Source organism: Sorex fumeus, unplaced genomic scaffold, assembly GCF_029834395.1.
Source record: "Sorex fumeus unplaced genomic scaffold, SorFum_2.1 ptg000006l, whole genome shotgun sequence".
Classification (NCBI taxonomy): domain Eukaryota; kingdom Metazoa; phylum Chordata; class Mammalia; order Eulipotyphla; family Soricidae; genus Sorex; species Sorex fumeus.
The window spans coordinates 15,515,571-15,587,659 of record NW_026606063.1 but is presented as its reverse complement, the minus strand read 5'-3'; positions in this window follow the sequence as shown (position 1 = coordinate 15,587,659).

Below are 72,089 nucleotides of genomic sequence, written 5' to 3'. Positions count from 1 at the left end.
GCTGCAAAGTTCAAAAAGAGAACTCCCAGAACGACCACCAACTGGGAACTCTTTGGTACTATTGCGGCAACATGGGAAGATGCCATTGTTGACAACATTGACGAGGAATACGATCGACTGGTTCAGCACCTCCTTGAATGTGCGAGGAACGCCAAGAGAGAGATAGCCACAAAAAGTCGCCTATCTTCGAAAACTCTTGAGCTAATTCGCCAGCATGGTTTGGCGCATGCCTCAGGCAACTGCAAGCTAACGTCCGGACTTGCAAAGCAGTGCAGAGATGCGATCAAGGAAGACCTCAAAGAGAGAAGAGCAGAAGTACTGGTAGATGCGGCAGAAGCCGGGAAAAGTATTCGTAGCGCCCGCCTGTCCTTCGCCAACTATAAGTCCAAGATGACTGCCCTCCGACATCCTGATGGATCCATCACATCCTCCAGAACAGCAATGGAGAAGATTATCCATGACTTCTACTCAAATCTCTTCGATAGCCATGTCCACTTGCCGACATACCAAATTCCACAGGATGGGTATGTCGTTCCTAACGTTCTCCCTTCCGAAATCCGACACGCCATTTCGTTGGTAAAGAAGCAAACAGCACCCGGCCCAGACAAGGTCAGACCTGAACACCTGAAGAACCTGCCGTCAGTACTCATCAATACACTGGCTCGGCTCTTCACTCGCTACCTGTCTGAATGCAAGGTTCCGTCCCAATGGAAAACCAGCAGGACCGTACTACTGTTCAAGAAGGGAGACATCCATGACATTGGCAACTATCGCCCGATCTGCCTATTGTCTGTCATCTACAAGCTGTTCACTCGAGTCATCCTGAATAGGATTGGCAGAACACTAGATGAAGGACAACCATGCGAGCAAGCAGGGTTCCGCAAAGGATTCAGCACCATCGACCATATCCACACGGTAACCAAGCTCATTGAGGTTTCTCGGGAGTTCAAGATGCCGCTCTGCTTAACGTTCATTGATTTAAAGAAGGCCTTTGATTCTGTTGAGACGGAAGCGGTCATTGAAGCCCTAGCCAATCAGGGCATTCAAGCCCAATACATCAGGATCCTCCGTGAGCTGTATTGCGGATTCACTACCAGGATCTCACCATTCTACAAAGAAGTGATCGTTGATGTCAAGAGAGGGGTGCAGCAGGGTGATACCATTTCACCAAAACTCTTCAGTGCCACCCTCGAGAACATCATGCGACGACTGGAATGGGAAGGAATGGGAGTGAAGATAGATGGTCGGCAACTACACCACCTCTGCTTTGCTGATGACATTGTTTTAATAACACCAAACATCAGCCAAGCGGCACAAATGCTGGCCGACTTTGACCGTGAGTGTGGAAAGGTAGGACTACAGCTGAATCTTACGAAGACAATGTTTATGAGAAACAGCCTTGTTCCTGACGCCCCATTCGCTCTCAATGGAAAGACCATCTCCGAATGCAACAGCTATGTGTGCCTAGGTCGAGAGGTCAACATGAGAAATGACCTGGCACCCGAGCTGCGCAGGAGGAAGAGAGCGGCTTGGAACGCCTTCAAGAACGTCGAAGAAATAGCTAAGAGGACAAAGAACCTCCGGCTCCGGGCACATCTCTTTGATTCCACTGTTCTTCCTGCATTAACATATGCCTCAGAGACCTGGGCCCTACGCAAACAAGATGAGAACGCCATTCAGGTCTCCCAAAGAAGAATAGAAAGAGCTATGTTTGGAATATCACGTTTCACTCAAATGAGAGAACGAATCCGGAGTTCTGACATCCGTCGACGATCAAGGATCAGGGACGCTGTCTCATATGCCAAGGTGTCGAAAATCAGATGGGCTGGTCACGTAATGAGATTTAAAGACGACCATTGGACTAGAGCTGTTACTGATTGGATTCCACGGGATGTCAAGAGACCGCGTGGCCGCCCACCTACCAGGTGGTCAGACTTCTTTGTCAAGATCATGAACGATCGGTTTGAGGCCCTCCATGTTCCCGGAGCGAAGAGATGCCATTGGGCTACACTAGCACGCGACAGGGACAAATGGAGACGTTACTGGCGCCCACTCGAGCAAATCGACGACTAACGGGAAGTTAAGTGATTAAGTGATACTTTGTGCAAGGCAAGTGCTCTATCCACTGTACTATCTATATGGCCATTAATAAGTTTGGTCTGATAAACTCTGAGTCTTTGTTCTTTTTATGTGTAAAATTAAGAGATTTGAATTCTGGAATTCCTACAAGTCATGGTGAACTTCAACATGTGGCTTTACATGAAGTCCTTATGTAGTAAAGGTTGGTAACAGCAAAAGTGTGTATTATCAGTGTGGATTGTTTAGACATCATAGAGGGAGAGAGTTCTTGGTAAAATCTACCTTACTTTTTCATCAGGATGGCTGGTTGCATATCTCTTCCTCCCTCATGTTCAATAGTAGAATCCAATTGTGTTTATTAGGTGATGCATATTATTTTTTTGTTTTATAATTTGTGGTGGTTGGCCATGCTCATCAGTGTTTAGGGCTCAGGGATCACTGCTGGCAGTGCTCAGTGAACATATGCACTACTAAGTATAGAACTGGATTGGCAGCCAGTAAGACAAGAACATTAACCTTCATATTACCTAGAAATACATATTAATAGGAACATGAGCTTTCATTATTTATTTATTCTGCCGTTAATTGATCCATGGATTTTAAAATGTTCTTTAATTCTACTACAGTGTATTCTGAGTTGAATATAAACAATAATGGGCCAGAAAGATAGTATAGGAGGTAATGTTGAATTTACCAACCCCAGGTGGACCTGTAGAAATGATCCCTAAGCCAGAGTCCATAGTCAGCCCTGAGCACTACCAGAAGAGGCTCAATCTCTTTTCCCCCACACAAGAGACAAAAAAAACCCCACTATAAATCCGACAAAAGTTGAAGAAAGTTTCTTTCCTTAAATTCAGGTTATTCAATGTTTCTTGGACAGAATGGGAGTGAGAATTCAGAACAGGGTTGCTTCCAGAATAACAGCCAGGGGGAAGAATCCTGGAATTTTTAGGGCTGGTTTCACTTTAGCAAGATGTGGAATGTGAAGAGGAGATCAATAAAGACAAAGAGGTGTTGAGGACAGTGTTCAAACTGTAAGATTGTCTCAGTCCATTTTTATCCCTGTTCCTGCCATGTTTGGTGGCTTCATGTCTTGCCCATGGAATGTCGCATAGTTTGTGGCTACTTATTCTCCACAAGAAGTAGGGTGCCTGAGAAGAGACAGAGAAGACAAAGTGAGCTGGTGATTCAACTCAAAGCATGTGGGAACCCCGAGTTCCTTCCCTGTCACTGTATGGTTCCCCAAGCACCATCAGAAGTGGCTCCTGGATGCTCCTGCCTCACAACAAGGACATGGCAATAAGATTGGAGCCATGGGAGATAAAGAAACTTGAGTCCCTTTCACCCCTGTTCCTGCCATGTTTTGTGGCTTTGTCTCTTGCCTAGGGAACGTTTTTGCAGTTTGTGGATGCTTATTCCCCATAATAATCATAATAATTAATAAAACCTTTTAAAGGGGGCTTTAATCATGCTTGTGCTTTGCTTCCAAATACATAATAAAAAGGAATTACTTATAAAAGTGACAAATTTATTCCTAATTATACCATTATTTTGTTATGCAATACAAGTAAAGCAATCTTTGAAGCTGGAAAAATGTCTCATGCAGAATTAATTAGAACAGTGCATGGTTTGGAATTAGGCAATTATTTTATTGATAATTCACGACTGGAAGTTTGTAGGAGCACCTCAAATATTTTCATTATTGCTAGTAAATAGTTGTTTCAAACACTTACTGATATGAGTTCTACAGACAAACTTTGGACTGTTTTAGGACCTTGTTAAAATGTTTTAGTTTGAGAGAAATGTGTAAATCTCTGTGACCCTAGGGAACCATTGAGAAAACAGATGGCAATGTTCAGGGAATTCACTTGTTGTTTTAGTGATGCCACCAGGGAGGGCAGTAGAGTTCAGCAGGGAACCCAGCTCCAGGGAGCTCAGAAAGCTGTGCTGACTTGGGGAATCCAGAATCTACCTCTCCAGGTGACATGGAGAGGGTTTTGTTTTGGCTTATGATTTTGTTTTCAATTTGGTAGGGGTTACTCCTAGTGCTCAAGGCTAACTCCCGGCCCTGAACCCTGGTGAGATTGGGGACCATACACTATACTGGGGGCTGAACACTGGGGCATAAAGTTTTCATTATCCAGTCCAACATGGTGTGTCTGAGTTAGTATCATCATTCCTGTAGATCAGAGTCGCATCCCTGTGTTCTAGCTTTCTTTTAAAAAGATACAGACTTGTTTCTGAGATTAGAAAAGTAAGACTTAGTAGTAGTTGATGACTTTAGTCTGGTTACTTCTTTATTTTATTGGTAGTAGATCAAGTGGCCTATGAATGTAGTTATGTACTCTGCTTTCTCCCCAAGCTTGTAAAATATGCCCCTTATCCCATCTAGTCTGGGCAGGAAATTAATCAAAGACCAAGTTCTCTTTCAGTCTTCCTATATCAGCCCACTCTTAGGGAGGGACTCTTAACATGGGTGCTCTCAACGATTTCTTAGAAGCCTTTCCAGATCTATCGACCATGACCCGAATATAGGGGATGCTGCTTCTCGTGGGGTTTCTCCAGGTTAATAGCTTAAGGTCAGAGATTGGTTGTTAACAGGGAGGTTCCTTGCTGGTGAGGGGTCAGCCTGGACTGCAGGCAAAGCTCTGCTGAGTTTGCTCACGTGAATCTTGTCCGAGCCATTGCTAAGCTGTCGCTCAGTCCCTCTGTACCCTGAAGGAGAGACAGCCTTGCTTTTAGCCTTAGCCTCCCACATTTCAAGGTGAGGATACTGCATTGAAGACACCCAGGGCTTGTCTGAATTACTGGCCACACCCTACAGGTAGCTTCTTTATTTGCCAGCACCGTGGGCATTGGGAGCTGTGAGGATCTGAAACAATAAAAATGTTCTTCCATCTTCCATGGCAGCCTGCTCAATCACTGCTCTCACAGCTCGGCTTCGCTACCTAATATTTAACCTAAACCTTTTCGCTGCCTTTGTTTTAGTTCATCATCACTTGCTCAGTTCTATCAATCTACCTATGAATTTCCATGCCACCTCTCACCAGAGTGCTTAGCACCTGTCCTCTCTGAGCAATGAGGTTAATATTGAAGGTAAAATCCATTTCGTACAGATAATGTACTATAGACCTTTCAGAAGAGCTCTCTATGATAATGAGGAATGAGTTACCATGCTGAGGTTGTTTAAATGTCATTTATTTTAACAAGTGACACTCTGAATTTATTTAAAGTTGACTACAATGAAGGAAGGGTGGAAAGTTTTAAAGTTTCATGAAACAATAATAGGACTGCAAGGCAAGGAGCCCAGCGAGATGGAGCTGAATGGCAAATCTGATTATAGACTCCATGGGAGGGCTGGTTGGGTGGGTGATTTCTGAGACTTGCAAGAGATGCAGGGGATGTGGAGAGTGAGATGTCACTTAGTGTGAATTTGGTCTCTGAACTTCCCTCTGGTTTCTATTGAGCATATATGTGTGTATATATATATATATGTAATATGTATGTCTATACATAGGCATGCATATATTTACTTATGTGAATCCTGCTCTGTATTATGTATCAAGGAAGTGGGGTGAGATATTCTCTTTTCTCCTAGATTCTAGAGTTTGTCCCTCATCTCATCCCCACATACATGTACAACCTAAATCATCTGGTCTGAGTCTTGGAGTAGCTGTCACAATTCTTTTTTTTTTTTTATGTAGGAGTACTGCTATTTATTCAGCCACTGATTAGCTGATTAAATTGGGCATGAACTCCACCTTACTTTTTTTTCATAATTTTATTTATTTATTTATTCTTCTTATATTTATTTATTGAATCAACTGTAGAAAAAGTTACTAAGCTTTCAGGTTTAAGTCTCAGTCATACAATGATCAAACACCTTTACCTTAACCAGTACCCATTTTTCACCACCAAGAACCCCAATAAACTCCCCTCCCACCCCTCCCAATGCTTGTGAGGCATATAATTTCTACTTAAGTCTTCTCTACATTGATTACATTCATCATTTTGACAAAAGATGCACCATTATTGTTTAGAATTCCCCCCCACCCAACAATCAGAATTGCTGAAAAGGCATTGTGAAATACTTTGTTTTATATAGCTGGTTATGAGAATCATATAATGTCACGCAGCTGCGATTTTGGATTTCTGCAAAGAGCCAGATAATTATGAGATTGGTTTCTGTGCGTCTGGTGTTATGGCTGTGACAGAGAGCTGCTCGTGGGGGGCAACTTGTGACCTCAGTAGGGCATGAAGAATGAGTGGTACCGCCCCCCTTCCCATGAGACTGCAGTTGCCCCGTCACCGCCAGCTCATACCTGGATTTCCTATAAACTCTGAGACGGCAGCCACCTTGCTGGCTGTGGGGCGGGTGGGGGGGAGGCGAAGGGAGCAACACCCTTTCCCTCCCGGGGAGGCATGGAGCAGTAGTTTAACGCATGGTCCATTCAGTTTTCTGCTGCAAGCTGCCAGGCTCTGGACTAAGTCCTTTTGCCTCTGGAGTCATGGCCATGCCGAGAGCCACTGTGGGGGACAAATTGTGACCTCGGTAGGGTGTGAAGGATGAGCCAGTACCGTCCCCCTTCCCATGAGACTGCAGTTGCCCCATCACCACTGGCTCATACCTGGCTTTCCAATAAGCTCTGAAGTGGTGACCACCTTGCTCCCCGGGGTGGGGGAGGCGGTGGGGGGAGGCAGAAGGGAGAAACACCCTTTCCCTCCCGGGGAGGCATGGCGCCATAGTTTAATGCATGGTCCATTCAGTTTTCTGCCGCAAGCAGCTGGGCTCTGGATTAAATCCTTTTGCCTCTGGAGCCATGCCGTGCTGAAGAGCCGCTCGTGGGGGGCGGGGGCAACTCGTAACCTCGTTAGGGCGTGAAGGATGAGCCAGTACCACCCCCCTTCCCATGAGACTGCAGTTGCCCTGTCACCACCAGCTCATACCTGGATTTCCAATAAGCTCTGAGGCAGTGACCACCTTGTATGCGGTCCAGATGCATTTCTGCCAAAAGCCGCTGAGTTTCAAGATTTATTTCTGAGTTTCTAGGATCATGGCCATTAATCAGCTTGATCAGGAGCCAGAGAGGCCATTTGTAGGTGGCAACTCGGGGTCTCATTGGGATAGGGAGGAAAGGACCGGTTCCACCCCCATCTGGTGAGACCTCGTGTGTCTAGTCACTGCAGGCCCAAACCTGACTGTCCAGTGGCCTCTGGAGGATGGTACTCACCAGGCCCCCAGGGGGAACAGGCCAAGACACGAAACCTATTCCCACCTGGAGTAGCCCAGCGCCAATAACCTACTGCAGGAACAGGATGCATTTCTGCCAAAATCCTTTGGGTTCCAAGATTCGTTTCTGAGTCTCTGGGATCATGGCCGTTAAGCAGTTTGATCAGGAACCAGAGAGGCTATGCCTCCAATTATATAGCTGAGCTGGAGGTGGTTTGTGGGTGTGTCTCCCACATACCTAACTTTTGGCCGTTTATTTTCTTGGTAAACTTTGCCCCAAATTTTGGGGGTCTGTCCAAAAGCACAGCAGCAATTTGGGGGTATCTGAAAGTCTGACAGTGCCATCAGGCTGCTGATGCACTCGCCTCACAGGTACAGATTGATCAGCTGGCAGCACCATACCCCTGCAACTCTTATTGCTTGAATATTGTTTGTCCTTTTGAGAATGATGACACATTAAACTTGCCTCTCCATCAGTAATTATTTACAAATAATTACAAAGAAGTTAATCATGAAGATTTACTCCTGGGACTGGAGCAATAGCACAGAGAGTAGGGCATTTGTCTTGCATGCGGCTAACTTGGGTTTGATCCCCAGAATCCCTGAGTACCGCCAGGAGTTATTTCTGAGTGCAGAGCCATGAGTAACCCCTGAGCATCGCTGGATATGACCCAAAAAGAAAAAAAAAAGATTTTTTCCTGTACATTGATAAATGAAGTTTAGAGGATAGTTAGGAAGCAAATACTGCAGAGTCTCCTTGGTGGAAAGTATAGTGGAGGACAGAGGAATTACTGGCCTTTATGTGAATGGATAAAGTTCTCAGGGCGGGTAGAAGAGATTCTTTAGATTACCAATTGAATTGGTAATCAACCAATTGATTACATAAGCCAGTTGAATTTTTAAAGGAAAAAAATATATGGGTATATGAAGGTAGATTTAATGTTTGGATATGGGTGTCTGTGGGCCATAGAACAGTCAAACCATCAATGATATGGAAGAGGGCAATTGAACAACATCAGGAAATAGTGTGAATGATCTCTTATTCTGCTATTTGTTGCTTCTCTTCTTCATTCAAGCTGGAGATTGTTTTATGTCTATGTCTATTGTTTTATGTCTATTATATATATATATATACACATATATATTACATGTATACACATGTATCTATGCATCAGGAGGAGATAGATATGCAACAATTTTCCATTTATATTCTTTCAGTTCAGCAACATTCTTGATTGATTCCCAATTCCATATACAAGGAGAAATATGCTAATGAATATGACTAAAGTTAAAAGTTACCCACCAATGCCAAATAATTGCATGTTAGTTAGCCTTGCCTCTACGAAAACTGGGATAATTGAAGAACATCTCTCCATTGGTAAACAGTTCTTTTGGAATTTCAAGCAAGGGAAAGAGACGACAACAAATTAGAGGAGCAGGGAAATAAAGAAGTTCTTTAGCTCCGGTGTTGACTCAGTGGAGCTGTTTCCAAAAAACTGAGCAAGAGCCGAAGCCAAGGTTCAGGCATACAACGCTCATCCCTGACTTGTGGCTGGGGTGTGGAAAAGGCAGTGTTACGCATGACAAGGTTATACAACTTACAAAAATGTCAGTTGTGGTTTAGTACACAGATTTGGTTGAAGCAGGATTGGGAGTCAGGCATCCTCTGATGGTAGTATTGAGCAAAACACAGGTCCAGGAACCAGACCTCCCTCCAGAGAACTCAAACTTCTGTTCATTAAAAATGGGTACAGTTTCATAAATTAGGCAAAGGAGTCTGGCTCCTCTGGAATGGTAATGATAAAGAGTTTACTCCTGGTCCATTTGTTTATGGAATTAACAAATGTAGGCTTCTGAGTGCCTGTTTCTCTGTGTGTTAGGATACAGTATTTTGTTTTTTTTTCTGAAGAGATGCCACAGATAGCTCAAAACCACCTGAGTACTTTTAGGACACATAACACTGAGCTCAGTCTGAACACAGTCGTCTCTTCCTCAATAGGACCAGGGCTTTTTCTGTGGTAGTTTATTTATCTAAGTGAACTGTCTGAAGATGGGTAATTTTACAAAGTTAGATCATAAATTTTTTAAGTGAAATAAGTTATTTTCTTTTCAGTCCAATCAATTCCCTTATTTGAGCATTTAAAATAATTATAGGTTACAGGTAAATTATATATTATACACATCTAAATTATAACCCATCTCCTCCAATTAATATTTATTGAGCACTGAATGGGCAAAATATGCTAACTTGGGAATTCAAGACTTCAGAGTAATTAGGCACTTTGACTGGAAAAGATGATAACTTCTTTTTCCAAATATCAAATCTAGACTATGTGAAGAAAAATGTAAGAATAATACACTTACCATTAGTTTATCTCTAAATTTGTTTACATAGGGAAAAACATCAATTACTTTCAACTTTTTAGATTCTGTTTCTTGATAACTAACCAATGCTAGTTTAGAGAGGTGAAATTTAGTATTTTCATTTTTCATTCTAAAGGTCTTTTGAATTCTACAGCTTCTTCTGGGAAGACACTGCAGAAAAACTGACAAATCCTTGAGCTCACAAGCTCAGGAACTAGTGTGGTAGACAGATGGTTATTTCTTTTAGCTAGTATCTCGGCTGTTGCATTCAGGCTGAGTCAAGTAATGATCCGTCAGAAAGAAGGTAGAAATCACAGAATTTCTGCTATTTTGTCGACTAGTTGTGAATAAAGCTCACCAAACTAAACCTTTTTTATAGAGCATTTTGAAATATATAACTTAAGATTTGAACCATAAACAGTGGTTTGTTTAAGTCAAGGGCGTCAATTTCACAGGAAGTTTTGATAGTACTTGCTAACCCCTCACAGTTATTTCTCTTCAACAGGGAGACTGGCACACAAACTGAAAGATAGTTTGAGTCTCTGTAAACTCTCACTAGAAAAGATCTGAGGGCAGAGGGAATTAGATAGGGGTGGGAGGGAGTAACCCCTGATAGATATGAGTAAAGTGCTGCCCAGCTTGGCTGAAAGTGTGTTGATCATTCCAAAGAGACAACGGATGTTTGGGTCTTAATCTGAGAAATCTCTACTTTTTACAGTCTCTTGTTTGGCCTCTTGATGAGTATTTTATTTTTGTAGGATGTTTCTCTCTTTTAGGTTTTTTTGTTCTGTCAGCAATGCTTAACGATTACTAGGCTCTGTGTGCTCAGGGATCATTCCCGAGGAGACCATATGTGGTGCAGGAATTGAACTGTAGTCTGACATGTACAAGGCAAGTGCTTTTCCCCACTATACTATCTCTTTTACTCTATCCAGGACCTTTCTGGTTAATGTCTTTCTCCATCATTTTTCCTTAATTTATAACTTCGCCACAGAAAGAAAATGAATAGAAAGAAGAATAGAAAATAAACTCAAAAATGGATAAAGATTTAATAGGAAAAATCTAAAATGAAAAGGCTATAAATTATAGCCTGCCTTTTTTAGCATTTTTATTGGAAATTTTCAGTTTGTAATGTATTTCTAAGTACATTTCAAAATATAACCTTCATCACTGCACTAAATATATTAGTTGTAACATGAAAGAATGGAGGGCCTTCGTGGTTCTGTCTTGTTCAAGGTCACAAAACTAGGATTTGGATATAGATAAAAACCAGCGCTCTTGGCTCGACTAGAAATTCTCCATTAAGCTGCTGTTTTTATCTATTTCTGATTTATGTTCTAATTTTAATGATTCATATAAAACAGAATTGTGAAATTATAAACTATTATATACCACCTCAATTTATAACACAGCACAGTTAAAGAACAGATGTACTTCAATAATTTCCCCCAATTAATTTTTCAGGAACTTCATCCCTTTACATTCTGTTGAATTTCTAATCTTTATATCCTGAAATTATCTAAAGAGTTTATAGTATTTTGGGGGGGGGGTCACACACAGTGATGCACAAGGGTCACTCCTGGCTCTGCACTTAGGAATTATCCTTGGGGTGCTCAGGGGACAATGTGGGATGCTGGGAATCAAACCCGGGTCAGCTGCGTGCAAGGCAAATGCCCTACCTGCTGTGCTAACACTCTAGCCTCTGTAGTAATTTTTTAATCCAAGATTTTGTCCCATATCTTTCCAGGCTTCAACTCACACACATTTCAGAAACCACCATCTGTGGTGGACTCAGTCTGTCTTTCGTTTTATGTACTGGCGCAGTTCTCTCTATGTCTGTATATATTGTGTGTTGCTCCCTCATTTATATTTCTGACCGTTCTAACTGTCCCTACTGTCACTACAGATATACACTTGTCGAGCTATTTCTTCTTTCCAAGTTCTATGCTGTGAGTTTTCCCCCTTTGAATTTCATATCACCGAGGGAGAGGCAAGCTTGGTTATTATTGCTCAGAGATATTGAAGTTCTTGCTCAAGGTAATCATAGTTCATAGGGGCAGAGCCCACAGTAGAACACAGATCCCCAATTCCCCGACCAGTGCTTTTCCTACCTTATGAAGGGCAGTGTCATATACAGACTGAGGTCTCCAGGGCAGAGCCAATGTCTATCCCTGCCTTGACACCTCATCCCCGAGCACAATGACGGAGACCCCACCAGTGTCCTTGATTTAAATGGAACCAGGAAAGACAGAAAAAACTGTGAGACATGGTAGACTCTAGTTTCACTGCCATGAAGCTGTGTTCAATGGCCCTTCTTCCTCCTTCATAAATTTGTTTGAATCTGTGTTTTTCCATATAACTGCAGATAATGAGATTTTCTCAGCAGCAATAATGATAGATATAAAGGGGAGGATGCTTATAGAAAAAAATGAATTGTTTTTCTCACTATCAACAAGAAGAGTGTCCCTCACCAACAAACAAACAAACAAAAAACACAAACACAAGAACAAAATCTGCCAAATTATACTGACGAGAACATTTTTACTTTTGAGTAGATGGGTAAATTTATATTTAAAAACAAATAGGTCACGGCCGCGATAGCGGCTGCACAACATCTTTGATTCTTGTGACCAGATGTAGAAAACAAATTATTTCCCAATGACTTTTCAGCATGTCTGATTTGGGGTGTAAACTCTAAAGAAGAATGGTGCATCTATTGTCAAAACAATGAATCTAATCAAAGTAGATCAAGTGTTAACTAGAATCCATCTGCCTCACATGCATTGGGAAGGTTGGGAGGGGGGTTTGTTGGGGTTCTTCATGGTGAAAAATATTGGTAAAGGGAAATGTGTTTGATGTTTGCATGACCGAGACTTAAACCTGAAAGCTTTGTAACTTTCCCCACAGTGATTCAATAAATAAATAAATTAAAAAAAATAAGTAAGAGAAGGTAATGGGAATTATTCTTCTCAAAGAAAACTCTTTAGTGGGGCCAGAGCAGTAGTATGATATGGCAGGGAGGATGCTTGCTTGTACACGTCAGCCAGGCTAGATCCCTGGCACCCTCTGTTATGATCCCCTAAGCCCTGCCAGGAGTGATTCCTGAACTGAGTCAGGATTAAGCTCTGAGCACCACACACAAACTAAAACAAACAAGCCAAAAAAAAAGAAAGAAAAAAAGAAAAGCAAAAGAAAAGATAAAACTTTAAATGGTTTCATGATTAATTGACCACAAAGCCAGGTGGACCCAAAAGCCTCAGTGCTCATAGTTTTTTGTCCCAGGTAATATTTGCATTAACTTTGCATATGATTGGAAGAGAGTATTTACTTGGTTACTTCAAGGAAAAGTGAATGTGAGATGCAGGAGATAAGTCAACAATGCTACATATTATAAACAAAACAACAACGAAAATATAAGGCAAGTCTTCAACATAAAGCTGTAATTCACATTTCAGAATTTGATAAAAACATGTTTGTGCATATTAGGCCATATACACCCTTATACTTAAGTGGATGTTGCATTTTCTTTCACTTCCCAGCCGAAACTGTTGGGTGTGCTGCTGTTTTGTGCTAGCGAAGGGAAATCTGTGTCCAGAGAAAATGCTAGCAATTGAATGGGAGATAAAGTGATCCAACATAACTCACACACACACAATAAATTAAATGAGAAGCGACAGACTTGTAATGTGTCATTAATATAATCATGACGATATTCCAAGGATGGAGGTGTGATCTCAATTTGTATGGATGCACACGGCTTTGTCGTTTGAAATCATCATTAGTGGGTGTGTGTACTTTGTTGAAATAGGAGCCTGCCCTATGGGAATGTAATGACCCTAATGAAAGTAGAAAACTCGGCTTGTAACACAGAGAACTGGACTGACTCAGATCACCCATGCAGTCCAATGGCCAGATTTTCAGTGTTCAATACCCAAGATCCTTCACCTTGCCCTTCCCTGAGAGTAGAAAATCACAGGAACAAGGTACTTATTAAGGGGCAATAGAAGACTCTGTGTTTAGGCTGGGTATTTGGAATAATTTTACACATCCAGTATATTTGATTTATAATCTAGGTTTGGTCTTGGTGTTTATTCCCCAGCAAAGGAGAGCTATTTATATTTTAAAGAAAACTTTGGTTGCTTATAGTTCTTACTCCCCTGGATTACCATAGCTTTTTATTTTTTTTCCCATTCCTTATCACATTCTACCTGTCTCATAGTTATTTGTGTTTGAGTTTTATTTTCCCCAGCAGACCGTGAACTCTATGACATTAAGGTCAGGTTTGTAATCATATTTGCAATTCCCTTCTCACACCTTAACTCGGGGCCTGGCAAAGTGGCAACTTAAGTCTCAGCTTAGTAAACTGAATTAGAACACTTCCTTTATGCCCAGCAAGCAAGGCCCTCCCACGATGGAAGTTAGGATGGGAATTAAATTAATCAATGTATTACTTTTTTTTGGTTTCCTCCGTTCGTTTAAATCATACCATGTTTATTAGCTATGAGGGAATACTAAGAAAACATCCAGCAAATTTCAGCTAAGTTTACAAGCAAGTTACAAATTGCCAAAGCTTTGGTAACATTTCAAACTTCTCAATGAATTCTACTTATGATTAAAAATTGAACATCAATTAAAAATTGAACATCACTTATTATATTTCCAAGATTTTGAGGGTTTGTGTAACAGAGAAGAGTCTCAAAAGCTAACAGGTCATGGAGCATAGCACAAGTGACCCAATTGTGCAGCCTAGCATCAAGGGGAAACTGAAATGGTCTCAATCAGGGCTGGGATGCTAGTACAGCAAGTAGGGCATTTGCCTTGCACATGACTGACCCGGGTTCGATTCCCAGCATCCTATATGGTTCCCCAAGCATTGTCAAGAATAATTCCTGAGTGCAACGCCAGGAGTAAATCCTGAGCATAGCCAGGTGTAACCGAAAAATCAAAAAATTAAAATTAAAAAAATAAATAAAGAGTCTCAATTGTCTCAGCATATGAAGTTTTTATATCTGTCTTGTACTTCATAGGACTATAATAAAACTGATCAAATTATGTGCATTAAAATAACTGTAACCTGCAGAACTGTGTGAAATACAAGGAATTATGGAAAGTAAAGATGGGAAGGATAACAAGCACTAATGTTCTTTCATTCCAGCAGATCAAGGAACTAAAGATGGAAGCAATTTATCATACTGAACTTAGTCTGAGATACCTCCAGAATTTGAATATACCTGATTGAGCTCACAAAGCAGGAGTCAAAGAGGTTGAATTGTATGAATTTCCCAGTAATTTTTCTGGGAAGAGTTCACAGTTTATGTTAAGAGAATTGTGCACACAAGAACACTCCAGTGGTAATAGGTGAAAAGAAAAAGGAATGATCAATTGTCAGTGTGTAGCTTCTCTGGATCTTGGAGTCTACCTTTACCACCAATTCTTTTCTGCAAATGTCTGGACTTTTTAGTAGGACTATAGGAAGTGGCAATTATGAATAAAAAAGAATTAAAAAAAATTAAAATAAATCAACTGATGTTGTTGTGATACTATTGAAGAAGCTCTGTTCTGGTTCCTATTTAAAAAAAAAAAAAACAGAGTTCCTGCCCTGCCCTTCACCCTCACTGTTTTGGTATGGGCTAGAATATAGTGGAAGTTTTAGAAGATATGAAAGTTCTAGAATGAGCTAGAAGACGGTGAGAATTCCAGAAGACAAGGCACCTGGAGGGTGTCAGAGCATGCAGCAGGAATTAGGGTGGAGGTGATACGTGGATCGGAGAAATGATACTTAACACCTGATGCAGCAGAAATACTATACACACAGGTACTCTAGGTAAAATAGCCACTAACAGCCTCACTCTGGAGATAATTGCATCGCACTCAAAGACAGAAAATCACCATAGTGGTATCTACAAAGAAGAGATAGTTGACCACTATTGTGTTGTTATCATGTAGGAATTTTTACTTACTGGCAGGGAACTTGAAGTTGTATCAATGACATCATCAAATAGGGTTGGTGTAGTAGCTTGGTAGCTTGAAAAATGCTCATGATCTAGTGAGCCTGAAGTCTGAATTACAAACTGATCAGAAAGGATGCTTATATGGTTCATATGGTAGCAAGCACCAAGTCTGGAAAAGCAGAGATGACAAAACAAAACATGACATCAAATCGGAACAGGGTTGCTACAAATAAGAAATCACTATAAACCTGGAATACTGTGAGAAGAATATGTGTTTCATATACAAATACAGTTTTTAGAAATGCTGAAGCTGTAGAGTTTTGAAAACATCGTGTGTGTGTGTGTGTGTGTGTGTGTGTGTGTGTGTGTGTGTGCGCGCGCGAGTGAGAGAGAGAGCTTTGTGCTTTGTTCTGTTCCTTCTGCATCCACAGAACCACAGCCTTCTTGGGCCAGGCAAGCATCTCTTATTCCTTATATTTACACTTTACAATGTTAAGACAAGATCTGCTGTAGATACTCTAGCCCCAGGAAGCTGAAACCTGAAGCCAGGGACAATCAAACAGGGCTTTAGTAACAGAGGGATACCAGGTCTCTAGATGTCTTTACCCTGGGACTTTTATTTCTGAGCCAGGAAGATAACACATCTTAATAGCAAGCAGCTGAGTTAACTAGATAAAAGGTTTCATAAACAGTTAGTGAAATCTTGAAATCAGAGAAACCTGAGATTTACAACCTTACCTTGCTTGACTGGATCTAAATGTTCATCACTGAAAAGCAACATGAAATGAGATGGCGAGATACTTGACCTGACTCCTGTGAGCCCCTGTACAGGAGTTTCCATTCATTCATTTTGTGGATAGATACTGAAACTCTACTACACAGTTTCTTCATGGCTTAAGTCTGTGGATAAGAGATGCCAAAAATCAATCAGCTCAAATGGATTTAATGATTTTACCTGATAAAGATTACATTACACCAACGAGTACATAGAGCTCATAAGAGGTCATTTGTACTGACTAGCTTAGAGTAACAGAAAGCTCAAAATTCTAGATTTAAGGGTACATATGGATGCTTGAAGTTAAATGTCAACATAAAATCATAAAAAAAGAGTTAAACTGATTACCATGATGTACTGTAGAGAAGTTCAATGTGTAACTGACATGCTTTACATGCTGGGATTCAATTTCTAGTACCACCTGGCTCCCCAGTACTTTTAGTAGCAACCTGAGCACAGAGCAAGGAGGAATCCCTGACCACAACTACCAAATATAATCTCCAAACCGAAAACTCACAAAGAAATGATTACAGTTATATGCAACAATTAGACTATAGTTATAAATAAGGCTGACTCTATGGTTGAAAGGAAATGATAGGCAATTAAACACAGAAAATCTCAATAAGAGGGAAGGAAGCTGGTGAGAAGAGAGAGATACAGAGCCTGGTGAGAAGAAAGAGCTACAAAGCCTACTAGAAAATTGACTCTGTTAAAGGGAACAGGTAGAAATAGAACTGGGGAGTTGAGCCCTGAGGCACAGATGACTGAGGGCTGTGAACACCCAGAGTCCCTAAAATTGACCACCCATTACCAAAAGACTTTTAAATAAATCAAAGATTCAAGAAAATTCCAATTACTGGGGGAGCAGATAGGAAAAATGAATATCAAAGGAAGTATCGAGGGGAAAAATGATTGATTCTGAACAAAGAAAAATTAAAGATCAAAAGCAGGAAGATAAAGGAAATCATACTGGTTTTGGACAAAGACTATAGACATTCAAAACCTATAAATAGATAAATAGAGAGCAATTTTCTGAAAAAAAAAAAGTTAATGAAATGGAGCAACAACTGAGATATGGAAAATAATGATTATGTGACTATGGGAATAAAGCCAGTCAAATGCTACCACATCAATTAAGGAAACAGCAGGCCTCCAAAGCAGAGACAAAAATAATACAACTTCTGAAGACCCAACATTTACAAGACAACATAAAAGAACCAAGAGAAACATGTGCCTTTCACTCCTAATCTGCCATTACATGAAATATTGCCAAAAAAGACCTTAAAAAACGTGAAAATGATTCAAATTGCAAAGCAAATTCTTTCAAGCTGTGTATACTTCATCAGAGTAAGCTTCAGCCTATGCTTGTCTGCAGTTTCTAGATCATGTGCCCTCCTTTCTCTAGGTGGACACTCCAGAGGTAGTGGAACCAACTGTGTAGATCCTGAAACACTTCATTTGGATTCAGGGACCAACAAACACTGAATTCACTGAGCTCCTATGCTGACTTACAGCTTCCGTGGGAGCCAGATGGTATGTTTGCAGCCCTTTCTTTCCTAGCTCTCCCTTCCAAATTCTTTTTATTTTAATTAAGCACGGTCAGCACGGTCCTCCCGTTGTTCATCGATTTGCTCGAGCAGGCCCAGTAACGTCTCCATCATGAGACTTGTTACTGTGTCTGGCATATCGAATACGTCACGGGTAGCTTGCCAGGCTCTGCTGTGCGGGCGAGATACTCTCGGTAGCTTGCCAGGCTCTCCGAGAGGGGTGGAGGATTCGAACAGGGGTTGGCCATGTTGACTGCGTGTAAGCCAAACGCCCTACCCGCTGTGCTATTGCTCCAGCCCTTTTTTAAAATTAATCAATTAATTTCTTTTTGTTTGGCTTTTTGGGCCACACCAGCAATGCTCAGGAGTTGCTCCTAACTCTCTACACTCAGGAATTACTCCTGAAGGTGCTCGGGGGACAATATGGGATGCCTAGGATTGAACCCAGCTCCGTCACGTGCAAAGCAAAGGCCTACCTGCTATGCTATCACTCTGCCCCTTGCCCCCCACCCCTGGCCCTTCCCAGTATCTGATAGGAATAAGTGTTCTGTCCATGGAGGCTGTCTCTAGACATGTCTGCTGAATACACAGTTAGATGAATAGTTGGATGGAAGTATTCTATGTCTGTGGCAAAGGATTTCTTCCCAGTTTTAAATCCATGAAGTATACTAACTTCTTCCTGATGTTAATATTCTACGCTTCATTGTTTGTGGGTGTGGTGCAATGGAAATATTACTCTCAAATGTTATCTTGCTCTTTTCTCTAGTTTATTCTGGCATATTTCAGAATTCTTGGCTTAGCTAGTAATAATAAATTTCTACTGAGTGAATCTTCTTATACCCATCTTCCTCCATATTAAACCCACCATAGCTACCTCTATCCATAATTCCCCACACCTGGCCACTTTTCTTAATTACTTTATGAACTCTTGTTTCAAACCATGGGAGTCTATAGCACAGTGGTAGGGCGTTTGACTTGTGCGCAGCCAGCCCGGCCAAGCCGGGTTTGATTCCTCCGCCCCTCTTGGAGAGCCCGGCAAGCTATGGAGAGTATCTCGCCTGCACGGCAAAGCCTGGCAAGCTACCTAGGCTTCAATATGCCAAACACAGTAACAATAAGTCTCAAAATGGAGACGTTACAGGGCCCGCTTGAGCTAATTGATGAACAACGGGAGGGCAGTGTTTGTTTGTTTGTTTGTTTGTTTAGAAGAGCAAAATAGTTCATTTCAAGTCATTCTCTTATAAAAGAAAATGGATAAGGGTTAAAGAAAATCGTACGGGGCTAAGGTGCTTTATTTGTGGTCACTCTTGGTTCCATCCATTGCATCACATACATTCCCTCAAGCACAGTCAGGTGTGAGCCTTCTAAAACCACACTTAATCACTTAACTTCCCGTTAGTCGGTTAGTCGTCGATTTGCTGGAGCAGGTGCCAGTAACGTCTCCATTTGTCCCTGTCGCATGCTAGTGTAGCCCAATGGCATCTGTTCGCTCTGGGAACATGAAGAGCCTCAAACCGATCATTCATGATCTTCACGAAGAAGTCTGACCATCTGGTAGGTGGGCGGCCACGCGGTCTTTTGACATCCCATGAAATCCAGTCAGTAACAGCTCTAGTCCAGTGGTCGTCTTTAAATCTCATTACGTGACCAGCCCATCTGATTTTTGACACCTTGGCAAACGAGACAGCATCCCTGATTCTTGACCCGTTGACGGATGTCGGAACTTTGGATTCTTTCTCTCATTTGAGTGAAACGTGATATTCCAAGCATAGCTCTTTCAATTCTTCTTTGGGAGACCTGAATAAAAAACTAGAAATTCAGATTTTATTTAACTCATCCTAGTTATACTTCTTTCTTTTTTCTTTTTTTTTTTTGAATTTTAATCTTGTCTTATTCTCATAAAGTTGTTCACAATAATTTCTTACAGATAATATTCAAACACCAATCCTACCACCATGTACCTTTCCACCACCATCGTGTGAAGATTGTTGTATCTCATCTTGGAGACATTTAAACCCTTGTATAAGAGATTACAAGCATGTATGTTAAACCCAAACAAATGTGTGCTACTTTTGGTACATCAGTGGAATAGAGCATAAGGTGTCACATGGCCGCAAATGTGGCCTCGTGCTCCAGGACATTCTTTTCCTAACCTGTGGAGAGGGGCCTTGAGGATGGCTAGGCAGATGGGTTTTGGAGATTTTTCAACAACAACCCCCCCCACCCCCAAAGTTATACCTGTGAGAACAGCCTGGCTTGGGGTCAGGATATTCTCTGTCACTTTCTTCGGGGAGCTTTATTTCGTAATCTCTTGGTACACTTCTTTCTTAAGAATGATATCCTAGAAGCAGAGCTTTATTTTAAAACAAAAATAAATAAATAAATAAATAAAACGAAGCATGCTAAAGCACCATACCTATTTAGAAAGCTTATGGTATGCAAAATAAATGTATCACAAAGTTGAAACATAAATCTAGTTACAACTTAGTGATTTATTCCTATTCATAGTCATTTCCAATATTATAGCTCTGGTTTCCCTTCATGTTTCTTGTCTTGACCTAAATTTTTTAAGACTTGAGTTATAAATTTCTGGTGGTGGGTTTAATAGTTTCTAATACTACATTGATTTTGTCACTTGTTTTTTAATTTTTTATTACAGTTATACATGAACATGATTTAAAGAATCAAATACATCTCCAAAGTTCTTAATGATTATCTGTAGTTTTTATTCTGTTGCCAGAATTTCCTATTTCTCATATGTATTCATTTTTATTGTCATAACAAATTACCAATGAATTAAGTGGCTTAAAGTAGAGCACATTTATTATTTTACAGTTCCAGTGGTCAGAAGTTCAACATGGATCTCAGTGGGATAAAATAAAGCTATCAGTAGGGCTGTATTCCTTTCTGTAGGCCCTAGGGGAGAATAATGTAGTTCCTTGTTCATTTAGATTTTGGCAGAAATTTGTTTCATGCAACTGTAGGACTATGGCTGGCTGTCAGCCCATGATGCTAGGAGCCCTGGTCCTTGTGCATAACTCCTTATAACTTAGAACCAGCAATTGGACTGCAGACCCCTCTTTCTGAAATAGGCAGAAAAATAAATAGAGACTCCCTGGCAATGAGTTTCTTCAGGGAAGAAATAAAACCAAGATATGATTTATAATCATTTCTTCTGTCACCAACCCCAAAATCAGCCTCAAATGGCGAGGGCTAAACCTTTTTGAAAGTATAGCAACTGTGATCCCAGCTCAGAGAAAGCTGGACTTCCTTAAGAGAAGAGAAATTTTAGTAGGAATAAAGGAATCGTAAAATTAAAAAAAAAATTAAAATTAAAAATTGAAAGATCATGCCATTTCCTTGACAACACCCTATCAACATATTCATGGAAAAGACTCAACCAGGAGCAGCTTGGGAATACCCCTAAAATCAGCTTTGCCAAAGAAAGTGGTGTGTGTTCCCATTTGGGCACATCCCAACTTGGGACATGTAATTCCTTTTTTTTTTTTCTGTTTTTTTTTTTTTCTTTTTAGATTTTTGAAACATGCCAGGCATTGCTCAGGGCTTACTCCTGGCTCTATTCTCAGAAATCACTTCAAGGCAGGACTCGGAGACCATATGTAGGGTGGAGATCCAACCTAGGTCAACCAGGTGCAAGGCAAGCTGTGTTCTCTTTGCAGCCCCTTCATTCCTTTCTTTTACTTCATGGGGCTCTCTCTCCTCTCTGGAGTTACCCTTTACCCTTTTGCTCCGTCTGCTTCCTTCCTAAATAAAACTGCTATATTTCCTAAGTAAAACTACTTACTGCATTATTAATCTTCTCCAATTCTTTCCGGTGTGGATAGATGATGAACCTCTGAAACTTGATCAAAGGTCAGGACTGACTTTCTTTTTCCTGGAAAGAGCAATTCTGCACTCCCACTCCCGTTTAAGGCTCTTGCTTCACTGAAACTCTGGTAGTGGGGATCTAGTCCTATGCTGGATAATAGAGTAAGTGGAGCAACTTGATGGTAACCTTTACAGGGACTTCCCTGGGGAGATGGGGTTAAGTCAAATAGGAGGGCAAATAGACAGTCTCTGCTGCCCTTCTCCCCACCTATCCCATTAACATCATTTTGGCAGAGATAACTTCACCGTCCTCCTCTCTCTCTCCCCCTCTCCCGACTTTCTATTCCAAATTTAAGTATACTCTTAATTAGGTTGAATGCATATTAATAATTGAAAATATTCTCCTCAGGGCGGGAGTGATAGCACAGCGGGTGGAGTGCTTGCGTTGCCAACGGAGGTTCGAATGCCAGCATCCCATATGGTCCCCTGAGCATGCCCAGGAGTAGTTCCTGAGTGCAAAGCCAGGAATAATCTCTGTGCATCACCAAGTATGACCCAAAAACAAAACAAAACAAAACAAAAAGACAAAAGAAAAGAAAAAAAAAGAAAAGAACATATTCTCTCCATCCCAGCATCCTTAAATTTAAGCCATGTTTACAAAGTATTTCTTCTTTGCCATATAAGTACTATACACAGATTATAGGAATTAGGACTGGGATGACCTTTGAGGAACTTTGTTTATAACAACATGAGTTCCACAAGCAGATTTTTTTTTAAAAAATTGAATCACCTTAAGATGCACAGTTTCAAAGCTGTTCATGTTGGGGTTTCAGTCATACAAAGTTCCAAAACCCATTTCTCCCCAGTGTACATTTTCCACCATTATTATACCAGTGTCTCTCCCACCACACTCTCCCTCCTCCCAGCCTGCCTCTAAGATAGTCACTTCCCCCATCCCCATCCCCTTCTCTCCTCTCTCTCATTTGGTATTCATCTTAATATCACCAAATAGATTTCCTAGTTCTTGTGATCTGTGAAGCTCAGATTCCATTGGCCTACAAAATGCCAATCAATTGACAGACATGGTGGGGGCATATAGAACTTTATTCAGCACTGTCAGAAAACTAGATGATGGCCATTTAACATCCTCCACATAACCGTCTGGTCCGTATGGTCACAAGTAGTGTACATGTAAAGGTAAGGAATAGAGAACTCAATTTTACAAAGTACACGTTGTTGTAGGTTGGTAGCTATCAGAAGGACTGACAAATTCCCCTGTGGCCTGCATCCTTGAGGTAAACTCAATCGTTTCTGCAAATTGAAATAAACATTTTTGATTAGGGGCACCAACAGAACTTTATCCTAAAGAGGAGCTAAGGAAAGACGAATTTACCCAGAAGAATTTACCATTTTTTTATTTTTCCATTTTGAAGTCAGCTATTAATTTCTTTGAGGATGTTTTACTTATAATTTTTCTCCTTCTAATTATAGGAGATAAAGATTTAGCTCCCTTTCATAATCAACCTCCTATCAAATATGACCAATTCTTGTCCTTTTATTCTGTTTTCTATGGTTAGATTAAAGTGAGATCAAGTGCAGTTTCTATAATGCTGTTATGTAAATACAATTCCTAGTGGAATTACATATTATGCTGTGCAGATCTCAGCCCATTGATAATAGTGCTATCAGTTTGAAATGGCTGTTGGGGCATCAGTGACATTCCCCACTTTTAATTTAAAATTACAACTGGACTTACATTAATGCTCTTGGCTCTATTATTATGATTGCAAGGTGGCCTTCAAAATCAGGGAATTTGAAAAAATACAAGTTTGTTACTTACAACACTTACACAGCACATCTGGGCCACAGTAAACTGAGTGATAGAATGAAAAGAGATTAAGGCAGTTATGGCCTAGGGGCCTTTTCTGGGACTGAGAGTGGTGGTTAAGGTTTATTGGTGTATTTAAATAATAAAAGCAGGAATTAACTCATTTCAATGAGAGAGAGAAAGAAAATGAGTTCACATCTCATTTTTTTTCTTTATGCCCAGGGAAAAGATAATTCTGGTATGCTAAAATAACCTTTGGAGGTAAAAGTTATCAGCATGACTTATTTAGCTATTGTTATCAGTAAGAAATAAAAAGAAAGGCAGAGACTGGAGTGATAGCACAGGTGTTTGCTGTGCACATGGCCAACCCTGCTTGATTCCCAGCATCCCATATGCCCCTCTCCCCCGCCCCCCCCCCCCCCCCCCCCCCCCGCACCACCAAGAGTAATTCCTGAGTGCATGAGCCAGGAATAACAACCTTCGCATCCTGAGTGTGATGAAAAAAAAAAAAAAAGAATGGCAGGGAAGACGGGGATAGAGAGAAAGAAGGAAGAGACAAAGGGATAGAGGAAGAGAGAAGGAAATTAAAAAAATAGAATAGAAAGAAAGAAGTAAAGAAAGAGAGAAAGGAAATAAAGAAAAGAGAGGGAGGAAGGAAGAAAGGAAGAAAGCAAAGAAGGAAGGAAGGAAGGGAGGAAGGAAGGAAGGAAGGAAGGAAGGAAGGAGAAGAGAGAGAGAGAGAAAGAAAGAAAGAAAGAAAGAAAGAAAGAAAGAAAGAAAGAAAGAAAGAAAGAAAGAAAAGAAAGAAAGAAAGAAAGAATTTGCTTTGCATGTGGCTGATCCGGGTTGGAGTCTAGGTCTCCCATATGACTCCCCCCCCCTTCCCCCCCCCCGCCCCCCAGCACTGCCAGGATTAGTTCCTGAGTGCAGAGCCAGGAATAACCCCTGAGCATCATCGGGTGTGACCTAACATTCCTCCAAAAACAAACAAACAAAAAACCCAAACAAACAAAAAGTCTCCCAGCCAGCCAGCCAGCCAGCCAGCCAGCCAGCCAGCCAGCAAGCCAGCAGGCCAGTCTCTATTAACCTGCTGTATAAATCAACCATGATCTTTAAAACAAAAGTGGCTCCAAGCAGGGTGGGCAGGCAGCCTGGCTGTTCATTTAATTGGGGGACTGACCATATGTTCGATTGTGATGGCCGTTTTTAAGGTGGAAACTTCTGGGATCCAAAAGCTTTGGCTGTCAAAGCTTAAGTCAGACACTTGAATTACAAAAAGGAAAGTCAGCTCTGGGAGTTCACAATACAGTTCTATTATGATTTTTTTTTTCTAACAAGAGCATTTTGTTCCTTCCATTTCCTATGTGCTTATATCTAAGTTATTTTATAAGGCATCTCCCTGTGTAAATCTACTCTCAGTCCTGTCCGGTCTACATTTACTGATATCTAAACACTGTTTCCAAGTGTGATATAGAAATCTCCCAATAGCTGCATCCTGATCATTTCTCTGGCTGGAACTCTGTAGATTCTCTGACTCATTTTAGGTTCTTCTTCATTTTAGACAAAATATGTTGCCTATAGGGTAAGGTTGGGGTTGAAGGGGATGAGGGGAGTTTGGAGATCAGAATTGTTTAATCAGCCTGAATCTCAACCTGCTTTTTGGCTCTTACCTTTATACCACAGAATAGAATTTTCAGAGAAACCAGTTCAGTGAAATAGTTCTATTTAGATTATATGAGAACAGGGAGAGAAGAGAGAATCTTACAAAGTGAAATGAGAATTTTATACCCAAGTTGGAAAAGGGTGATTCCAGAATGTGGATGCACTCTCTTGCTTTGTGAAGTTGTTTATCTAGGGTTTTACAAATAGCCAGAAGATAAGAGTCCATTACAAAAGCTTGGGGGAGAGAGAAAAGTACTTACTTTGATGGTTTTCTCTTTATAATCTTAGTATGGTCTTCAATTCCAGCTGAGGCTGGAGCAATAGCACAGCGGTAGGGCGTTTGCCTTGCAAGCTGCTAGCCCGGCAGAGCCAGGTTCGATTCCTCCGCCCCTCTAGGAGTGTCCGGCAAGCTGCCAAGAGTATTTGGCCCGCTCAGCAAAGCCTGGCAAGCTTTGATGTGTTTGATGTGCCAAACACAGTAACAACAAGTCTCACAATGGAGACGTTACTGGGTCCACTCGAGTAAATTGATGAACATTGGGAGGATAGTGCAGTGCTATTCCTGCTGACGTTTCTCTTCTGATTGGGATTAACCTTCTCCAAGTGGCACTTCTGTCATTCAGTTACTTAACTTCCAAAAGAGGTCCAGCCTTTGGGACTGGCAAAAGGACTGGAGACAGATTTACATTTTTTTTGATTGGATGGTATATTTGTTTTATTGCCTCGTAAGCTAATTATCAGAGCCTCCCATCTGATTTTTTTGCTTGCCTCATAGTTATTCTTTACAATCCTTTGATAAACAATTTGAAGGAAGTAATATATTTTAGATGTTTATGATTACATACTAGATGTGGGGTGGGGTGTGTGTGTGTGTGTGTGTGTGTGTGTGTGTGTGTGTGTGTGTGTTGAGGCCCTGCCAGAATGCTGTGCTGAGGGTTATTCCCAGTTCAGTCCTCAGGAATCACTCCTGGCAAGGCTTTGGCCAACCATATGTGGAGTCAGGGATCAAACTTTGGTTGGCTACATGCAAAGCAAGTGCCTTAATCACTGAACTATCACTCTGGCCCCAAATGTTTTTATCTACTCTCAATTTTAACATAGTTTGAATAGTTTTGAATGTTAATTTTAGCTGGATATTCTTTATACTGGGCTGGAGCGATAGCATAGTGGTAGGGCGTTTGCCTTGCACACAGCCAGCCCAACCGAGCTGAGTTCGGTTCCTTCACCCCTCTCGGAGAGCCCGGCAAGCTACCAAGAGTATCTCGCCCACACGGCAAAGCCTGGCAAGCTACCCGTGACATATTCAATATGCCAAACACAGTAACAATAAGTCTCAAAAAAATGGACACGTTACTGGGCCTGCTCGAACAAATCGATGAACAGAGAGAGGACAGTGACAGTGACAGTGACATTCTTTTTACTGGGCTGGAGTGATAGCACAGCTGGTAGAGCGTTTGTTTGCCTTGCACATGGCCAACCCAAGTTAGATTCTTCCATCCCTCTCGGAGAGCCCGGTAAGCTACGAAGAGTATCCCACCCGCACGGCAGAACCTGGCAAGCTCCCTGTGGCGTATTTAATATGCCAAAAACAGTAACAACAAGTCTCACAATGGAGACGTTAAGGGTACCCACTGGAGCAAATTGATGAATAATGGGAGGGCAGTGCTACAGTGCATTCTTTATACTCAGAAAGTTTGTCTAAAAAAATGACTTTCTACAAATCGCAGAGATTTGTTTTGTTCTTTTTCTGTATTTTAGCTGTTTTGCCTTCCAAGCAATGCTTGAGGTGTTTGAGGGTCTGTTCTGGTAATATTTGACTTTCTGACCCAGCCGCCAATGCAAGGGCCTTCCCGAGATTAAGATTAAGGCTTAATCCTCTGGTATACTAAAATAGTTAATACTGACTACATGCTAGCTTAAATTTTTTGCTACGAATTCCACTTCTATTCTTTATGATGTTTGGTTTGTCCATTTACAATTTCTTTATATTATTTCTATCATTCATCACTTTTAAAATTTTTGTTTATGTATGAATTCAATTTCTGTCATCAACCTGATAACATTGACTAAAATTTTTCATCAATTTTAGAGTTCAGCTAATTTTGTTGCTTTTACTGTTTATAGCAAGATAAAAGTTTCTACTAGTTCACTCAAACTCAACTTTTAAGGCATCAGTTTTCTGATTTAGTTTTATTTTTATTTCATTAGATTGCTACAAAAAAACCAACTAAAAACATCAAGATTTTTTCTATTTAGCAGTTTTCCATCTTATCCCTTGTAGTCATGGATACAACCATTTTCAAGATTCCCAAACTGTTCTAATATGTTGTCAATTTGTCCCTCGGTTCAATCTATTAGTAAGGCCCATTGATTTTTTTTTCTCCATGACATCTCTCAAATGTGCCCTCCTTGTCTCCAAACATTTTGTTCTGTCTTTCTAGGCTCTCATTTAACTCAACAGGATTATTACAGTATAACCTATTGACTAGTTCTGATCTCCACCCAGTCCTCACTTATTTTTTTTTTCAATTCTACTCAATCTTCCTGAAGACCACTGCCACTGTGATGACTCTTGCTATATATAAATATATGGTTTACTTTCTTTTGAATCAATTCTAGCCTGTATTGTCAGTGCCTAAATAGAACCAGCACTCAATAAATGTTTGTGGAAGGGAGGATCTGAAAGGCATTCAAGGATCTCTCTACCAGAACTTTTCAATTTGCTTAGCAATATTTTCTAAGTAATTAACCTGGATACTCTCTGCCATGTTTGAAACTTCCCCCTTGCTGTTTTCAGTGTAAATTTCCATCATTCTTCCAAATCCTGTGTTCAAGTTTAACACTCCCACGAGCATTCTCCCTCCCTCCCTAAATCTTCATTTTCTCAATCACCTAGATTGAGAATTAGATAACTCTAGATGTTTATAGAAACCTGCCCAACTATCAAAACCAAAAAAATCTCCCAACATCCTATGAAAATCAAAAGACCCGGAGCTTGCTCTCCTAAGATCCCACGTCCATCATTTAGTGTTTCGCTTGGATGTATTTTCTTCTCTTCAAGACTTTATCTTTAAAGACAGGGATTATATCTCATCTTTATGTCAGTCATTTTGCTGGACACATGGCTTGGCATACATTAACTAGAATGTTTTAAATTTTTTTTTCTACAAACAGGCTCTTAAGCAAAGAAGAGTGAGGATCTTATTCATAGAAACTCACTGTAAACATCTGCTTTTTTTTCAAGGTAATATAATGTGGTCTCTAATTTTTTTCCTCAGATTTTACAAACTGAAGTTTAACATATCTGTATCAAGAGACTGAAACCAACTTTGACTCACCATTTAATTCTGTGTAACCTTGGGTCAACTTTTCAGGTTCCATATGTGTCAATTTTCTCATTGAATAAAATGTTCTTCTTTTATTGTTGATGTGAGCCAATAAATTAGATAATTTATATAATGCATTTAGATATTTATAAGTAATTATTAAATGCTCAATAAAATTGCTAGTATTTTTAGAGAATATTCTTTTAATTACTTTTCTAAGAATCAAGTTTAGTTATATTTCAAAATATGTGTTCTATTTATCTTGTGGGTTCAGAGAATTAGGATGGAATTCTGCAGCAGGCAAACATATATGCTTGGAGTCAAGCAAGATATCCTGCTTTGGTACCTGGAGAAACTTAGGTCTGCATGGATGCCTCTGAGAGAGGAACTGAGGTACACCTTCCAATAATTCAGTACCCTCAGCATGGCCACTATATATATATATATATATATATATATATATATATTTCTTCTTCCTTTAAAACTTGAAATTTAGCTGATATGTATCTCTGAAAAGATTCCAAATAAAAAAAACTAAAGGATAAGATAAACGATAAGCCTTCCTAAAACATCACTTTGATGCTTGAATTATTTCCAACTAAGGTTAATTAAAACCCTTTAGGTTGAAGAGAAAGTTTTACCACTCCTTTAACTAACTAGAAGAATGAAAATTGGAGGTTATTACCCATAGTGTAAATTGGAAGTAATATCTAACAGAAATCACCTTTCTATTGGAGAAGCCTATCTGGATGGCAGAGCAAACATATTGATCATTTAGTTCATTCACCACATGAGGTGCCTTCTCAAAGCCCTAGAACCTCAACCAATAACTTACCACTGGATAAGTAGTCTTGCTTTATTCCATTCACTTTAGAATTTTCATTTATGTAGATTTTTTATATGTATATACTTTTAAAAACTCCTTTTCCCTTGTAAGCTATTTGATGTTGATTTAGTTACTTGGCCAACCCAAGAAGAACCCATAAGAGTGGGGATAATTTTCTTTTCAACTCTACAAACTGTGTATCTTGTGTCTCATTCTTGCTTTCATTTCAGGATTTTCAGGATGCCTCTAATAGAAGAGACACATTTCTCCCCCCACCCCCAATCAAACCTGATCACTTTTTTAATTATTACTTTTAGACAGAAAATAGTGTATTTCCAAATTATGCATAGCTTTGCCCTTATTTGATTTTAAGGGTAATCAGGTTACTTTTATACCAAGACATGGTACCTTAATATTCTACTTAGAAATTAAGAAAAAAATAGATTAAAACAAGATTAAGGAGAACCAAGGGCCACATGATTCAAGCAGTAGAACTTGAGTTGAATATCTGATAAAAATGTGCCTTTTATTTATTTAATTATTCCTTTGGGTCGCACTTGGCAGTGCTTAGTTCCTATTCCTGGCTCTGCTTTTTCCTCCTTTAGAGAATTGATCTTACCCCCTGGACATGTAACTCTCTACCCTCCCTCCCCAACCTCCCCTCAGATTTCTCTAAGGAAATTTCTCTTAATAAACCTCTTTTTGCTTCATTATTTCATATCCTTCTGAAATTTTTTACTGCCAGGGAAGACAACATTCCCAGAACATCTGCGATGAGATTAGGACTGATTTTCCTTTTTCGGCAAAGAAAAATTCTTTGCTCCAGCCTGAACTCATGGCTTCTCAAGAAATTGGTTGGTGGGTGAGGGCCACTTCCGCCCCATGCAGAAAAAGTGGAATTCAGATGCTGTTTAACAGCAGTTTTGTGAGTTTGGTGGGACAGTAGTGTCCTGGCCACATATGTGTTCAAAGCAGACTTTACTAGTCTTAATCCATACCAAGTATTTGCCTGGGTGGCAGCAGTGACTTGAACAGAGAGGAAGAATCTGTTTCCTCAAAGCCACCTCCCTAGCTCCAGCCTCACCCAAGTCACTCTAAAAGGAAATTATCTCCTTCCCACTGCACTTACTGGTACCATAATGGTCTTGCTTCTTGCTCCAACCAAAGGTGCTCTGAAAACACTGCCTAGTCATTCTTAAACTCTTCTCTCAAGAATCTTCTTTCAGGAAAACATCCAATTTTTATTTTGACAAACAAATTTAATGTACCAGAATAAACTTTCCAAAGGAATGGTTTAAGTAAGATACTTCTGTTAGCAATAAAATAGCTATACAATTGACAATCTTAGAGGGTTGTTGTTTTTATCTTGGTTTGAAATTTAACTACACACACACACACACACATACACACATGCATATAATTTTAGTGAAGTCTTTCTTCCTTTAAAATGTGTTGACAATAGGAACCATTATGAGTATACCTGTCTCTGTGCATATGAAATCAATGGAAAACTCACAGCAGTCTCCAAGGAACTCTTTTTAAAATCACCTTGGACCCCATATCTTAGAAAGAAACTAAAGGAAGCTAAATATCATTGCCATGCATGAGACATTTCACTACTTGCTACTTTAATTTCTGAAGAAACTAGAGCTCTATTAAAAGGCACCCATAGTCTATTATCTCCTGATAATACCCTTAAATAAATGCCAAATACAGAGGTCTAAAATTATTTCTGGCCTCATGCTTCACTTGCATTCTATGTGATGGCCCTGTGATTGACTAAAAATAATGAAATGTATTCATTATGCAGAGTGCGTGCGCACGTGCGCGCGTGTGTGTGAGTGTGTGCATGTAGTATGTGTGTGTTTAACTCTTCCAGATTCTGTATAGATATCTTCTCTAATAATATCTGCCTTGCAGAATGGAATAGTCCCCAGTGAGCTAAGTTATAATAAAGATTGCCACCCTTCTCCATGATTTATCTTATTAGCCATACCACACTGGTCACAGTCAAGCCACAAAATAAATCATCCTATATGCCTTCGGGTTCTTCAGTGGCTCGAATAAGCATGAGGCTGACTGGTAAGAGAAAAGGCAAAGAGAACTTTGTTATTGTCATGTATATCACCCGAGAAATACCCAGAATTATACCTGTGACTTAGTTAAGTTAGACACATATGGCTTAGGTCTAGTAATAAGCACACAAAAGTTCACGTCAGATGCTTTAGTCTTCACTTTGACTTTTCTGTTTCCAAGGTGTTGGATAAGCCAACTGACTTTGGAGGGGAAACATTTCAGGTTACTGGAAGGTCATGGATAACTATTATCATGCAATTTTTTTGTTGTTGATTTTCTACCAAACTGAGCTAAGTTATTCATAATAATTTTCTTATTTAATCCTCTCAGAAACAAATCAGAGATAAGGAAACTGAAGCTTGGAAAGATAAGGCATTTGTTCAGGATGACAGAGCTATTACAGGGTAGAGAAATACAAAAACTATTTCATTGCTCATGTATGTGACTCTTTCACCAATGTTTTCTAAACTGTCACCAAATCCAGACTCTTAAATTCAACATATTGATGAATTTAAATTTTGGATTTTTTCTTATAATCCTGTATATTATAAATAGCAATTTTTGATGGATCTCATCTGCATATATCCTGATTTATATGCAGACTGAATTCAGCATATACACACACAGACCCATATATGTGTACATATAGATGATGTAGATGTATGTACATCTATGTGTACACATATAAATACACACATACACAAATATACATATAAGTGTACTATAAAGTTCAGAGAACAATATAAAACTCCCTTAAATTAAAAGAAATTTTCTAACTATTTTTTGGTAAGTGATGTACCCCAGAGGAAAAATATTCTTTTCTTGATCACTTGATCACTTGACATCCCATTATTCACCGATTTGCTTGAGTGGGCACCAGTAACATCTCCATTCGTCCCTGTCACATGCTAGTGTAGCCCAATGGCATCTATTCATTCTAGAATCACAAAGAGCCTCAAACCAATCATTCAGGGTCTTGATGAAAAAGTCTGACCATCTTGTAGGTGGGTGGCCATGCAATCTTTTGACCTCCCATGGAATCCAGTTGGTAACGGCTCTAGTCCAGAGGTTGTCTCCAAATCTCATTATATGTCCAGCCCATCTGATTTTCGAAGCCTTAGCAAACGAGACAGCGTACGTGATTCTTGACTGTCGACTAGGTCAGAAATCCGGATTCTTTCTCTCATTTGAGTGAAACGTGATACTCCAAGCATAGCTGTTTTGATTCCTCTTCGGGAGACCCAAATAGTGTTCTTGTCCTGTTTTCATAGGGCCCAGGTCTTTGAGGTGTATGTCAATGCAGGAAGAACAGTGGAATTGAAGAGATGTGCCAAGAGCCAATGGGTTTTTGTCCTCTTAGCAATTTCTTTGATGCTCTTGAAGGCATTCCAAGCTGCTCTCTTCCTCCTGTGCAACTCAGGTGCAAGGTCATTTGTCAGGTTGACTTCTCGACCTAGGTACACATAACTGTTGCATTCGGAGATGTTCATTCTGTTGAGAGTGAATGGAATGTCAGAAACGAGACCGTTTCTCATAAACATTGTCTTAGTGAGATTCAGCGTGGTCTGACCTTTCCACACTCAGGGTCAAAGCTGGCCAGCATTTGTGCCGCTTCGCTAATGTTTGTTGTTATTAGAACGATGTCATCAGCAAAGCGGAGGTGGTGTAGTTGCCAACCATCCATCTTAATTCCCATTCCTTCCCATTCCAGTTGTCGCATGACATTTCTCAGGGTGGCACTGAACAGTTTCGGTGAAATGGTATCACCCTGCCAAACCCCTCTCTTGACATGGATGATCACTTCTTTGTAGAATGGTTAGATTCTGGTAGTGAATCCATAATACAGCTCACGAAGGATCCTGATGTATTGAGTTTGAATGCCCTGATCTGCTAGGGCTTCAATTACTGCTTCTGTCTCAATCTCCACTACCTCCACTACCCAGCCGCCAGCCGCTGGCATGCTCCAGGACACTTTCCAGATGCTCGGACTGAGACTCACACATGAGTGAAGCTCCACAGAACCAGGTAAGTGGAACTCTGAGACCTTGGACTCCAGGCCCACTGGACCCAGGAACAGAGGTCCTCTACCTGCTCCCACCAACCACAGGTGACCAAGGGATTAAACCAGGAGCCCCACCCTACCCTGCCCTGTCTGCTTCTATCAATCGCCAGTGACCCAGGGATTCCACTCAGAATCTTTTCTTGAGGAATTTCATTTTGAAGAAGGTGCAGAACTTCTTGTAAAATTCCAAAAGCAGAAGACTCAGTGGATGGAAGTGACAGGGAGGTCATTTTTCAATTTCATGTGCTTTATTTATTCATTTATTTATTTTACTTTTTATTTTTTAAATTTTTAAATTTTATTTTCATAAAGGTGTTCACAGTAATCAATTTCTTCAATATCTCAACACCAATCCCTCCACTATTACACCTTCCCACCACCATTATCATTTTGTATTGCTTGTTACGAATAGTATGAGGTATCTGTAAGTGTCTATCTCAGTGGCTCAACAAAAATGTTAAAAATAAAATTATGTGATGTTGTGCAGCCACAAAATTCTAAAATTTTAAATAATTTGGGTCTGAGACATCTCTTTAGCAAACTGTTCTGTTCCAAGATTCATTTGTGAGTCTCTGGATCATGATCGTTAATGTGCTTATATGGTACCTGGAGGCAGTTCATGGGAGTGACAACCCGGACCCCAGAAGGGCGGGGAGATTGGAAAGGGATGCCCCTTCCTAGGTCCTAGAAGCCTGGACTTTTCAGTCACTAGCCCTGCAGACCTGGGCTTTTCAGTGGATTCATTCTCTTGTTTGTGGGGATGCTCTTCAATTTTATGTGAGAGGAAAAGAAATAGCATTCAGGATAGCCTCACAATGGAACAGGTATACATGGAAGACACCGCACTTCCTGTCACTGATGGTTCAGACAGGGGGTGAAATACCTGTATTGTGGATGCCATGGACACTATCCTGGGGTTGAGGGCATGGTGATAAGTCATTTAAGGGCTCTTACATCTTCAGGGTTTGGAATTTGGTAAAGAAACTGACATTATCCTGTGATGCACCTCAGCCTGCTCTGTGGCCCATGAAGCTGTCAGACCAAGTTCTCTGTGACTCCTAGTGAAAAAGATTAATCTCTTAATCAGAGCAGATGAAAAGTCCAGAGCAGTTATCTCAGGTCCCAAGTAGAGAGATATCCTGTTATCCCTCCTAGGTCCTGACAGAGACAGGAATATAAATGCTTTTATAAATCTGTGAGCAAATAGATAACAAATTTAAAAACAAATAGTTTATATCATTTACATTGGTTGATGTAATATTTGAATATTAAGTAGACCATGATAAGTGGGAAAGATACAGAAAGATTCAATAACTTTTCTTTAATGGGTATCTATAACATCAGAGATTGTGTGTAATTTAACCACCTTAGATAAGATATCCTGCATAAATAGGCATCACCCTCATTTTAAAATGAGACTAGAACTTTCAGAGCTGTATAATTTCCATTACAATAAAGTAAAATGACTAACAGAAAGAATCAAAAGAGACAGTGGGAATTTGAAGGATTTCTTGACAAGAAGATGTGGAAGTGTATTACATCAAAGAATAAAGGACATGTCTTTGTTGGTAAGAATGACTTCTCAGCTCTCTCCATTTCAGATGTTAGGACCTACAGTTTCAGTTTTTCCTTACAAATACTTTGTTAATTCAATGGTTCTTTGTTTCCATTTCTAATAATAAACCTCAACATCTTAGGTGATTGATCAAGACCAATAGAGGCACCCGGTGAATTATAAATTTCACGATTTTGAATGGAAATTCATTTTTTATTCAGTGTGTTAAATCAGTGTTTTTCAACTGGGAAGGACACTATCACCCCCTTCTAGTCACCAAGATATTCCTGTAGGGGCACAGATGAAAATAACATAAATAAGGGCCAGTGCATGAGATTAGGGAAACATTTGGTAGCATGAAAGGTGGAACTGGAAGGGAAGAAAGGGAACATGCGTGGAAAAAAGATTGAAAAACACTGAGTTAAATAGACAATATTCAGTCCACAATAGGAAGCCTTACTGAAATGATTTCCTGCCTCCCCACCCACAGCCCACACACAAACCATGTCAGAAAAATCATTGTGGTTTTGAGTCAAAGGTGATTCAGAGTGGATTACTAATATTATTCCCTTACTCAACATTTCTTCATATATTCCCAAATAAGTTTATTAATTAACCTGAGATATTTGCATTAAGCTTATTTGAGGCTTCCCCCCAACCTCCCCAGGGCGTCACCAGAGTCCTGGGTCCACCCTGTGTGGACCGGCTTTCTGGGTGGATGCACCCACCTCCTAAGGGAAGGCCTCTTATCTCTGTCTGATTTTTATTTTTTTTAATGCAGTTTTCAGAAACTTAGAGGTGGGTTCAAGTCAGACCCCGGAGTCCTCTCTGGCATTCGTGCATGTTGTCCCCCAGGCCCTGGTGCCCCTTTGGAAGGACCCCCATGTCTTCATATTCAGAGCATCTAGCCTGCCCTTTTTTTTTATTTCCCCCACCGAGATGTAGATAATTGAAGGGTGATGACAATCATGTAAATGTACTAGGACTTTTTTTTTTTTATTAAAGAAACTTTTCCCAGAAAAAAAAATATTATCTCGTTTTTACTTTGGAGAACCTAGCAGACTACCAAAAGTATCCTGCCCACACGGTAGAGTCTGGCAAGCTTCCTGTGTCATACTCAATATGCCAAATACCAATAACAATGATAGGTCTCATTCTCCTAGCCCTAAAAGAGCATTGATTTTAAATCTCAGCAATTAGAAAAGATGAAGTCATGAAATTTACACACAAGTGGTACTACATGGAAAGTATCATGTTAAGCGAAATGAGTCAGAAAGAGAGGGACAGACATATAAAGACTGCATTCATCTGGGAAACATAAAGTAACAAAATAGGAGACTAACACCCAAGAATGGCCTAGATTAGTACCAGGAACTTTGCTCCGTGGCTTGGAGGCCAGCCACACATTCTAGGGGAAAAGGCAGCTCAGATAGAGAAGGGAGCAACAAATAAAGGGTGTTGGGAGGATCCTCCCAGGATGGGAGAAACATGCTGAAAGTAGACTATAGACCAAACAAGATTGCCATTCAATGCCTCTTTTTCAAACCACAACACCCAAAAGGAGAGAGAGAACAGAGGGGAATGCCCTGCCACACCTGCCACAGAGGCAGGGTAGGATGGGAGGGATGGGGGTGGGAGGGATACTGGGATCCGAAGTGGTGGGAAATGGGCACTGGTGGAGGGATGGGTATTTGATCATTGTGTAATTGAAGCCCAGGCACAAAATTTCTAAGTCTACAACTGTACCTCATGGTGTCTCACTAATAAAAATTTTTAAAAAAGTCTCAGGGCTAGGAAGAAGGAGACATTACTGGCGCCTGCACAAGGCAATCGAGGAACAACAGGATGATCTCCTGATTTGCATTAAGCTTGTGGTAGTCACCAATCTGTAAAACAAGCTGATTTGTTTAGGAATTTGGAGGACATTCAAATAGTAGACTATTACACAGCAAAGAGAATGGATGGACCATGGCTATGTGCAGCAATGTGTATGTGTCAAGAGATAATGTTAAACAAAATTCTAGCCACTGAGCATGTCTATATGATAGCTCTATTTATTTACAACCAAATTATAGTATTAAAATAGCAACGATAGTTACATTGTGGAGAAAGTATTTATAATACCCAAATAAGAGCTTTTTTTAAGCTTCCTGGAACTAGATTTAATATTTCATTATATCAATCATTTTTGGTTTATATATACTTAACGGGCTGGAGCAATAGCACAGTGGGTAGGGCATTTGCCTTGCATGCGACCAACCTGTCCAACCCGGGTTCGATTCCTTTGCCCTTCTCAGAGAGCCTGGCAAGCTACTGAGAGTATCTTGCCCACACGGCAAAGCCTGGCAAACTCCCTGTGACGTATTCAATATGCCAAACATAGTAACAGCAAGTCTCACAATGGAGACATTACTGGGCCCGCTCGAGCAAATCGATGAACAACAAGAGGACAGTGCTATATACTTAACATTTATGAAGGCTATAATCCAATGGTTTATCAAAAATGTTTAGAAGGAAGAGATCACATCAATCTTCTGTGTAAGTTCAAGGGAATACATTGATGTCACCAGTAAGAGAGTAGATGCTGATCAGCATAATTTTCTTTGCTAATGTCTTCCTTCTTTCCTCACAGGGTAAATTTCTGTGAGTATACCCTCTAAGCAGGTAGGTTCTAACCAAATTGAGAAAGCAACTTCACTCTTGCTCCCTGCTTACCCTTTCATATACATGAATACTGCCAGACTATGGAAGGAAAAATGTGCAACCACCAGGCAACCAACCCAGCATGAGGTCATTCCTTGCAGTGCTTGAGATACTAGGATACCATCTCTGCCTCTGGCTTCTGGAAATCTGGAACTTTTCTATTTACAAAAGATGGATGCCTCAGGTCACCTTCTCACTAGTGTCTCCCAGCCTTGACATACCGTTTTTGCAAGTACATTTCTTAGAATACTAGGGCCATAAGATGAAAATGGATCATGTATAACAAGATCCCAGAGACAATCAGGTATGAGATATGCCATATTGCAGAATGTCGGGCAGCATTAGAGAGTGCTTTATGAATAGAGGAACTATACTTATATCTGCTGCATGTTATGCCCTTGACCCCTTTCAAAGGAGTCTGAGTTGCCTCTGGACTTTGGAAGGAGTTGAAGAATAAACATAATGTGAAGCTTTTTCACTGTCAACAAATACTGCTTTAAAGTGTTCTTCTTTCTTAAACAAAACTTCTGACATGGGTTGGGTTAAACCCAGTTTAATTGAGAATAAAGAGCCAACAAAGCCATTGGAAGAAAAAAAATTAAATTTATAAATCAGATACCTTGGGTTCAAATAGCAACTCAGTCTCATGTTTCTTGTAGAAACTCCTCTATCTTCTCCCAGACATTTATATAGCTTGCTCTCTCAGTTCTTTCAGAACTCAGTAAATATGTCACTTTATAAGAGAGATTTTACCTGGGTGTCTTCTATGAAATAGAACTCCTATCATTGCTTTCATCCTCCTTGTGTAATATTTCATATTTCATGGCACCAAATGATCTGTTTTCAGTGTGTGGACCTATAGGGACCTGTTCATTCTCAAATGTTAGGGTAATTTGCCTGCGTGCTCGATGGTGCTCCATTTTACCCAATGCTTTCCTGAACCTGTGGGCTGTCACTGTCACTGATGTCACTAGGATAGACTTGCCCAGCCAATAATCTCTGACTTTAAGGAGCCTGATTTCAGTAGATCTTCTTGAAACCTCCTAGAATCATTCCACAGGTTCCTAAATTTTTCCAGAAACCACAGTCTTTTTGTATTTCTGGAATTCTCTCCTAGAACTTAAATGATCAGATTTGATTGCCTTCTCTGGTAGCACTGATGGGGGATGGAACCCAGAAAAGGTGTCTAAGATAGCAATCCAGCATTCTCATGGACTAGTCCTTTAATAGTATCCACAGATTTTTGTAAGAAGGTGATGTCCATAATGTGTCCTGCTGCCAGGGAACCTGTAGGGAGATCTACCTAGAGATCTACATCAGAGCAAGAGCCCCAGATATAGAGCAGGTGCTCCATTTTTAGGGAATCTCAGTACTATGAATGTCTCAGAAGTTGTTTAACTATCCTAGGTTTTGATAGAGTATACCATTTCTCTTGATTTTTGTCATAAGGATCCTCCTATGTAGTTTGGTTGCATAGATAATAAAAGACAGTACAGTGTCCTGAACTTTTTCTCATGCAGGATGGGTCCCTGGGTCCTTAGGAAACATTTGGATTGGTGGAGTCACTAATCTTTTGATTATTAGATATTCATCTTGGTTATCTTGATTATCATGAAAATGACAAGAAAATATTTTCTTCTAGGTTTGGGTGCATATAATATTTTCCTTTAAATATATAAAAATAAGTGCTGTAATTAATATATGTTGTTTCCAGCATAAAATCTTTTTTATATTTATTTTTAAATTTTAATTAGTGAAACACCATGAGGTACAGTTGTAGATTTACAAATTTTTGTGCTTATGTTTCAATTATACAATGATCAAACACCCATCCCTCCACCAGTGCCCATTTTCCACCACCACGAGTCCCAGTATCCCTCCCACCCCCCCTCCCCACATCCCACCCTGCCTCTGTGGCAGGGCATTCCCTTTTGTTCTCTCTCTCTATTTTTGGGTGTTGTGATTTGCAAAAGAGGCATTGAGTGGCAACCATGCTTGGTCTATAGTCTACTTTCAGCATGCTTCTCCCATTCTGGGAGGATTTTCCCAACACCCTTTATTTGGTGTTCCGTTTTCTGAGTTCCCTTTTCCCCTAGAATGTGTGGCTGGCCTCCAAGCCATGGAGCAAAACTCCTGGTACTAATCTCAGCCACTCTTGGGTGTTAGTCTCCTATTTTGTTACTTTATGTTCCCCAGATGAATGCAATCTTTCTACATCTATCCCTCTCTTCCTGACTAATTTCACTTAACATGTAGTAGCACTTGTATGTAAATTTCATGACTTTATCTTTTCTAACAGCTACATAGTACCATAGTACTCCATTGTGTAGATGTACCAAAGTTTCTTTAACCAATCATATGTTCTCAGTCACTCAGTTTTTTTTCCCATATTCTGGCTATTGTAAAGAGTGCTGCAATGAGCAAACAATTGCAGATGTCACTTCGACTATACTTTTTTGACTCTCTGGGATATATTCCCAGGAGTGGTATTGCTGGGTCAAATGGGAGCTCGATTTCTAATTCTTTGAGAATCGTCCATACTGTTTTCCAGAAGGACTGAACCAATTGGCATTCCCACCAGCAGTGAAGGAGGGTCCCTTTCTTGCCACATCCACGCCAGCACCGATTTCAGCATAAAATCTTATGCCCTATACCATTCACATTTCATTCATGATTGTTTCTCTTCTACTCTTTTTGCAAATTCTGTCACTCTTTTATTTTTTCTTTTTCTCCTTTTATTTTATTTTTTTAATTTTTATTCAATTACAGTGAGACACACAGTTACAAGGTTGTTCATGATTGGGTTTCAGTTATATAATGTTCCAACACCCATCCCTTCACCATTGCACATTTACCACCACGAATGTATCCAGTTTCCCTCCCAAACTGCTTCCCTCCCCACCTCTGTGGCAGGTGCTTTTCTTCTCTCTCTCTCTCTCTCTCTCTCTCTCTCTCTCTCTCTCTCTCTCTTTCATTCATGAACCTTTTGAACTCACTAATATCTAGTTTGATATAGAACTAGTTCAGTGTGCTTTTGTCTCTGTGCCATCACTGCAGAGTGGATGTATCCATTATGGTTTAATTAGAGGAGCCAAATCAGTGAGAATAACACATAACAGGGATTTTCTATTCAAATTTGATTTCATACAGTTAAATAATGGTTTTTGTAATTGTAAAGCTATTGCTTTCATATCTAGTACAGGGACCTAAAGTTAGCATAGCAAGTATGTTTGCAAGGAAAACAGATATATAATAATGATAAATTAAAACTTTTGAATATGAGCTAGTTCCTAGAAAACAAATGAAACTTACATCACTCACTGCCTCCAAGTTTTTAGCAATGTACAATAGAAGGTAGGTCCCTTCATAATCACTATCACCATCACTATCACCCCGTTGTTGATCGATTTGCTCGAGCAGGCACCAGTAACTTCTCCATTTGTCCCTGTCACGTGCTAGTGTAGCCTGATGGCATACTGGGGGCTCTTTCAGGGTCAGGGGAATGAGGACCATCATTGTTACTGTTTTTGGCATATTGAGTACACCATGGGTAGCTTGCCAGGCTCTGCCATGCGGGCAGGATACACTTGGTAGCTTGCTGGGCTCTCCGAGAGGAATGGAGGCTTTTGGAGCAGCCTCTAATCACTTTTACAGGTATTCCCAGTCGGGCATATATATGCAGGCAGGATACTCTCAGTGGTCTGCCGGGTTCTCTGAGAGTGGGATCTGGAGCATAAGAGATCACACTGCCGCACACTTCTGGGAGCTTGATTTTATAATTGTTGGATCCTGGCCGCTGATGGGGTTACATGGCAGTTGGTGGGTGTAACTGTATAGCGACTGGAAGATGGGGGATCTGGGTGGAGGAGGCCCAGTCCTGAACTGAGCAGACTTGGAAATCTCAGCCCCATGTACTGCATACCTGGGTTCTGCTGCCGGTTCCTTTATGCGTGAGGCTCATCCAAGTGTGTGGAGAGTGGTCTCAGCATGGCTGTGGCTGGTCCCTTAATCATAATGGTAAAATATGTGGTCCAGGAATCAGAGAAACTGAAGAAGGAAAAGCAAGTCCCACTGCTATTTGGTCAACTAGGTGAGCCATCTAAGCAGCAAAGCTAGTAACAACATCTGTTCCCCTACACTGAACTTTAGAGCCTCAAGAATGAATGGAGAAAATATTTAAAGATTACAAATTTTCTGATAGTCAGAATAATAAGAATAATACAAAGAGAGTTTCTAAAAACTAATAATAATATACAATAAACTCAATTCGATGATTGAGAAAATATTTGAACACTTTTTATTAAAGAAGATATTAATTTGAAATATGCTTGATAAGATATTTCACTTTTTTAAATATCAACAATTATTTGTGATATGTAAATAAAAATTGGAATATATTATAGTCATTAGGATGTGTACTGTGTGTTACACACACACACATATATAATAAACCATATATATATGTTTTGGCAAGCATGTATAGAATATGGAAGCTTTGAGCACTTCTGCTAGGAATATGTATGATGACACACCTTCTATATCAGACAGTTTGATGGTTTTTAAAAGAAGAAAAGTAGAATTGTTATATGACCAAGCAAGTGCATTTCTGGGTGAATACCTAAAGTAATTGAAAGGAACATCTTGAAAAAGGTATTTGTACACCCAGGTTTATTGTAGCAGCATATGTCACAATTGTTAAAACATGGAAATTACATATATATATGTACACACATATATATATTCAACTGTATTTGGACTTGGATTACATATATATAGTGAGAGAGAGAGAGAGCCGGGAAGGAGGGAAAGAGGGGAGAGGAGGAAGAGGAAAAAATCTCCTTTAGTCTTCCAAAAAAGAAGAACATTCTGCATTTACTATAGGATGGTTGAGCCTTTAGGACATTATAGTAAGTGAACTAAATAATAAAAAGGCAAATACTATATGACTGAACTCGTATTATTTATCTAAAAGATCAAAATCATAGATGGTGAAATGGAATGCTGATTGACAAGGTTTTGGTAGAAGGAGATAGAGTTTAATAGGAGTAAATTTTTAGTTTTGTAAGATGAAAGAGTTCTGGTAATGAACAGTGTTGATAGCTGCACAACAAAATGAATGCACACAGTAGCATTGAACTGGATTTACAAAATGATAAAATTTATGACATGTGTTTTACAAAAAATCCATAAATAATAGGTTACACCACATACCTCCAATCATCTACTCCGATTTAAAACACTGTAGGACTTATGTATTCAATATATGTGAACGTATTTTGCAATATATATATATATATATATATATATATATCTCCTTCGTCATGTTGACTTCTCGACATAGGTACACATAGCTGTTGCATTCGGAGATGGTCATTCCATTGAGAGCGAATGGGGCGTCAGAAACGAGGCTGTTTCTAATGTTTGGTGTTATATCTCCTAATTTTCATTGATTTAAAGAAGGCTTTTGATTCTGTTGAGACGGAAGCAGACCATCTATCTTCACTCCCATTCCTTCCCATTCCAGTCGTCGCATGATGTTCTAGAGGGTGGCACTGAAGAATTTTGGTGAAATGGTATCACCCTGCAGAACCCCTCTCTTAACATCAGTGATAACTTCTTTGTAGAATGGTGACATTGTTTTTATAACACCAAACATTAGCCAAGCGGCACAAATGCTGGCCAACTTCGACCATGAGTGCGGAAAGGTCGGACTACAACCGAATTTTACGAAGACAATGTTTATGAGAAACAGCCTCGTTTCTGACGCCCCATTCGCTCTCAATGGAATGACCATCTCCGAATGCAACAGCTATGTGTACCTATGTCGAGAAGTCAACATGACAAATGACCTGGCACTCGAGCTGCACAGGAAGAAGAGAGCAGCTTGGAACTCCTTCTAGAGCATTGAAGAAATAGCTAAGAGTACGAAGAACCTTCAGCTCTGGGCACATCTCTTTGATTTCACTGTTCTACCTGGGCCCTACGCAAACAGGATGAGAACGCTATCCGGGTCTCCCAAAGAGGAATTGAAAGAGCTATGCTTGGAATATCACGTTTCACTCAAATGAGAGAAAGAATCCGGAGTTCTGACCTCCATCGATGATCAAGAATCGGGGACGCTGTATTCTTTGCCAAGGCGTCAAAAATCAGATGGGCTGGTCACGTAATGAGATTTAGAGACGACCGCTGGACTAGAGCTGTTATGGACTGGATTCCACCAGATGTAAAAAGACCGCATGGCTGCTCACCTACCAAATGGTCGGACTTCTTCATCAAGATCACGAACAATCGGTTTGAGGCTCTTCGTGTCCCTAGAGCAAACAGATGCCATTGGGCTACACTAGCATGCGACATGGACAAATGGAGACGTTACTGGCGCCTGCTGGAGCAAATTGACCATTAACGGGAAGTCAAGTGATCAAGTGATAAAGTGATGTCTTTGGTCAAGAACAGTGCTGTGTGTAATACTGCGAGTAATGATGGTGATTTTTATAGACATAGCAGAGATGTTTACCGGGCAGATACCTTCTCAGTGAAAGTAAACACCTATAGAACCTAGGGTTTTATATATGCCTTCCATTTTATATAAAATACTACTATGCATATCCAAAGTTAACACTTTGGGGATGAGGAAGAAGAGAGTTGATGAAGAACAAGTTGATATAACTTGTATGTATCAAGTTGTAATTTAGTGAACCATGGTTCAACATTTAATCTCTTCTAAGACAGATAATATGCCAGAAGTTACTTTTCAAAACAAAAGTCTGCTGTAAATGGTCAGGTTCTCTCAAATCTTGAGTCTGTGCTGAGTCCCATCTAGAGGTCTAATTAAAGCTCTTTGAGGTCATCCCTGCTGCGACAGCTGGGTCAAAAGCTAGAATATCTGTCCGGGACTCACAGCCTAAGTGTCAGAGAAACTCACTTGGCTCTCTTGTCACAAAATCTTTTCTTCTTCTGGGCTTTTGTGCTGGCAGCTGTTTAGGTTACTTGGCTAATGGAATAGAGAGGCATGCTTAAGTGGAGTATATATTCCCTCCCAAATCCAAAGAGACCCACTAAACACTGTGCCTCTTAATTAATGGTAAGAGCAGCAGGATGCAGCAAGTTGTCCTTGATATGCTTCAAATCACTGGGCTCCACAGAGTTTCACTAAATTGGCAGCCTTTTAATTTTTTCAGGATTTATTTCCGATCCTCTTCCATGCAAGCACTTTCTAGATACCCTTCTGTGATTATCTAGAAAAATCACTATTCTGTCTCTCTCATCAGAGAGACAGAATGTTTTAAATGATATCAATTAAAACATAAAATAAAAATTAACCTTTGTAAAACAAAAGTAATGTTAACCATGGGGTTGATGCTAGGGTTTCATGCATATAATGTCCTAATACCACTTTATTCCATCTGCCCTCTGTTCCCCCTCTCAGCACCACCGTAAGCTGAGTTCTGTACACCATAATACGTTATCATGGTAGAAGAGGATAGAAAAAAATTGGGGGGAAAACAACCAGGCATAAATATGCCTACTAGGGAAAGGAAAAAGTGTTCTTAATTGCTTATCAGGGAAATTCAAATCAAAATGACACTGAAGTATCTCTCATATATGAGAATAGCATATAGAAACAAACATGCAAGCATTCAGTGTTAGTGGGAGTGTGATGCAAAATTAATTCTCATTCACTTCTGGTGGGAATGTTTTCTAGTCAAATCTCTATAGGAAACAGTAGAGATTTATTATAAAAATAAGAACAGAGCTTCTCTATGATCCAGCAATTGCATTCATTGACATAGACCCCAAGAACACAACAATATTAACTAGAAAAAAACATGTGCACATCAATGTTCATGGTAGTACTAAGTATTGTGCCATGATATGGTAACAACCCACATATCCATCAAAAGATGAATTGATAAAGTAATTCATATATTTATCTGTCTACTACAGAATGTTATGTAGCTATTAGAAGAGATGAAATCTTGCAATTCGCTGGAATTTGGATGTGACTGGAGGGTATTATATGTCAAATAAATCAGAAGGAGAGGGACACATACCAGATGACCTTACTTATCTATGATATAGAAAAATAAATTCAGGGAATGGGCAATAATTATTAATAACAAACACGTGGGTTGGAACTCCAAACAACTGACCAAGTTATAGGGCAACAGGAAAAGAATGGTAGGCTAACAGTAACATTAGGACAGTGATGGAAGGTCTTGGGTCATGGTTGTGGTGAAGGTATAATACTATTAGACAAGAAGGCCATAAAAGCTATTACTATTGTTACTATGTGTTACATTATGTATATGTTAAAATTACTCATTTATAGTATTTATATATGAGAAAACAAACGAGCAGATATCCAAATGGAACAAAAGCCAACTTTCAGAATAAGAGACCAGTTTAATTAGTAGTTACCAAAAGGGAAAGGAGAAGGGGGTGGTAGCTAATTTAGGTAAAAGTGGATCACTGCATGGTGTAGGGAAGATAGAATTAAACTTTCAGTGGTGAACTTAATTTAGTACTTACACATGTTTATTTATGATATCATACTCCTGAAATTTAAATAATGTATTTCTAGGCTTCCTCAGCAACAAAACTGAACATAAAGGGAAAAAATAAAATAGATACTATTAAACCCACCATTAAGCAAAAAGTTCAATGTTATGACGGATATAAGTATGTAACTTTTACATTAAATGTATAGAGGACATCTTTGTATGGTGTTCTATTCCAGTAAAATTGACATTTCTGAGTATATTGCTACCTGTTAGGTACAATATTTGTACTCATCTTATTAAATTTTATCAGTTACTCTGAGGGAAGGACTATCAGTACCTTCATTTTTCTATATAAGGAATATACATGATAAAAGTTGCAATTTTCCCAAGGCTCTCAAATTACTGATTGTAACATGAGGACATATTTAATTCTAATGTCAGACCCTAAGATAGTTGCTTGGTATGAGATCAGAAAAGCTTCTGCCCATCTCACCAATATGACCTGCTCCTGGTAATGATGTTTGGTACCTGCAGAATGTTCTATGGAAAGGAAATGGTTTCTAAGGTTGTGTGGTTGAGACTGTGTAATAGGACTGGAAAGCTTATCCTAGATAGAACCAGGTCAATCTATCATTGGCTCATCCAATTGCAAATTGAAAGACTTTTATGGTTTTCACTAGCAAGTATTAGAGAAAGAACATTTATCACATTACAGAATTCATACCAGTTAGTAGGAATGTGTTGATTTGTTCCAGCAGTGGAGCTAAATAGTACAGGGCCACTCTTATGTAACTAAATGTATCGTGGATTAAATTTTTAGTAATCCAATGTTAGTCTCCAAATTTGTTTCATGTGAGTAGGGATATGAAAGGAATCCGATCCTACATCTTTCCTTAAGGATAGAAATAAATCTATCCCTAATGAAGTCACATACTTGAAGAACCCTTCAAAACATTAAATGTACACTTCCTGTACAGTGTTTTCTATATGATTTTTCTATAATAATAAGCCAAATTTTGTAGGTCAGAGAACCAATGTAGACATTATGTATGTTGAGTCAATCTATGTTAAATATATATATTTATGTTGAAATGGGGAAAATAAATGCAAAGTATAATTATGAGTCAGAACCTCCAGCAAAATTCTATTAATAATCCTTCTTTCATAAGTTCTTATGACTCATAGACCAAATTGGAACTCTGGGAATTAAAGTCATTTCATAACCAGGTCAGTAATTTCTGAAAGCTGTGATTAGTTACTTGTTCTCACTGCATTATCATCTTGATAAATAGATAAGACATGGGTTCTTTAAACAAACAAACAAACAAAAAAAGACATGGGTTCCTTGAGGATTGACCAGAAGAAAGATTTGTGACATCAATTTGTCAATATGGCATCATACTAGGTAGCATCTAAATATCATTCTCAGGGGAGTTCATTTTTTTATTCTTACTCAAGGAACAAGACAGAGTCTCCTACCCTATGCCTGACTGTCTCCACCAGGGCCCAACAGCTGAAGACCACCGAGGCCCAGCCAAGGCCATGCTGGGAGCACTCTCCACACACTTGGATGAGCCTCACGCATAAAAGAACTGACAGAGGAACCCAGGTGTGTGGGACCCGGGGCTGAGATCTCCAAGCCTGTACAGTTTGGGACTGGACCTGCCAGTAACTAGACAGTTACACCCACCAACTGCCGTGTAACTGCAACAACAGCCAGGATCCAGAGATCATCACACTCAGCTCCTGGGAGAGAACAAGACAGAGTCTCCTACCCTATGCCTGACTGTCTCCACCAGGGCCCAACAGCTGAAGACCACCGAGGCCCAGCCAAGGCCATACTGGGAGCACTCTCCACACACTTGGATGAGCCTCACGCATAAAAGAACTGACAGAGGAACCCAGGTGTGTGGGACCCGGGGCTGAGATCTCCAAGCCTGTACAGTTTGGGACTGTACCTGCCAGTAACTAGACAGTTACACCCACCAACTGCCGTGTAACTCCAACAACGGCCAGGATCCAGAGATTATCACACTCAGCTCCCGGAAGCATCTTATCATCTTATCATCTCATTCCTAATTCGGTCAAACTGGCAGGCTACCAAATGTAACATGCCCACACGGCAGAGTCTGGCAAACTCCCCGTGGTATACCCAATATGCCAAATACCAGTAACAATGATGGGTCTCATTCTCCTAACCCTGAAAAAGCCTTGAATATGGCACTTTAAAAAAAAAAATCTCAGGGCTAGGACGAAGAAGACGTTACTGACACCTGCTCGAGGCAATCGATGAACAACAGGGTGGTCGTGATCGTGGTCGTGACTCAAGGAAGACTGAATCTTTAAATTGGCATAAAACTTGGAATTAATTGATGGATAACACTCGCTCTCTCTTTTTTGGTGAAACATGTAAGACCTCTGAAGTCTGAAAGATTTTTGCAAATTTATTGAGTAAGAATCCAATAATCTGTAACTTTAATTTCAATTTAGGAGCCACTATGATAACTAAACAATACAAACTGTTTGGACCGCATCTTATATTTTTCCACGCCCATTTTAATTTTGATAATTAAGTGCCATATATTAGGTTTTATGTTTTTTAAATTTGATTGCTCACAAATTAATTCAGGAAGCCTAGTTCAATGACAGTAGTTGTTACTTTCAATTGTAATATACAGACAGAGATATCAGTATTCTGGGGTTTTTAACCATATATAACTCAGAGAGTTGGTGAAGAATGTAACATTTGGGGGGGCATAATAATAGAGTAGGCTGTGACATGAAAAATCCTTAACAATATTTTAATTTTCACAAGTAAAGGGCAATTTTTTCTCTGTAATATTATAAAAGAAGTTTTAGCATTTTAACTTCATTTAATATAGGTTACTTCTGAGTCCAAATTTTAGTCAACCAACTAAGCAAGCTATAAGGATCACTCCAGACAAATGAGTTAATACAGTCAATGCAGAATCTCTTTAGAAACTGAAATCATTAAAATAGGCTCTACACAATGTTACATTCTTTTTATACTGACCAACTCTATTAGGATCTATGTCCACAAACCTGGATTTTGCTGATATAAATTATAAAAATATGTAACTAGTATTGTGCTGTGTATTATACCTGTTCACAGGTCATACTTTGAACCTCACAACCTGAATCATCTGCTAGGACTTGAATTAGATTTAGAAGCTATAAAATATGTGGATTATATGTTCTTATGGCAGTCAACAACACTTTGTACAAGAACAGTATGGCAGGACTGCTTATCATAACCTCATTGTATAAGGAAAAACAACTTTCTCAAGATTCTTGGCAAAATAAAAGGACTATGTTCACATCTTCACAAAAATCACCTTATAATTTCTCAACACAATTTTCAGGGTTCTTGTTCTACTTATTTAATATGGAGTTTCTTAGGCTGGAAATTCAATTTTCATTATAATTCAAGTATTTCAGGCTTATGCTTGGAGTTGAACTTCCAGAAACTTGAAACTGTAATTTAGGTTATAGAAGTTTTCTTTAAGAATATGTAGAAACTTCCCATTCCTTGCTTTTTTAGTTTTCTGCTGTGGCATAATAATTTTTCAAAATTTTAGTGACTCAAAGAAATTTCATTTTATAATCTCATAACTTATAACCTTTGATATAATTCCAGGTATGGCTGAGCTGAGTCTAGCATTTAGGAAATTGCAGTCAAGTCACTGTAGCACTGTAGCACTGTCCTCCTGTTGTTAATTGATTTGCTCGAGTGGGCCCAGTAACGTCTCCATTGTAAGACTTGTTGTTACTGTGTTTGGCATATCTAATACGTCACTGGTAGCTTGCCAGGCTTTGCTGTGTGGGCAAGATACTCTTGGTAGCTTGCCAGGCTCTCCAAGAGGGGCGGAGGAATTGAACCTGGGTCGCCAGGGTCAGCCGCATGCAAGGCCAACTCCCTACCCACTGTGCTATCCTGAGTAAATAAATTCAGAATACTAGAAATGCTGCTATATATAAATAAAATATAAAGCAAATATTGGAATTTAACAAAGCTACAAAAATGGTTTACTCAAATTTGTACGTTAATTTTTTATATTGATAAATATCTTTAAAATATATGGTAAGAAATGCTGGTAAACTATATTAAAATACTTTGGAAAAAGCAATGACTCAGTAAATAGAAATTCCATGAAATAACTTTTTCAGAATATTTTCCTTTGTTCCTTAACCATAAATTCAATTTATTAGTAGTCATCGATTTTAATTACCCAACAGTTAAATCTTCAATGAACCCCCAAAATATTTTTAAATGAAGCTACAGATGCTATGAATTATAGCATTCTTTTTTTGCTTTTTTCTTTTTTGCACTCAGGAATTACTCCTGGCAGTTCTGGGGGACCATATGGGATGCTGGGAATTGAACCTGGGTCAGCCACGTGCAAGGTAAATGCCCTACCCACTGTACTATCAATTCAGCCCCAATTATAAGCATCTTTTGTAAGAACTTAAAGTAACATCTTTTGTAATTACTTAAAATAACTTCTGAAAAATCCTTTTTTTTATTCCATTTGTTGGAATTATGCTCCCATCCGAGACTTAGGTTCTCTTCCAAACCTGTATGTTTGCTGACTGAATTCATTTTCTTTGCAACTGTAGAACTCATGGTCAGTCATTTCTTAAAGCCAGCATGTACTTTTTAGAGCTAATATTTAGAGACCAGAGAGATAATGCAGAGTAGACAGTTGCCTACACATAGAGTCTCCCAAACTCAACAGGAATGTTCTTAAAACAATAATGTTGTTGATGATGATGATGATGATGATGATGATGATGATGATGATGAAGATAATGATAATAAAGTCAGTAAAAAAAGTACAGAAGGAAAATCCTTGATTCAACAGGGCTGAACTGGGTTTGGTCTCTGACACCACTTATGCTTTCCCAAGCTCTCCCAGGAGTGATTCCTGAGCATATAACTAGGAGTAAACACTGAGAACATCTGGGTATGTGCCATGTGCCCCTCCAAAAAAAGAAATCAGAACTACTTTTCTTTCTATTCGATTATGGTGGCATCTTATATAAAATAATGCCTTTGCATTACGATGGGATCTATACATTTACCATGATTTTATTGTTAGAATTAAGTGTAAATTTCCACCAGAGCTCAAAGTATTAGTTCAAACATGTCAGCAGAATATATTGTATGATACATCTGTTATACTCACACTGGCCGTGAACTGAAATTTTAAAGCTCTGAACTATTTATTTTATTATTCCGATTTCTCTGTTACACTTAGGCTTAGCCAACAATAACACATAATTTATTTTTTCCACAATGTCTTTTGACATCAAATACTCAGTTACTTTCTCTGACCCCTTCTTGAAAGGTGTTTGCAGGTTACTAATTTTTAGATGACACTAGTCTTTTTAAAATAACAACTGTGACATCATAACTACTCTCTTCTCCAACTAAACTCATCTGCTTGAAATATATGATCTAGCTATGTCGACCTCTGATTCCTTCCTTCCTTCCTTCCTTCCTTCCTTCCTTCCTTCCTTCCTTCCTTCCTTCCTTCCTTCCTTCTTTCCTTCCTTTCCTCTCTTTTTTGATCAGATTAACTAGACTTATCTTTAGGGAGCAGAGTTACAAATACCTTTAGTATGAAATGCCTTAGGGTTAAACAGGTGGCATTATTGCATTTTAGGAATTTCTGTGAAAGGTTCACTCAGAACAAGCTTGTGTGGATGTCAAATGCATGTTGCTCAGTTCACAAAGAGGCTTCACATAACAAGCACGTAACTTGGTCCTCAGAGCCTCTGGCTTAATTTCTCAGTGTATACATGCTACTGCTGTCTACACACTCAGGTGCTGAGACCTCATTACCCTGAAATATTGCTTTCTAGGATTGACTGCCGTCTCCACAACAAAGATGAAGAAATCTTACAAACTTTTATATTTTTTAAGAGCAAGCAGTTCAGAATTGGATTACCTTTCCACATTTTCATACAAAGTGGATTAATGTGCCCCTGTCTTTATTACATTTTCCACCCTTGTCATTTGTGATTAAGCCAACACTATGAAGATGTATTACAGATCAGTATAAATGGGAACATTAAAACACTGGCTATCTATCAGGCAAGCTCAAGGCAAGTTGATTTGTGCTACATACACCCTCAGTGGAATACATCTGGAATATTTCACGTATCTTTGTACAGAGCAATTTTTTTATGGTACCAAAAGTTGTAGGGGGAATAAGGGAGAAAATAAAGTACAACTTGTGTTCTGGACAATGGAGACCGTTCATGTTTCTTACAACAATATTAATGTAGAATTTCTTAGAGTTAAGATCTCAAACAAAAAATATTACCTGGTATTAGAATTAGCGTGTCAGGGAAGCATGGTCCACAACTGAGATTCCTGTTTTCCATGAAGTCTGGTGTTTGACCAGCTTCCCATTTTGTTGTCCTAATCTTCAGTTCTATTGCTGTGAGGCTATTTCTACTCTAGAGTACCTTTATGACTCAGCCTTTCTATGGGAGCAGCAGATCCTCAAACAATTTGAATATGAAAGCAAAGTCTCTGTCAGTATTACAGCCATCTCTTTGTTACTCACAGGAGATATGAACTCCAGAGCCCAAGACACACATGTGGAATGAGGGCATTCAGGTAGAAGGAGGCAGGAATGGCCACCTATTAGTGCTATTTCTAAACATAGAGGGATTTTATGGTTTCCCTAAAAAATCTTTTATCTATAACACATTCTCTGCTCCACTTTCCAACTTCTTTCCCAAAGATATTTATGAGAAAATGAGTGTGTCTGCAGGTCCTTGGTAGGACAACCTACAAGGTTGTAGTCTTGACTCTTCCTTGATGCTGGGAACTTCCTTCTCACTTGGTTGGCTTTCCAGGGCAGCTTGAAAAGAAGGCTATGCGAATAGAGCAGAGAAATTCTCCCTTTCCTCATATATTGAGAACTCAAACCCATAACTATTCTTTACTTGGCAATATGACCTGCGTAGGTTAATTTGACTATAAAAGGAAAGGAATTGTTTTGATATTATTAGTACCCCAGCAGCACTGCACTGCACTGTCCTCCCATTGTTTATCAATTTGCTCAAGCAGGCCCAGTAATATCTCTGTTGTGAGAATTGTTGTTATTCTGTTTGGCATATCAAATACATCATGGGGAGCTTGCCAGGCTTTGCCGTGCAGGCAAGATGCTCTTTGGGTAGCTTGTCGGGCTCTCAGAGAGGGGCGGAGGAATCGAACACGGGTCGGCCTGCTCAGCTGCTTGCAAGGCAAATGCCCTACCCACTGTGCTATCACTCCTTAGTACCCCAAGAAGAAAAAATAATACTGAGCAGCTTAGACATTAGCTAGTCTCTGTGGATAATACAGAGATGACTCTATATTCTTTAACATCTCATTTTCACCTATTACCATTCAATTTTCCATGTGATTGGGTATAGAGAAAATATGACAATTAGGGTATATATGCTCAAGAAGTTAGTGCAAAGTCAAAAAATACCAAGGGATTCAATGAGTTATGTTAATAATGAAGAAAAACCTATAACAAAGTTATAGCATAGCTCTCATTTAACTTCAGAATAGGTTCTTGGAAATTGACTTGAAGAAAAGGACCTTAAAGAAAGCCACTTCTTAAAGAGTATTACTTCCTTAAGTGCAGACTTGGATACATTTTTCTCATCATCATTATAATAAAACACTTTTAAATAAATTGGAACTCTGTGGATTCAAGAATCTGCTAGAGTGAGTTGAAGAAACTAATTTATCAAAACCAGGGAGGTGACTTTTTATATCAATCCATAATAATTGCAACTTAACTAGATATTAATTTCAGGTGGAGATAGTGACCAGGAATCTGGGAGGAGATAAAATCCTTAGATATAAAATATTGCCAGCAAGATTAAAAAAAAAATCCTATTTCTGGTGCATGCTGTAAATTGTTTTTTAAATCTCTCTCTCTCTCTCTCTCTCTCTGTCTCTCTCTCCCCTTTTTTTTAATGTACAAAAGTTCTTTCCTCAGTAGAACATGGAAGAACATGGAGAATTGTTTGAAATGTAGGAATGAATTAGATATTATGGACTTGCCTGCCTTCCTGTTGTTGATCTGAAAATAGGACATCAGGACTCAATTATTAATACATACTGATCAAACCAGACACTGTTACTATGTCAAAAGTTCTCATTTAGATAGGAAGGAATTTATAGTGCAATAATGTAATAAATGTAACTTATTTCACACTAGGGAAAGAACTACCAAGGAAGCTGAGTATATTATCTTGGAATTTTTCAAAGGGGCACTAAATCTGACCATTAACACCCAGGAATGTTTTCCCCAACAAATATATTTTGAATTCAAAGACAGAAAATGTTTTTATTAACTAGATGTTTGTACTAGGTAGGACAGCGAGTCTTTCTGATAGACGAAAATTGCAGAAACTGTGGACATGGGAAAAGGTTCTATTTGAGAATGTGAATGGAAAGTTTAGACAGATGTCATTTGAGTATGATGAATTGAACAAGTGTAAATCTTGTAGGTAATCTGAAGATAATTGATTTTATATTCTAAGAACAATGGTAAGTCACTGAACAATTTTCACCAGGGAATCACATGTTTGGATTCTAGGCACTTAAAAAGGCCTAGTATTCAAACCAGTGATCATGATGCCTCAGGCTAAGAAAATAGCAGCAAAAAAGTAAAGACGTGCACATATTAATGATGTACTTATGGATTAATACACAAGAACAGAGCAAGTATAAAAGAGGAAATATCAGATATGATTTATAAAAGTTTTAATTTGTTTTAAATCAGTCACTGTCCTCCTGTTGTTTCATCGATTTGCTCGAACAGGCCCAGTAACATTGTGAGACTTGTTACTATGCTTGGCATATCGAATACATCACGGGTAGCTTGCCAGGCTTTGCCGCTTTAAATATAGCTGAAAATATTAAAAGGCTAAGAGGTGTGAATTTTGGAAAAAGGAGGGGAGTTGCATACTATTTATTGACAAGTCGTAAGGATACCTTGCTATTACCTTGGTCTAAGGAGTGAGAGGAATTGTCGGAGGTAGGCAGGTTCTTCTCATGTCTGATAAAGAAACATTACAGACTAACAGGGAATCTAGAGGAATATTTTGGAAAATAATGTATTTTACATTTTTAGCAAAAATTTCACTAAATTGACATTCTCCTTGGAGTGAAAGAAGATTATGCTTTATAAAACAGGCACTACAACTACAGGAAGAGAAAAACAAGATGACATATTGAAGAAGCAAAGGGGCCAGATGAAAAGTGAGCATTGTGATGAGCAAGGAGGGTTGCATGAGGACTAAAATCATCAAAGATTGATGAGGCAATAAGAAGGAGGAGGCAATAAGAATAAGACGCAATTTTTTTGTCTTTTATGTAGTGAAATGTTGAGATTATCTCTCAAAATGTAAAAAAAAAAGCATTCTCAAATAATAGAAACAATAACATAAGACCAATTAAAACCTCAAAATGTGAAGGGCTAAAAATCTAAAGTTTACTTATTATTATATTTTTTTTCATTTGAAGAAAGTGCTACTCACAAATTGAGATATCTTACAGTATTGTAGGCAGGATAGGTTAAAGAAAATACTTAAACACATCCATAACAAAAACTGAATTTCAATAAGCATAGATAGACTAGGCATCTCATAAATATTCACAAAAAGGAAAAATGCAAGCTTGAAATAAAGTGTCTAAAAGGGTACCAGTGAAGGAAGCCTCATTATTTTACTCTGTAATACCAACTGGCAGCAACTATAGCAACTTAGTATCTATAATGATTTTAAGAAGTTTGATTTGAGAATATTTTACCTAATTTCCTTGCTTTTTGTTTTGATTTTTTTTTAGTATATCGACCTTCCTGTCGACCTTCCTGTCCTTCCATTGTTCATTGATTTGCTCGAGCGGGCCCAGTAACGTCTCCATTGGAGACTTTGTTGCTACTGTGTTTGGCATATCAAATACATCATGGGTAGCTTGCCAGGCTCTGCTGTGCAGGCGAGATACTCTCGGTAGCTTGCCAGGCTCTCTGAGAGGGGTGGAGGAATCGAACTCGGGTTGGCCATGTTGACTGCATGCAAGGCAAATGCCCTACCGCTGTGCTATCGCTCCTAATAAGAAAATATGCTGGGGTCAGAGAGTTCGTAGGGTAGATAGTGGTTCCCCTGTGCTTGGTCAACCTGTGTTCAGTCCCTGGCACTGGCTATATGATCTCCTGAGTCCTGCCAGCAGTGATTCCCAAACTCAGAGCCAAGAGTAAGCCCCGAGAAGTACCAGGTATGACTCCAGAACTACATACTCTCAAAGAAAATATGCTAAGATATGTAAAGTCTCAGAACCACATTCACATACACATAAATTCTTCAATATATAGTCCCTGACAAGGTGATAAAGATAGAAGAAATAAAAGGTTATAAAAGCTCGAGAACGTAGATGTGACATAAAGAAATTGAAGAGATTTGTTTAGAAGGTAAGCAGTTTGTAACGCTTAGCTTTGAAAATAGATGTAAATTAAAAACCAACACCTTCAACTTAATTACTTATTAAGAATAAAATCATAAATTAGCAGATTATTGGCAAAGAGAAATAAATTATAAGAAAAACAAGTCTATATACTGCTTAGGATGAAAATAAACACATTCTAGATACTTAACTATTATATCTAAAGTAGTAAAATAAAAGACCTTTATTTTCCTTTTCTTTCTCCCTTCTTAAGTATAATAAACTTTGCCCTCTTCCATTATCGACTTCAATGTATATCATAAAGTAAACTAGACTTTTAGAAAGCTCTGGACTCACATTGAGATGTTCTTAGTTAATTCATACAGGGAAAAGATAATCCAATTCAATTTATATACTATGAAGTCAAACACAGTCACATGAGTTCTGTATTAATAATAAAATAAGTTATTTTCACATAAATTGCAGTGAGGTGAGGTCCCACACAGCCTGTGCTTATTCTGATGTTGTTTTGAACCACCTAAAATATAAAAATTTACATTTCTGCTATTTTAATTTATTCTTGTTAGTTTCAGCTCAGCATTTACCCCCATCAAGGCTCGCTCATCAGACATTGGCTCCATCCCTCTTAGCTTTGCACCATCTGGTGATTTGGCCAACCGCCACCTATGCCTTCATCTCAGCTAGTATTTTGCAAACTTTAATCATTCAAGGACCAATGACATAAATGTGCCATATTTTGCATACTCACATTCATATGATAAATACATTATTTTCTCTTAAAATTCAGCTTAGTTCAATGACATAATTTATAGAAATTTAAAGGAACTTTATAACGTGAGCTTGGGTTATACATCCCTTTCTATAAACTATGTATGTTCTATGTACCAAATAAAATTTCAGCAAATCACCTACCTAAAATATAGTGCCATTTCCCAGAAAAAGACTTATTTCTCTCATTTACTGATTGGTAGATAGATCCATAATGAGATGTTTGTGTCAGTCACAGTGCCACATTCTGCCTTACAGCTAAAGACCAGAGCCTTTGGATGCTATAGAAACCATAATCTGAGCACTGCAATTTACATCCTGATGATTATAAAAAAATTATTTCACTTGAGCATTTTTCAAACTTGACATATTTCCTTAACTTTAAGGCAGATGATTTAAGTGGTTTATTTGACTCTCTGATTAGTATCTGCTACTAAATTATCTCAACTTAACTTATACCTCATTCTACAATTCAATGGCCTTTTATAGGCCTATAAATATACTGATTCAGGTGCAAATATGTTTGAAGTTCATCATCAGAATCCATTTGCATTTTCAACTAAAATTTGAAAAAAATTCTGGATTCAATAATATGCCAAACTCATTAGTGGTTCTGACCATTAAAAACATCAAGCTATGCAATTAAACCAGGATAACATTTTTATACTGATGGAGACCTGAACGGAAGAAATATTTGTTCTGTTTTAATTTTTTTCTTTTTTTATCCAAAACTATTTCATCTACATTTGATTACAGTCATTCTTGAGGAAAATTTATTTACCAAAATTTTCTTAAAACAGATCCACTCTCGGATAAGTGGAGCAAAGGTAATTTCTAATGTGAAGATCACCATGACAAGTGTGATTCATCTTCATTCTCTGGGTGCCACCTCATAACCAGATGCAGGTCAGGAAGAAATCGTTTTGGCCACACAAATGGTTTCATATACTTCATTTCAATTGGTGCTAATATACTCTGCAGGTGTATGATACTCTTATGATGTATAATCCTTCTACCTTACAATAATTTCTCTTCATTACCTTCTATTTATTGTCTTTATTGTGCTTCAGGGTTTTTTTAATTTAATATTTTCTTTTATCTTCAAGTTCCACTCTTTCCTCTCCACTTTAACTAATGATTTATCTATCATCTGCGTTTGGATGCTCTCAGAATCTCTGGTTGCCACTTCACCCCTTTTGGTATGTGGACATTCACACCCTCCCATTATCATTTTTTCACCCAGTCACTAATTAGGATATTCACTGATGCTCTGGGTTGACTTGCAGAAGCCAGCTGCTGTTTTGACAATACTGCCAGTCAGGTTGTAAAATGAAAAATGAAAAATTCTGTGCCACCTAAGGGAAGACATTGACTTCCACAATGTGTTCTGTCTTGGATTAGAGGTTTCTTTTATGGAAAACATTTTCTTATAGGATTAATGTGTTAGTTTATGGAACCTAAAGATAAATAATTTTCTCTACTTATTACAGAAATTAAATGCATTCTAAAATAGACTATTTGGGGACCAGAGAAATAGTATAAGGGTTAAAACATTTTCTTTTCATGTGGTTTTGACCCTGTAGAGTCCCTTTGAGCACTACCAGGAGTGATCTCTGAGAATAGAAACAAGAATAAATCTTGAGCACCACAGTGTGTGGCTCCAAACATCACTGTATCACTGTTATCCTGTTGTTAATCAATTTACTCGAGCAGGTACCAGTAATGTCTCTATTCCTCCCAATCCTGAGATTTTAGCAGCCTCCCCACTCATCTTTCCCAACACTGCTGTATTGGAGGTTCTTTCAGGTTCAGGGGAATGAGACCCATTATCGTTACTCTTTTTGGCATATCAAATATGCCATGGGTAGCTTGCCAGACTCTGCCATGTGGGCAGGATGCTCTTGGTAGCTTGCCAGGCTCTCCAAGGGACAGAGGTGCTCCAGGAAAAACTGTGTCTTTCTCTTCTAGGAGCTTTGTTTTATAGCCTCTGGATCTTGGCTGTTGATGAGATTACATGGTTTGGGGGAAGTTTGTGGGTGTGACTGCCAATCTTCTAGAAAGTGGGGGATCTGAGTAGAGGAGGCCCAGTCCCAAATAAATCTTGAGCACCACAGCGTGTGCCTCCAAACACAAACAAAACAAAAAATACTATCTTGTATTTCAAGCATATTTATATTCAATTGGATATTTAGAATGTTGTGATTTACAGACTCCATTTTATTCATGAAGAAAAGTGGTCAAGATAATGCTATAGTAGCAGCATTATTGTTGATAGTAGTAGAAGTAATGAAACTTGCCTTTTATTAAACAAAATTTTGACAATCACTTCAAGTTTCATGTGTTGCAATTAGCATAATCATGACTCAGTAAACATTACAGTTGGCAATGTGACTGATAAATCATATAGTATTATATTTTTTCTACATCCAAAGACTGGGCTGGAGCAATAGCACAGCGGTAGGGCGTTCGCCTTACAAGCAGAACAACATGGCCGACCCGAGTTCGATTCCTCTGCCCCTCTCGGAGAGCCCGGCAAGCTACCGAGAGTATTCGATATGCCAGACACAGTAACAACAAAGTCTCCAATGGAGACATTACTGGGCCCGCTCGAGCAAATTGACGATCAACGGGAGGGCCTTTACTTTTTACTTTACATCCAAAGACTGCATAATAGGAAGTTTATTTAGCTCAACAGTTTCCCATTGACTCTACACAACAAACTGAGGTAAATATTATTTCCATCATCTTGGTACTCGATCATTGTATGACTGAAACATAAACACGAAAGTTTGTAAGTATGTAACTGTACCTCACGGTGATTTACTAAAAAATTTAAAATATATATATGATTCCCATCCTCTATATGAGGCCAGACCAGAGAGTGGAGTCCATAAAGTCCTTCATCACCAATATCATTTTGTTATTCTCATGTTTCAGTTTGATAAACCACAAATTTCAAGAGCTGCTTCAGCTCTCTAACAACAGTCTGAGACTGTCAGTAAGTTCTGCCATTGTTATTTCTTAATTTCTCCTTGAAAATTTGAGGTCTAAGCATAGTGATGTGCACCCACTACAGGCAAAGTTAGTATAGTTATATTCTCTTATTGAAAAGGTTCCTATGAAATTGAGGGCACAAAATAGGGGGGCTTGCTTACTGTTAAGGCAGGCTGAGATCTCCCCAGAGGAATCATACAAAGACAAGTTGGGATGCAACAAACAAAGGGTCTTTATTGACTAGCTAGAGCTAGGGCCTCCGTCCATCTCCTGACCCAGCAGTGGCTTTTTAGGAACGAGTGGCCCCTTTTCACACGTCGAAGTTTTTTTCAATCTTCCAGCGTTACATAGTGGAGCTTTATCTTTGGCAACGGTCTAGCGCTGCTTTCCAGCTACTTTGGTAACTTCTGATTGCCTGGAGGCTGGCTGAGGAGGTTGCTGGGAACTTTCCTGGTTATTTCTGTTTGGTTGTCCTGGCTGCCATTTCGGTTTACTTGTCCTAGCTGGCCACATCACTTTGGGGAAATTTTTAACTCAGAAATTGTAACTTATGCCTAGGAAACCTAAACTTAGGGCTGGCTCCTTATTGAGCCTGTCATGGCGTTGCCTTAGCCCTTTTATTTTTCACTTACCCCATATTCTAAGGGCAGAAGCAGACAATCACAGGTCAATTGGAATCACTTTTGAAAGTCAGAGCAAGTAAGATCCTCCAATATAGAGGGACTTCATCAGTGGAGAAAGACAGTTCCCTGGATACCAGTTATTCCAGATAGGAAAAGCCCTCTATTCCTCCCAGTTGGCCTTGCCAGGAATCAGCTGGGCTTTATTGATCTTAAGTTATTTGAATTCCCAAACCACCATCGCAAAGAGACTTAGGAAATATTTTGACTGAAGCCTTTTCATATCACCTTCTGAAGATGATATATATGGGTCTCAAACTAAGACTACTACCTTTAGTCTAAGGTTTCTTAGTCACAGTTTCTTGTCATTGCCCAGAAACAATGACCTTGGGTTGGAGACGTCACAGTGTAGAAAAGTTAATTCCCACAAATCTAATTCTTTACTTTGATAGAAAGTGAACTTAATAAAACAGTTTGTGCTACTTAAAATCTTCCTGGCTCAAAAATAAATACTATTGTTCCACATTCCCCAGGATGAAAACATCCTTGGTGTATCAAGAGCTCTAAACTGACATTATTCCTTCCCTTACAGTTCCAATCACTATATCACTATTGTTGAACACTTAGAGCTTTCAATGTTTTTGTTGGAACCTCAGTTTTCCAGATGAATAATAAATAAAATTCTTCAACTATTTTGGAAAGGCCATGTATTATTTTTTTATTATTTTTTGGGGAAAAAAAGCAAGAAATCTATTTGCTTTTTCACAGTATATGGCAGTCAAGTACCTCATTCATTCACTTTTTATTCATTTGATGCATGCAAAAAAAAGGCATTAAATGTATTTCAGCATGTCACCTCAAATTCTGTGCAGCCAACAGTGATGAATATGCTCCATTCCTCAGCTTGGGTACTGTTTCATTTTTTGGTGACAATATCATTTGACAAGCTGATTCTGCATTGGCAATATTGTATCATATTTTTGTCTGCATGTAAATTATGTTGACAGCCTCATAAACATAAATTGGCAGGCATACTGTCCCAAAGCAATGTTTGTTAAGAGACACTAATGGAATAGAATAAATAAATTTTCCAAAGCATTAATAATGCACTTGTGTGTCACTACATTGTGCAAGAAGGTCTGCAGAATATGTTACTGTCTGTGTCAAATTAATACAGTGTATATTTATTAATATATATTTCATTCCATCTCATGCTTATGTTTATTGATTAGTCATCCCTTTTCCCTGAGCTTTGTATACTAGCAGTCGCACACTTGCAATACTGTAAAGAGTTACCTGAATCAGATGCTTACGATGAAATGCATATATTAGGAATCTAGTTCTGTATTGCTATTTTATTGCCTTGTTCCTGAGTAGTTGTTCCTTTCCTCTCCTGCCAATCTTTGCTGACTACTTCCACAGTAGAGCAAACAGATACCAAAGTACACAGATATAGAGCAGATATTTAAAACATCAATAAAATTGAGTATAGGTGTTTTATTTTTTCAAGATCCTAAAGCTGAGAAATTTATCCTGCAGGTGTTTGTGGACAGACAGCATTAAACTTTGGGAACTCCATACTCTTGATTCTTTTAGCTCTTAGTCTATGATCATTTGGCAAGTAATAAAATCTGAGCCTTTATTACTGTATAAAAGGGATATATCATTTCAAATAATATCAAATCTCAAATAAGAACAGGTGTTGTGAATATTGGATACACTTAGATTTTGAAAATAAAACAATTGGCATGATATATGATTCATAATAAGCACAGTGTTGATAAACCGTTTGAAAAAGGAGAAATAATGATAAGGAGATTTAACCAGAAGAAGACTAAGACAAAAAGAGAGAAAGAAAAAGGATTTAATGATTTGATAGAATAGAATAAGAGATTCATAAATTTTCTCCCATAAACAATGTAACTAACTGGAGCAGGTCAAAATTTATATTTTGAAAGAGAGTTTTAAGTCACGGTATATATCATATTCAAGTCATGGTATATATCATATTTGTGGTATATATCATATAACATCATATATATCCTGACTGTTATGAATCTATTCTTGTACAGAAACAGGAATTCTCCCAGTTTCTTTGAGATAAGCATTACTATGAAATCACAAAGACATCACACAAAGGAAAACTACAGACCAATATTCTTGATGAAAATAAGTGCAAAGATCCTCAACAGAATATTAGCAATATTAGCAAACCAAATGCAAGAAGATATATAAAAAGATCTTACATGCTGACCAAATAGGATTTGCCCCCAGAAATCCAAGGCTGGTTTAGTACACACAAATCAATTGATGGAACTCACCATAGCAAGATAAGAAAAATTAAAATTGTATAAGCATCTTTATAATTTATAATCATATAATATTGTAAAATAAATGCAGAGAAAGCATTGAAAACATCCAAAGCCAATTTAGGATAAAAAAATCTCTCAATAAAAATTGTAATTGCTTATCCATAGTTTCACAGGAATTATAGTTTAAAGATTTGTACACATCGCAGAGAATAGAAACAACCAGTGTTGGAGAGGATGTGGGGGAAAAAGGAACCCTCATTCACTACTGTGGGAATGTCAGCCTCATGGGTAACTGTACGAAGACACTCCTCAAAAACTGAGTAATTTCGCTTAACATGATACTTTCCATGTAGTACCACTTGTATGTAAATTTCATGACTTCGTCTTTTCTAACAGCTCCCTGCCACAGAGGCAGGGTGGGAGGGGGGGTAAGGGGGGTGGGCGAGAAACTGGAATCCATGGTGGTGGGAAATGGGCACTGGTGGAGGAATGGGTATTTGATCATTGTATAATTGAACCCAAGCACAAAAATTTGTAAGTCTACAACTGTACCTCATGGTGTCTCACTAATAAAAATAAAAAAATAAAAAAAAAAACCCTGAGTAATTGAGCTTTCATATGGCTCAGCAATTCTGACTGGGCATATACTCCAAGGACCACAAACATTTATTCCAAAAAGTCATTTGCTCTTCTGTGTTCACTGTAGCACTATTCACAATTGACAAAGTCTGTAAACAGCTCAAGTCTCTAAGAATAGATGAATAATGAAACTGTGGTACACATACACAATGGAATACTACACAACTATAAGAAAATATACAGTTATGCAGTTTGCTACTATGTGAATGGATCTGGAGAGTATCATACTGAGTGAAATTAGAAGGAGACGATCAAACAGACAAGTATCTCTCATATGTGGTGTATAAGGAAAAAAATAAAAGCAGGGGAATAACAAATTCCCAGAAGCAACAAACACTAAGATAGGTCTTCAGTAGGAAGCTTGCCATGAGGAGGAAGATAGGGGAACACTGGGACAGTGGTAGAGAAAAGAGGACACGCTAGGGAAGAGAGTGAAGTTGGATTGTGTTATGTTTGAAACCCTATCTTTCAGAGGATTGTAAACTGCAGTGAAATTAAAAAAATATATTCCTGTCAATAAGATAGGCTAGGGGAAGGGGAGGAACCTGGGGACCTTAGTGGAGGAAAGTTGACACTGGTGATAGGACTAGTGCTGAAACATTGTATGCCTTAAACTCAATTATGAATAGTTTTGTAAATCACAGCGTCTCTCTAAATAAATAAATTAATTAATTAAAAGGAAGAATGTTGTGGCTGGAGTGATAGTACAGTGAGTAGAACATTTGCCTTGTATGTGGCTGACCCGGGTTCAATTCTCAGCATCCCATATAGCCCCTTGAGCACTGCCAGGAGTAATTCCTGAGTACAAAACCAGGAGTAATCCCTGAGCATTGCCGGATGTGACCCAAAAAGCCAAAAAAAAAAAAAAAGAATACTGGGATTTGATGACTCATAGATGAGTGTTTCCCAAAGATCATCCTTTGTCTAAAGTAGTTCTATCTATAGTAAAGTATAGTAAATATACTATATAGTAAAGTAGTTCTATCTATAGTAAAGCTATCTATGGTTTCTTCTTCTCCAGCCAATGACTGTCTTACGGAGAGTGACATAGGCTCAGACCTTTGGTGCAGTTGTGGTCATCTCTAAGGGGACATTCTAGGTACAGAGTGCATTTACAACATCTTATCTTTATTCATCCTTTCTCTGTGCCTGATCCTATTTTCTCACTTGGTTGCATCTGTTTTTCCTAAAAGTCTGTCCCAATAAACCACCTGCACACAAATTTACATCTCAGAGTCTGTTTCTGGGGAAACTTAATCTACCTACCACAGCTTGTGTGCTTTTAGGTTCAAAGGGTGGTGAGGATAATAAATGCTATAGGAAGATTGAGGAGAGAGAAACCTCTACATTGTGTATAACTGAGTATCTCTTTATTTGCCAAGCCTTGCAAAGTGTGTGTTGCATGGTCAGCCTGATAGATTTTTGCTAGATGAATGGCTTGTGTGCTCAGGAAAATTGGCTAGATGTTGACAGGCAGGAGGAAGAATAACTGTAAAGTGATTGACTTGGGTGGCAGAGAGAATACTGTATCATTTTCGAAAATAAAGAATTGAGCCAAGGGAGGAAATTTGAACTGTTTGTTCTTTTCTGTGTCCAGTCTCGGGATGTTTAATAGGCTGTAATTTATGGGACTGAATTAAGTCTGAGTTAGAGCTCATTGTATGTGTGTGGTATCTGTCACTAACAGTCAATGAAGAATTATAGAAAATGTCACTTCAGTGTCCTGCCTCCTGTATGCTGTGGTATCATTAAACCTTCTCTCCTTCAGAGTTCTAAAAGGGACGAGAGAAATATTATAGCAAGTAAGATGTTTTCCTTTCACCCAGGTTTGATTCCTGCTACCACATGTGGTCCCCTGAGCTGCACCAGAAGTGTGCACAGAACCGACAGTAAGCTTGAAATGCATAGGGTTATGTTACCCCAATTCAAGAAAACAAAAAGAGTCCTATTAAGAAGCAGAAAGCATTTAGCAAATATATATGACTATATATGTAACTATACATAGAGATAAATTTACATACATATGTATACATTTTTACATGTTTAACCATACATGTAAATAAATATATGGTACAAAGAAATAAACTTTACCATACCAATATGATTTACATAAGCTAGAGTATAACACATTGTAAATTGTAGTCAAACAACACCAGTATAACTCCATCTCTAAACATTTAGTCAAAATAGTAATTAATGAATAAGAGGAACTAACTTTCAAAGTTCATCAGTATAGCAGTGTTCATTATAGCAAATAATCACTGGTAATATCCGTACACCAAATTTCCCTCCTGTTATGATAATGAGGAGATGATGCCTTTATTCCTTACCATGTAATTCATGTTCTATTTGGGTATGGCTTTTGAGCTTTGGAAAATTTAAAAAGAATGTGTTTTCTAAATATCTTTTCTTGACTTTAGATTCAGAATGGAAGTTTGCAGCTAAGTCTTAAGCCTTGCCCTTTCAACTACATCCTGGTCCTTAAAATATGTACCAAAACCCTTCACAGAGTCCTGATGCATATAAAAAAAAAACTCACCTGCCATATTGTTTAAAGTGCAACAACTTTTTTGCTTTATCATTTTCATTACATATTTTACCATCAAATACATTCTAAGCCAGAACTATTGCTTTTTGGTAGTGCAATATCATTTCACAAAAACTGTGAACTTTACAATTTCTCTTTACTAAAGTTTGTTTCACATGACTAATGTCCTTAATGGCTGTCAGGATTATGAGTCTATGGCTAATCCTCAAATTGTACCTAGTTCTTTTGCCTTTTCTGAGCCTATACGGTCTTTCTAAATTGTCATGTCATCTTTCTTGGGCACTGGTGAACACAACATCTATAGAAACTATCACTTTACCTACAGACAAAAAATATGCAGTTTCAAGCAAAGTTTAAAATACTCCAAAGGTCATTACACTTAAAATTTGGTAAATAAGTAAGGCACATCCAGCCACTTGAATATTCTTCAGTCATGAAAAAGAATGAAATGCTGAATCATATTTTGATACAGAACTGTAGTTACATTATGTAAAGTGGGGAAAAAAAGCCAGAGAAATATGCTGCATATTGTAGGAATCTGTTTCCATGAAATGTCCAGAAGAAATAAGAATAGAAAGTAGATGGGGGCTGGAGAGATAGGACAGCGGGTAGGGTGTTTGCTTTGCACGCAACCAACCCGGGTTAGATTCCCAGCATCCCATATGGTCCCCTGAGTACTGCCAGGGGTAATTCCTGAGTGCAGAGCCAGGAGTAACCCCTGTGCACCGCCAGGTATAACACCCCCCCCCCAAAAAAAGAAAGAATAGGAAGTAGAATAGGAGCCCAGAGAAATAGTACAGGACTCAAGGCACTTGTGTTGCATATGCTACAGTCACTACAAGCCTGTTTCACAATCCTGGCATGCAAATGATACCCTGAGCCTTGAGCACTGCCAGTGTGACCCATTCATTTACCCCACCCGTTCTCCATCTCCAAAAGAAATTGATTAGTTTCCAGGGCTGAAGATAGAGGGAAATAAAGTAGCATCAAATGAATATGAGATTTATATTGGATTGACGGAGATAGTCAGGGATGAAACAGTCGTAATGTTTATGCACAAATGTGAATGTACCAGAAGCATTGAATTGCATGGTCTGGGGTGTGTGTACGTGCGTGCGTGCGTGCGTGCGTGTGTGTGTGTGTGTGTGTGTGTGTTGGGGGGTGGTAGTGGAAAATTTTATGGCATGTGAAAATAAAATGGAAGGATATTTCAAAACCATATAATTCTGCCAAAAAAAAAACTTTTAAATTGATGAGCTACATGAAAACCAAGTTTACAGGGGCCTTTCCATAAAACATCTGGCATTCACCGGGTGTTGTGCCATTCCCCATCAAGTTAGCAAAGCATAAAGCATCAAAAGATTGGCTCAAGCTCAGAATAACTCTTTCTACTCTCAGTTAGGGGTAATCTAAAGAACAGGAAAGCAATGCAGGTTGTAAGAGAGGGCTGCTTTAACCATTGTTATTCAAATGTAATCAATAATTGTAAACAACAAGGAAAGGGCAAATGTTTGAACATGGAATTGGAAATAGGATCATATTCACATAAAACAATAAACGGTCTTCCATTTGGAACTCCTAATTTATTCTTAGAAGCATCAAGCTCTCTTAGAATTTGCATTCATAGAGTTTTCTCTTAGAAACATTACATTTATTTAGTTAGTACCAAAGACAAACAAATGAAAACAAGTCTTAGGTGCTCATTGCCTGAAACAATACCTTTAACCTCTTTTACTCAGTTATAAATCTCAAACTCCAGATGTTACTTTAACTTCCCTGGAATCATTCCAGTTTTTTTTCCCCCTCAAGACTCACAGCCAAATGACTCTGATGTTGAAATTTAAGATAGCCAAATAAATAACATTTCTCTTTTCTACCTGAATCTAAATCAGTTAGTTGTATAAGGAAAAAAAGCAACACAAAAACAGCGTGGAAATTAAAAGAACACACTCATTAAAATCCTGAGGTTTACAAACCAAGGATTCATGCTTTTCTTTAAGTGGGTTTAAAGTTTCCAAAAGAAAAAAAGAAAATGAAGCTGGAGATTCTTCTTCACTCCCAGGTACTTTCAAAGAAAGAAGAAAAATGTGAAAGAAAGGGTGAAATGTGAAAGAAGGAATACTAAGAAGTGTCTCCTTTTATAATATTCCTTCTTAAGCTTTTTTTTTTTCGCTTGAAGGAAATGACAGCAGAAGGGATTATACAACCATTGCTGCAACATTATCATATGTTCATGTCCAAGTGTTTTTTTTTAATTTTGTTGATTTAATTCAAACACTAACCCTCTCAGGTAAGAGTAAATGTTGCTGTAAGTTTCACTTTATAGATGAGACAACTGAAATTCATAGTAAATTGTTTGTAATGGTCTCATACAATTGGACTCTTTATTACCAAAGAAGCTTGCCCCAGAAATAGTTTCCATAGCAGTGTACTGTATGGTCATAAAATACAAAATAGGAGGGAACAAATAACCTAAGCAGAGCCTGAAAAAAGAAATAACGGACTTAAAATCTTCATAAAATGCAATAAATTATAGAACTTCCTCTGCACACAATTAAATCAGTGTTGTGTAATAAAAACTAAAATGTAAAGTAAGAGGTCACAGAGATGAATATGGAGAAGCAAAAGAAAATAGATATGGGAACAGAAAACACAAAGCTAGCTAATGAATAATAGAGATTTCTGGAGAGGAAACCAGAACAAATGGAGCTTAAACAAAACCAAACACACAGCACAGTGTTTTCCTAAGCTGTAAGAAAATATGGGTTTGCAGATAAAAGGTTTTATAATGTTTCAAAGTAAACAAAATTATATTCAGAGTATTATTAGTGTCAACATTTTAGTTGATTAGTATATATAGCTTAATCATTGGCTATAAAGGGATATAAGTATATAATCCTACCATCTCAAGGGGATAAATATACATTGGATGAATATATTACAAAGGGAATTATTAAAATATAGCAAATATGTGGAGTTAGATATATTTTAAAATATTAAATCACCACACTTTTATGTGGAAAACCATGTTTTGATACCCAGCACCACATATAATCACATATAATTCCTGAGCATCACCAGGAAAGACCCCTAAGCACAGAGCCAGAACTACTTCAGCATAAAATTAAAACTGTGTAGCCCCTGAACACTATCATGTACGGCCCAATATGTTTTCACAAAAGGTAAAAATAAATAAAATACAGTAAATTTTCATTCTAGACACAAATTGATGATGATGATTGCTATAGCGTCCAGATTATGAAAGTGTTGGGTTAGTGGTATTTTATGATTTGTCTGTTGAAACAGACAAATGGAAGAGAACATAAACTATAAACTAAGAGTTGTGTCCAAGCAATAGAAATAGGAAGATGGAAAAGATATTTATTCATGGCTGCAAGACAATGTGGAAAAATAATGAGTAAAAGTTGCTTCTATGAGAAAATAATAATTTCTTGCTTCCAGGTCAGAAAGAGTTCATGATTGGTGCTGAAGAGACTTGGAACCAGAGATGGAGGAAGGTGAGTTTTAAAAGTATTTTTACTAGCCAGGTTCGAGGTAAGACTTTATTCTGAGATGATAAGATGCCAGTGGACATTTATTATGCAAAAATTTTACACATTATGGTGTCACATCAGACTCTGCCTGTCTCTTAGGGCATACAGAGAAGGAGACAATGAAGAGAGAAAATAGGTAAAATTTGATAATTCACAAAACATGCTAAAGGGGAGGAATGGAGAAAGTAGTGTCCCTTGATGCCTATTATTGTACCAGCTTAAGTATGTAGGCTTGTGAGGATTGAATGCAGTTGTAGAGAAATCTCTTTCTCCTCTCTCCTTCTCTCTCTCTTTTTCTCTCCTTCTCGCTCTTTTTTCTCCTTCTCTTTCTCTTTCTCTTTCTCTTTCTTTCTCTTTCTCTTTCTCTTTCTCTTTCTCTCTCTTACTCTCTCCTCTCTCTCTCATCCCCCCCCAAACACACACATCCTTCATCCTCCCTAGGAGGAGGTAAAAACTTACTGTTTTCTTCTTGATTTTCAGCAATTACATAAGGATAGGTTCACCTAAAATTTAAAAAAAAAAAAAAACTGAGATGAGTTCACCAGGAAAATTGCTAGTTTGTCTGTGTCATAATTTCCCTTAGATGGTATAGAATAAATAAAGAAAAATAATAATACAGTGGTGAAAATGAGAGTCAGAGGAAAGAAAAGTAGCAAAAACAAAATAGCACACATACACCTGGAAAACATAAAACAGGAAGACAGAAATAAACCCAGGAAGGATTTTGTTTTTTTAAAAAAGGAAATTAACATAAAACTTTAAACACTTCTATTACAGATGAAGGACTGCAACACTAGATCAAGAAAAGATGACTTTCTGGATGTTATGTCACATCTGACTTACCTTTTGTCTTCCCAGTACAACACTCCAACATTTGATCACTAGGTCCTGAAACACAAGTTTGGGCTTGGTAAAAGTTGCTTTCTTGACCAGAAACTAATGGCCGAAATTATCTCCCATAGAGCAGGTACAAAGCTGAATTTAGCATGACCCTCACCTTCCTGTGCAGTCCTATTCTATGTCTGTCTCTTTCTGACTCATTTCAACTTAGCATGATACTCTCCATGTCCATCCACTTATAAGCACATTTTCTTTCTGGCAGGCACTTTCCTTCTTACTTTCTCTCTACTTGTGGGCATTATGGTTTGCAATACAGATACTGAGAGGCTATTTTGTTTGGTCCTTTGTCTACTTTCAGCACTCTTCCCCAATCCTGAGTGATTCCTCCAACCATCATTGACTTGTGGTCCCTTCTCTATCCCAACTACCTTCTCCTCCCGGCACATGAGGGAGGCTTCCAACCATGGAGCAATCCTCTTGGCCCTTGTCTCTACTGTACTTGGGTGTTAGTCTCATACTATGTTGTTTTATATTTCACAAATGAGTGAAGACATTCTATGTCTCTCTCTGATTGATTTCATTTAGCATGATACTCTCCATGACTATCCACTTATAAGCAAATTTCATCACTTCATTATTTTTTCTAACAGCTGCATAATACTCCATTGTGTAGATGTAACAGAGTTTCTTTAACCAGTCATCTGTTCTTGGGCACTTCGGTTGTTTCCAGATCTGGCTATTGTAAACAGTGCTGCAATAAACATACAAGTGGAGAAGTCATTTCTACTGTGATTTTTTTGCCACAAGAGATGCACATACGATGCAATACCTAGCATGCCAGTCTTTCTACTCAGGAAGACTGGCACACAGCATGTGCTGACAAAGCTTAGTGTTTGGTCATGATGTGCAATGAGGAAAACTAAGCAGCCACTTCTCTGCATACCAATTTAGACAGAATGTCATAGAATAAGGTCATTGTTGAAGGTTTCAATTTTTTGCTTAT